General features: G+C 42.7%; 1 protein-coding gene across 13 annotated transcripts; it reads left to right on the top strand.

Annotated features, from left to right (window-relative positions):
• Positions 1 to 2,637: 2,637 nt before the first annotated feature.
• On the top strand, positions 2,638 to 57,483 carry SH3TC2 (SH3 domain and tetratricopeptide repeats 2). Of its 13 annotated transcripts, XM_083726123.1 has the most exons (19): positions 11,424 to 11,929; positions 15,718 to 15,857; positions 22,213 to 22,332; positions 28,462 to 28,566; positions 29,783 to 29,910; positions 31,615 to 31,720; positions 32,638 to 32,781; positions 34,000 to 34,195; positions 34,737 to 34,810; positions 35,511 to 35,706; positions 40,556 to 40,692; positions 41,188 to 41,229; positions 41,325 to 43,040; positions 43,717 to 43,897; positions 46,520 to 46,670; positions 47,910 to 48,032; positions 49,372 to 49,522; positions 50,900 to 51,096; positions 53,409 to 57,483. In XM_083726123.1, the coding sequence occupies exons 2-19, from the start codon at positions 15,770 to 15,772 to the stop codon at positions 53,598 to 53,600; spliced, it is 4,047 nt and encodes a 1,348-aa protein (XP_083582249.1). In that variant the 5' UTR covers positions 11,424 to 11,929; positions 15,718 to 15,769; the 3' UTR covers positions 53,601 to 57,483. The 13 variants fall into 13 exon arrangements, 12 of the variants coding, with proteins under 12 accessions (XP_083582250.1, XP_083582247.1, XP_083582248.1 ...); XM_083726124.1 differs by lacking the exons at positions 11,424 to 11,929; positions 15,718 to 15,857 and adding an exon at positions 2,638 to 2,822; XM_083726127.1 differs by lacking the exons at positions 15,718 to 15,857; positions 28,462 to 28,566 and adding an exon at positions 13,632 to 13,732.
• The last annotated feature ends 14,606 nt before the right edge of the window (positions 57,484 to 72,089 follow it).

A 72,089-nucleotide genomic window follows, 5' to 3' on the forward strand; every position in this document is an offset into this window, starting at 1 on the left:
TTCAAACTGTGTTGGTGGCTTGAAAGCAGATCGTTGAAGCAGACTGGCTTCTGTGCTTGGCTATGACAGAGCCAGGAGCAGAGCCTGGTGTTGCCTTAGAACTGAAGCCTTTGCTCCTCCTGGCTGCAGCTGTATGATTCCTTTTCAAGCTGGACATTTCAAGACAAAAGCACCCCCACCCCCACCCCCACCTGAGCAATTCTGTACTGTCCATCTCTAGTGATGTCTGCTCAAAAGGAAACTGATGTTCTCACTGCTGCTGTGAACTTCCCGACACTCAGGAAAGAGGAAGCAAAACTCTCTTTTTAAAAGCCCTTTCTCCAGAACTGTCATTTTGCCAACTTAGGCCAAGTAAGGGGTTTCTGAACATTTTAAGATGATTGACACACAAACAAACAAACAAACAAACAAACAAACAATATCATATTCAGTGCTTTACCAAAGGAGTTAAGTTGGAAACTAATGCAAGGCAGCCCAAATCCAATTAAAGCACTTATTGAAATGTTTTCCCCCATGTTTTTAAAAACAAAGAAGTAAAATAGAAAGTGTATTCCACCGGTTTATTAGTGTTGTGGATATTTTTTTAAAACCCTGCAGCTAGAAGGTGTTCGACACTGTGGAAAGTTTAGATTCCCCAAAAGAACGCCTTATGGCGTTTAAAAACCATATTGTCAGGAAAGCATTGTTTAATGTCTGGGTCAGATATAAAGATTTCTTGGAGAATAAAACCCCAAGGTGGCTCTCACCAATGGAGGCTAAGGCCTTGAAAAAACTTAATATGGGATCGAACTGGCCAAAATATTGGGAAATTTTGGAACAGGATGGGGACAAACTGAAATTGCAGAGTTATGAGAAACTTAAAGATAAGGTGCAGGATTGGTTACATTATTTCCAAGTAAGAGAGGCCTATAATTCGGACAGGAAAAATGGCTTCCAGGTGGAAAAATCGAAGTTGGAAACAGAATTGTTAGAACCCAGTGCTAAGGTATTGTCGAGAATGTATAATCTGCTGTTGAAATGGAATACTGAGGATGAAACGGTTAAATCTGCTATGATAAAATGGGCACAAGATATTGGTCATAACATTATGTTTGCTGACTGGGAACGGTTGTGGACCACCGGTATGAAATTTACGGCATGTAATGCCTTAAGAGAAAATATTATGAAAATGATTTACAGGTGGTACATGACCCCTGTCAAGCTAGCAAAAATTTACCATTTGCCCGATAATAAATGTTGGAAATGTAAAGAAATGGAAGGAACATTCTTTCACCTTTGGTGGGCCTGCCCAAGGATCAAGGCTTTCTGGGAAATGATCTATAATGAACTGAAAAAAGTATTTAAGTATACTTTCCTAAAGAAACCAGAGACATTCTCCTGGGCATGGTCGGCCAATTGGTGCCAAAGAAGGATAGAACCTTTTTTATGTATGCTACAGCAGCAGCAAGAATACTCATCGCAAAGCACTGGAAGACACAAGACCTACCCACCCTGGAAGAATGGCAGATGCAAGTTATAGACTATATGGAACTGGCAGAAATGACCGGCAGAATCCGAGATCAAGGAGAAGAGCAGGTGGAAGAGGACTGGAAGAAGTTCAAAGTTTATCTACAAAAACATTGTAAAATTTATGAATGCTAAGGGCATTGTAAAGGAAATGAAGGGGTTCTAGTGATTAAGATAAATAAGAGTATAAAGGGAAGGATAAAGGATGAACTTGAATAATATGATAATTGCTGAACTAATTTTAAAGTGGAATACATGAAAGGAAGGCGGGTGGAAGTAAGGAAAATAAGATTTGGAAGGGTATTAACTTGAAACAGAGGTTTTTTTTAATGTTGAATTTTCTTTTTTATGTTTTTATTTTTTCTATTCTGTCTTTTTGTTTGTATTTTTGATGTGTGTGTTTGTTGATTTTTTGTGATTTTAGTTAATTTTATTGTTGTTAACTTTTGTAAAACTTAATAAAATATCATTAAAAAAAAAATAGATTCCCCAAAAGAAACCCACAGATAAAGTACAGAACCTCCCCCTGTTCAGACAGCATATATTCCAGTAACAATGGGTCTTTTGACTGCTTGGCAATGGATCCTAGAATATGGGGAACGAGATGAAGGTTTATTAAGCTATTTTAATGAGGGTTGTTGGCATCGAGTCTGTTAAGTACTGAGTTGAGTAGGATCCAAAATGCAGCAGTCTGATTGGTCCTAGAACAATAGGATCCAAAATGCAGCAGTCTGATTGGTCCTAGAACAATGCAGCAGTATGATGGGTCTGCAGGAGCCACCCAATCCAGCTCCAGATGGAAGTGAATCCACAACCTGATTGCCCTACGGGAGAATTCTGGAATTAGCCAATCACGTGCAGCCCATTGTGTAAATAATGTCTATAAAGCAGATACTTTGGGGGAACTTTCATTCCTCCTCACCACTATGAGCTGAATAAAGAGCATGAAATCTACTCTCAACTCCGAGTATACTTCAGAGTCCTTTATCAGAATTCCTGTCGGGGATTTCTAAAGGAAGGAATTGCCTTCATCTGGGAACAAGAAGTTGTAAGCAGTTTCCATTCCCTGTAGGCCCAGATATTTATAATCTGACAATTGAATCCTCTTTTATGACTGAACAAATTCATTCCCCACACCCCCATCTCTAAACAGAACTGTAGCCACGAGGAGAACAATACGACTGAGGTGACTTGGTGTTTTATTTGATGCCAGGGCACACATTGTGCTTCAACACATCAAACTAAGCACATGAACCTACTACAAGGACTCCTGTCCATCTGTTCTGGAAATGTCTGGATGCAGGACAGAGCACCAAGTAAGTACATAAGAATATATGGTATGTATGTACATATATGTGCATAAGAATATACAGCCATTTGTCATGGATGCTTTAGCTGAGATTCCTGCATTGCAGGGGTTGGACTACATGACCCTTGGAGTCCCTTCCAACTCTACAATTCTGTGATTCCATGATTCTATATTTTTAAAATAACCTAAAACATTACTGTATGCTCAATAGTTTAAAAGTATATTATATATTATTTGTAAACCTTTTACACATTTTAATGTACAGTTAAGCGGTATATACATTTTGTTAAATACACACACACACACACACACACACACACATTCTTTCATTGTTTCTGCCGTGGACATACACCATCTATTGTGCCTGAAATCCTTTGCACACTAAGTTGGTAACAAGACCCACTGGACACAGTGGAACTTACTTCTGAGTAAATGTCATAGGACTGTACAGTTAAGTGTTCTATTTTACAATATATTGGAATTGTTGAAATGTTACTGTCCATTTAGAAAGCAAACTTCGGAGGAAAGAGAAGTCTGCGTAAGGGAGTGGGAAAAGGTAAACCAGTCCTCAGTGAATGCATCAGGTTCCATTTACAGTGCTAAAGGGGGGGGGGGTTCTTGATAGCTCAGTTAGTAGAGCCTGAGACTCTTAATCTCAGGTTCGTGGGTTCAAGCTACATGTTGGGAAAAAAGATTCCTCCGAACTTGATGGCTCTCTTGGTCTCTTCCAACTCTATGATTCTATGGCATTTGCGGTGTCAGTCATACTTATCTTTCTGTGCTAGAGAGTCTTCACAGTCAATACAGTCAATACAGTGGTACCTCGCAAGACGAATGCCTCATAAGACGAAAAACTTGCAAGACGAAAAACTCGCAAGACGAAAGAGTTTTTCATTTTTTGAGTTGCTTCACAAGACGAATTTCCCTATGGGCTTGCTTTGCAAGACGAAAACGTCTTGCAAGTTTGTTTCCTTTTTCTTAAAACCGTTAATACGGTGGGAATCCGTGCTTCACAAGACGAAAAATTCGCAAGATGAAAAACTCGCAGAACGAATTAATTTCGTCTTGCGAGGTACCACTGTATAAACACATAACGCAATGGTGGGTACAAAGTCTTTGTGTGTAGACTTTTAGAAGGCCGGAATACTGACCAATAGAATACTCTAGGGCAGTGTACTCTGCACCCACCACTGGTTTGTGAAGTCTATACATATGACATTATCCACAACCTCCATCTATCCTGTTGCTTCTTGAGAAATACTGCATTTTTATGCCTTTCCCCCGCAAAGCAGCTTCAATCCAGCTTGAAGATGTAAACCACACAGTGCGGACAAAGAGTGGGTGACTTGGAAACACATCAAACTGTACTGATGTGCAGCATGATAGGCACATGTGATTTGAAACATGGCAAAACAAAATAACCTTGCTGTGTTTTCATCAGCCTAGGCTCTCTATGTTTCATTGACGTTTATTATTTTGCAGAAAGCTAGGAAACATTACTGTATGTACCACAGTTTCACAGTAGCACTTGACCATGGACCAACCTGAGCCTTGCCTCAACACTATGTGCTTTCAAACTCATTAACTAATTAATTATATTTCTAGGCAACTACAGTTCACCCCCCACAAGCTCTGGTAGAAATTAGGGTGAGGGGAATACAAATAACTATACCTTTATTAACTGTGTTGCAATTATATTCTTGTATTCTGTTTGATGAGGTCAGGTCAAGGCAGGGATTCCATAACAACTGAGCATTTTGTTCTCCTCTGGCTTGTCTTATGCAAACAGAAGGCAGTCCCATTTTCCTCCTTGAAAAGTCAGCCTCCTCTCTGATCCGTGGACCCTTGCGAACTGCTGCCTAATGGGGCAAATGGAGTTTTCCTGTTAGCTCCTTCTGTTTAAGCTGTTTACCTGTGCAACAAAGCCAGCACCCCACCCCCCCTTAGGAGATGTGTCTTGAGGCCATAGCTGTCAACGTTTCTCTTTTTTAAAGGGAAATTCCCTTATTCCGAATAGGATTCCTTGCAAGAAAAGGGAAACGTTGACAGCTATGCTTGAGTGACTTGTTCAATCCACTTCTGCTGTTATGGACCATAGGAATATTATTCCAAATGAGCCATGGCAACTGCGCTGAGACTGGCCAGGCAGTATGGATGTTTCCTCTGAAAAGAAAGCACCTGCAAGTTATATTTTGCTTGAAATGACAGTGACTGTATGGTGAAATGTGAAAATTGGTCTTCCCCAGCCTGGTGCCTGCAGATGATGCTAGGCTACAGTTCCATCAGTCACAGGCAGAATGTCCCATGGTTAGGGGACCATGGGAGTTCATTTATTTCATCAATGGAATATATACATAAAAAATCTCTAAGCAGTTAATATAAAAAACCCTTAAAATTCACTTACTCATTCATTTTATTTGTATGCTGTTTCTCCACACACACACAAAATCATGCTCCAAAAGGTTTACAGCAACTAAAGAGGGATGCATCTCAAACAAATACTACAAAAACTTTTGATAATAACACAGCAAAACAATAACCTAACAATTTCATTATAACATAGCAAAAGAGTAACACAATATCAATTTCAGAATAATGTAGCAAAACAATAGCATAGTGACAATTTCATTATTACATGGCAAAACAAAAATCTAGTAACATGCAAAAAGCCACATTTCCATAAATATAACAACATGTAGCATCCAAAGCAAAAATAACAAGGCAGCTTCGCAGTCTTACATTAGTCCTAGGAAATACCCTCGCATGATGTTACTTAGCCACAAAATCAAGACTAGAATACAGATAAAACAAAAAAATACATACTGTCAATAAAAACCCAGAATCAAAATAATGAGCAGTTCAAACTAAAGGCTTGAGCAAACAAATGTTTAATTCGTATGTAAAGTGAGTTACAGTTGACACATTTTGGATTGAACAGGGGTTGGTGCCACTGCAGAAAAGGCCTCCCTCCATGTGGCCACGAGATGCACTCTGATGTTTGTAAGGACTGGACACATCGGGAGGGCACCAGGGTGTGGAAGGCTATCCATACTGAGAGAGGTTAGACATAATTCTTTTCAATGGATTTGTAATTTTCCCTTATTCCCGAAGAAGCGCTGGCGATGCCTTGATTTTACAGAGCACAGAATACAAATGCTTTAATAAAAGTTAAAAACTGAAACATTTCAAGTCAGCACAAGATTCTGGTAAAGTCAAATTTCATGCAGACTCTTAAAAATTAGGTGCTGGGATTATCTTTCAGTGCTATATTCCTCACAAACACTTAGTTGGAAAAAAAACCTGAGTGGCAAAGTGAGTCTGAGAGATACATTAGACTGCGGTCAAGGTGCATTTCCCATGTCCAAGTATTAAGCTCTTACAGATATTAGATATTAGATCCCTTTAATGCTGTGCACTGCAGTTAAAGCAGCAGCCTCAAACTGCGCAGCCCGTAGCCCCCTTAGCAACTCCCCAAGGCATCTGGGTTCCCTGAAATTCCCTTTCAGATCCCTGTGTGGCCCCACATCTCCACAAAGGCCTATGACATCCCGCTCTGCAGGTTGATGCCTGCACTCTACCTGCATCAAAAGGCCATTGATCACCCTGCATTATTGATGGATTTAAGGGTACTTAGCACTGTTGAAGATGCAAGATAGGGATATTTCTAGCAAAGCTTAGCAGCAGAACAAAATCACAGTCCAAGAGTGAAAAAGCAGCTCCAAGGTGGGGCAGAAGTGACCTCTGCTTGGCCGCTGCTGCTTCAGCGATGGGGAATCAACCAGCAAGGAGCAATTCTCCACCTGCACGGTATCGTTGCCCCTTTAAAACTAAATGGAAGATTTCTGCAGGCTGCGGGAGTCCCATGTTGAACTGTTCCTGCCATCCAAGGAATCAAGACCAGGAGCAAGAAGCAGGCACTGGAAGAACCCACCCTTCTCCTGGATGGAAGGGAGTTAGCACTTTGGATCCCATTAAAGGCAAGGCTCCCTGGGGTTTTCTTTCCTTCTGTGCTTGCATGCCTCTTGTGGGCTGGCTCCTTTGGAGAGGAAAGGAGTGCAGTTTACAGATGTTTTCTTGATTTCCCCCAAAGAAGAGGCCTGTAGTGCTAGGAGTGGCTGCTTTGCAGATGACTCCCAAGAACAGGAAGGCACTGGGATGTTATATGCATTGTGGAGTGAGAACTTCTGTATTTCTAATAATGGGTGGCATCAGGAAGCTCTGGCTAAAAGAGGATGTTACCACATTGGAAGAGAGATGCTAAAGCTACAGGGCAGCTGGGATATTCCTTTTCACCTTGGTCAGAATAATCTGAGTCAAGATCAGGATACTATTTTAGATTTTAACTGAATGTGAAAATGCCACAAAAAGGGGCATTTAGAGAGGATGTGCTGTGGATACTTTTTAAAAAATATGTTACAATAATATAGGTATTCCTGAGGAATAACATGCGGGTTTGGAGGATTGTTAAGGAGACTGTGATCCTTCTCTCTTAAATTTTGCTTGGGTTGAAAGAGGTCATGCCGGGTGTAATGAGTGCTGGTTAATGAAATAATGTGTGTGCTCTGAACTCTCAAAGTGCTTTATAATCCTGAGTATTATTGCTAAAGCTGCCGTCACATTGGTAGCAAATTTCCCCAAACCCAAATAAACTTTGTACGTTGAGATGTTGCGGCCAACATGGCACCAGGAGTAGCGAACATGGTACCTTCCATATCTGTTAAGACTCTAAGCCCCATCAGCCCCAGCTGGTATGGCCAGCCCAGTGGTTAGGAAAGAGGGGGGTTATATCATCTTGCATCCTCTGGAGGGCACCCTGTTGGCTACCCCTGGCTTTTTACCCCTGCAGTAGCATCAAGATGCTGCCCTTGCAGGCTTGAATAGCAGCCAAAATGCCTGCAGCAGGGACTTCTTGCATCCTGCCTTCTAAAGGCTGCCAGGAAATCCTGTCCACCCTGAAGCAAGCAAGTAGCCTTCCCATTTCCTCTCTCCCTGCCCCTCCAAAAAACAAAACCCTGCTCAGTCTTCCAAGCAGCTAAATGTATCATGTTCTTTGATGGATGCAGTGGTACCTCGGGTTAAGAACTGAATTTGTTCTGGAGGTCCGTTCTTAACCTGAAACTGTTCTTAACCTGAAGCACCACTTTAGCTAATGGGGTCTCCTGCCACCAGAGCACGATTTCTGTTCTCATCCTGAAGCAAACTTCTTAACCTGAGGTAATATTTCTGGGTTAGCAGAGTCTGTAACCTGAAGCATATGTAACCTGAAGCGTATATAACCTGAGGTACCACTGTATCATGAACTCAGTGCCATAGCTATGGGGCAGGGTGAAGGAGCTAGCTGGGGTTTTTTTTGCCCTGGGTGAAGCCTCCAGAAGGGCAGCATTGAGGCTCCCTGTCTGTCTGTGTGTTTACATAATTGTGTGTGGGGGTGTGTGTGCGTGCGTGCGCCAAACTGGGTCTTTGACCTGGGTGAAATAAAGGCTTGTTTCGCCCCTGGATGAACTCTGTGTTGCATTCTTCAGATTCCCTTTGAATGAATGTCTGCCAAAGGTTGGAATGCCAGGTGAGCCATAAATTGAACAAACAGGCCTGTTTCCACTGGCAATGTAATCTACAGTCCACCTCAGAATCTCCATGAAGGACAATGAGCATTTTGCATCACACAAAATGTTCCCCAGTAACAATTTATTCCTAAATTAACATGCGTAGAGATTTCTAATGGCAGAATTGTTCTGCATGCTTCCTGTGACGTGCATCTCTTTTGGAGGCATTGGGCATGGTTGCATTTATGATTTCATAGAGAGATGGGTGAATAAACATAATGGGATTAGACAACTTCACGGAGGATAAAGCTATCATTGGCTCCTAGTCATGATGGCTTTATGTTATCTTCAGTATTGGAAGTTAACATAAATAACAGCTGCTGGAGAGTTAACTTTTGCCCTATGCCCTGCTTGTGTGCTTCCCAGAGGCATTTGGTTGTGGGAACAGGGTGCTAGACTAAGCAAGCTGTTAGTGTGGTCCAGCAGGGATCCTCTGATGTTCTTCTATGTTTGACTAGTGAATCAATCGGCCATGTTGTTTATATGTTCTTCTGAGTGAAGAGAAGTTCCAAGGACAGCACTTCTGGGTTTGCTTCTCTTCAGATGAGAGAGCACGGAGACTCTTCGTTGCAAAAATACAGGGCAACAATAAACAGAGGCAAATAAGCATGTCTAGATAGGAGAGAGAACTTGGGCGGCCGCTTCCAAGGTGGCACCGCCAGTTTCAGCTAGTCGCTTCTAGAAACTCTCTGTGTTGTCTCCTCCGCCTTTGTTTCCTCCAAAACTGCCAGCTACTGTTTCTTTCTCAAACACAATCCGTAGTGGATGGTAAGGTGGGGTGGTCATGGTGCTTACCTGACCTCCTGGCAGTGCAATCACTGTGATTTATCATGAGGGAGAGTGGGAGGCAGTGGGTAAGGTCAGCATTGTGCAAGTGCACCAGCAGGAACACCCTATTGGCTGGGGTGAAAAGCTTGTTCAAGCACTGCCTAGGGGTCATCATTCACAGCATTGTCATAGATCTGGTCAAGCAGCTTTTGGGCTAGATCAGGGCAGTTGGTCAGGAGCTGGTTGAGTTTCTTGATCAGAGAGTGCCCTGTATTTATCTCCAGTGTGGGTTAAAGAATTGTATTTTTGCAGCACCGACCTCACTGACACCTTGTCGTCGTCCCCCCCCCCCCCAGTAAACAGCAGTGACTTCACAGAAGGGAGGTTGGATAAGCCCTGCTACCCGACCCTGCCATCTGCTATTGCTCACAATGCACCACACACTTCTGTCAAACACAACCTCAAGTGAACTATCCTTGCAGGGGACAGTCCACAGCCATTTAGAACTACTAACATCATGATACCAAATCCAAGACTCTTATCAGTCATCATTTTAGGGCAAAACTATGGTGGCAGATCCATTCACAGGCAAACTCACAATCCTATGTTTTTTATGGATTAAGCTATTATACATATACACACACATACACAGTTTATTTATTTCTCAGATTCCTATGCTGCTCACTTTCCCCTAAGCAACGAACAATTAACATTTGACAAAATAAAAATATTAAAAACTGTTCAGCAATCAAAGAACTGCAAAGCTGGTCCTACTACAGGGAAGGCTTGGTTAGATAGTTTTGTTTTGAGCAAACTTCTTAAAGGTAAAACAGAAGAAGCTTGCTTAATACATATGGGAGGGAGGTCCACAACATTAGGGAGCTCTGCTTCTGGTGGTTGCAGAGTGAGCATCATGTGGCATCAGGAAAGTGCCTTGGCTGACAAACATACTGCTTGGGCAGAAATGAATGGGGCTGTCCCTCCTGCAAACTGGTTCCAAGTTGCTTAGGGGTTTATAAATCAACAACAGCGCCTTAGCTTGGGCCCAGTAGCACACTGTCTGCCAGTGCAGATCTCTCAGCAATAGTATTATCTGCTATTGCTCTCTTCTGCTCTAAGTGTAGCTTCCAGACCAATTGACAGGGCAGCTCTCCATAGAGCATATTGCAGTAGTCCATTACTGAGATTTCCAGTGTCTGGCCCACTGTGGTCTAGGAATCGTCACAGCTGTCATAGACATAGCCGGGGGGGGGACAGCCCCCCATCAATAAAAACAAATAAAATATATATAGCAAACTTAGGTTCTCCCCCCACCACAAAAGGCCTGCCTCCCTAACAAGAATCCTGGCTATGCCCATGACAGATGTTGTACATATACATACACGATTTCATTTGCATGCCGTCTTTCCACAGTTCAAATCATGCTCAGAGCAGCTTATAACATGAAAAAAACACATAACTACAACCTAAGTAGTCATAAACCAGCCTAAGATAAAAAAACGGGTCCCTAGCTGCTAAAAACACATGTTTCCAGCGACAAAGATGGACCTAGGCGCACCCAGAGACCATATACCTCATCTTTCAGAGAATGTTTGGCCAAATTCAGAACAGGTAACTGGTCTGCCTCCCAGACATGGGAACCAAACTGGTCTTGTCAGGTTTCAAACTCCGTTTATTGGCCCTCATCCAGTGTACCGCTGCATGCAGGCACCGGGGCCAGACTCAGACAGCCGCTTCTGATTCAGACGTTATGCGGAAGTAAACAACAATTGGAAATCCATTTAACTTCCTAACGTGGCAAGAAGGAATAAGAGGGAAACTTACCAGAAATGGCCACTCAGACTTACACCAGCAGTGGCTATCTTAGTGATCTCTAGATATTGCTGGACTGGACACCAGTTCCCGCCCTCCCTGTCCACTGCCCCTGCTGGCTGGGGCTGATGGGAGTTTGAGTCCAGCACATATGGTCAGCCACAGTTGAACCTTCCGGCCCTACAGGAATCTAGCTCACACCCTTCTCCCCTGCCTTTGCTTCCTTTCCAGACGGGTGGCAAGGAGCAAGGGCAGCTCTGCAGTCTCAGTTGAAGTTTAACCAGCGGTGAAAAGCCTCTCTTTTCAAGGGCACAGGAGAAAGAGAGAGAGAGTGAGTGTGTGTGTGTGTGTGTGAGAGAGAGAGATCCTAGAAATGGGGGAGCTGCGCAGGTGGCTGGACCAGACGAGCTAGTTTGAGCAAATAAGCCGGGCAGCGTCTCAGGCCAGCGGACAGCAACGCGGCTGTAAACAACTTGGCAACCCGTTTCCTCTTCGCAAACTTGCGGCGCCCCCCTCCCGCGCTCTCATTGTTTGGTAAGGTAGTGCGCGGGGGAGGCGGCGGATAAACACCCTGTTGATTATTGCCCCGTTCCAGTTTGCGCCGGGCAGCCTCCCCCCCCCCTTTATTTTTTTCCCGCCCTCTCCGGAGGTGTTTACAGCTGCGCTCCTGGATAACCCATTGACCTCCCCGTCCGGCTGCGCTGCTGGGAAACCAGCAAGGCTGATAAGGCTCCCTTCTGGAGAAATTCCTGTTTCTTGCGCCAGGGCGGGGCAGAAGCTGGACCCCAGCGCGAACAGTTTCTCTGAAGTTTCCCTTCCCCGCCCCTCCTCGCCTTTCGCCTCTCTTCCCAATTGCGCGCCCGAGGTGGGAAGGGGAAGGGCCAGCCGGGAACAGGGGAGTCGAAGAGAACGTCTGTAGATGAGCCTCCAGGTCAGTACCATCCATTTGGTCCCTGCTGATTTCTCGCCCCCCCCCCCACCACTTCCCCCGAGTCCTCCTCCCAGCCACCGTTTCGCTCCCCTCCCTGGCATGTCTTGCCTCCCGCCTCCCAGTGCAGCCAGCCGCGCAGGCGGAGGTAGCGTGTGCGCCCGTGTGGCGCGCTCTGCCCCCTGCGCTCGCCCGGCACCGAGAAAGCGGGCACAAAGAATGGAGGAGTCGCTCTTTTGGTATCCGGACTCCGGAAGCGAAAGTCTTATGCTTGCATCATGGGCTGCTTCTCTCACCCTCTTGCTCCTCTCTCTCTCTCTCTCTCTCTCTCTTCCCTCCAGGGAAGGGCCGTAGAGCAGTGATAAAGCACCTGCTTTTCTTGCAGGAGATCCCAGCTTCAGTCCTTGTCATTTCCAGGTACGGTTGAAAAAGTTCCCTGTCTGAAATCCTGGAGAGCTGCTGCCAGTCGGTGCAGGCAGTACTGAGCTAAGTGGACCAATGGGTCAGATTCTGCACAAGGCAGATTCCGACAATCCAGGGTTCTGGAGGACTGCTTTAGCTGGCCTCCCAAGTCGTGTGAATGTCCTTCACTGTGAGCAGCCTTTGTTATACACATTGTGTACTGTGGCGGCCGCTGCAGGTGGCACAGTCCACATGGGAAGGATGTGCAGGGTCCTGCGCAAAAATTTTTTTGCAGCTTTCATGGCTGGATATCGTTGCACTACCTGGAAGAACAAGAATTTGGGGATGCAAAGAGTGAATCCTTCCCCTTCCAGCAAGAAATTCAGGGTTGTGAAGATCAGGGCCTCAGGTGGCAGAATGCAAGGGGTATTTGCCATGAGTGCCACAGCCAGAGAAGGAAGGAGAAGCGACTGAGGTGATAGTGGCTTCTGGGTTCTGGCAAGATCTCATGGGAGCCCTGCAAAACCTCACTAGATCTTGCAGGGCTCTTGCCAGAACCCAGGGGACAGGCTGCCCCTGGCGAAGATATCACCCCCCCAACACACCACTGAGGCAGGTGAAATTGAGAGTGTGCGTTTTGACCAAGGCTATCCAATACAGTCGTACCTTGGTTTTCAAACAGCTTAGTTCTCAAATGTTTTGGCTCCTGAACGCTGCAAACCCGGAAGTGACTGTTCTGGTTTGCGAACTATTTTTGGATGCCAAATGTCTGATGCGGCTTCCAATTGAGTGCAGGAAGCTCCTGCAGCCAATCAGAAGCTGCACCTTGGTTTCTGAACGTTTTCGGAAATCAAACTGACTTCTGGAACGGATTCTGTTCGAGAACCAAGGTACTCCTGTAAGCTTAAAAGTTAAGCTACTCAGGTTTGGTCTAATCCCATGACAGCACTTGTAAGCTTTACGCCACAGTGGCCTTGCTGTAGTAGATGTAGCAAGAGAATCTGGACCAGCATGCAGTTCAGATGCTGAATAACTGTCATATATAGGCAAGCATTTGCAAGGACATCTCTATATCTATCTATCATCTATCTATCTATCATCTATCTATCTATCTATCTATCTATCTATCTATCTATCTATCTATCATCTATCTATCTATCTATATCTATCTATCATCTATCACCTATCAAATATCTATCTAATCTATCAGATTCAGAATGCTTTAATTTGTGTCAGCCAATGGAATCTTGTTCATTTCTGCTCAGAAGGAAGTCCCACTGAATTCATTGGGGTTTTCTCCCAGGTAAATGTGCATAGGATTCCAGCCTTCGCATCCCCGCATGCTCCCTGAACTCCCAAGGACATGGGCTCAGGATGACTTCAGCCCTGTGTACACAAAAACAGGTAAAATGGTGATTTGCATAATAATCCTATGCATGTTTACTCGGAAGTCAATCAGTGGCCTAAATCAGCAGCTGTGATTGTAAGTAAGCACCAGGGAGAGTTCCCATCCCCCCTGGACAAATTTCATTGAATAAACAGGGATGAGTATGCATAATTGAAACGTTGAATCATATGAGCTACTGGAGCTATGCAAACTTGTTGAGGGAAGTTGAGATATTGCTAAATGCGTGGTAAGAAAAGAGGATCTGTTTGTCACTAAGAAAGGTTGCCATGTTGCATGAGAGTCATGACCTTCTCTCATTCCAGGCACTCTGACCCTTGGATTGAGCAGTAAGAGCTCCAGACCCTTAATGAATTGCACCTCTTTACCCTATAACCAAGGGACGCAGGTGGCACTGTGGGTTAAACCACTGAGCCTAGACTTGCCGATCAGAAGGTCGGTAGTTCAAATCCCCATGGCGGAGTGAGCTCCAGTTGCTTGGTCCCTGCTCCTGCCAACCTAGCAGTTCGAAAGCACACCAGTGCAAGTAGATAAATAGGTACCGCTCCAGCGGGAAGGTAAACAGCGTTTCCGTGCGCTGCTCTGGTTCGCCATAAGTGGCTTAGTCATGCTGGCCACATGACCCGGAAGCTGTACGCCGGCTCCCTCGGCCAATAAAGCGAGATGAGCGCCACAACCCCAGAGTCGGCCACAACTGGACTTAATGGTCAGGGGTCCCTTTACCTTTTTACCTTATAGCTGCTTGCCCAAATCTGGTTTTATTTGCCGAACTTTTGAGTCTGATTGGATGTTACCGTTTCTTTGCAGTTTCTCTTTACCTTTCCTACCTTTTGCAAATAGAGAAGAATAATATAACAAATAGCCCTTAAGTTTCCAGTGTTCACAACTGCAGCAAAAAACTTTAATATAAAACAGCAAGAAGATCTGGCCAGTTTATTATATAACCATGGCTTTGCTTCCTATCAGGCTTCCAGCACAGAATCCAATTAACCTAGCATATCCTGCGATCTTCAGATGAAGGGTGTTATAGAAATTATATATATATATATATATATATATATATATATATGCAGGTTTTGGTGTCCTCGGGTGTCTTCCCGTGTAAAAGTTGGGGTGTCTAGGCGACGTTTCGACGAGGTCTCACTCGTCATCTTCAGGCTGGTGACGAGTGAGACCTCGTCGAAACGTCGCCTAGACACCCCAACTTTTACACGGGAAGACACCCGAGGACACCAAAACCTGCATTCCTGTACCCGTGAAAATCTACGAAAGCAATATATATATATATATATATATATATATATATATATATATATATATATATATATATAAATATACAGTGGAAAAGAAAATTTTATGTTAAAATCCACCTCTGTGGGATGTTTGGACAGCCACCTATTTCCAATACAAATACCTACACATTGAGATCATATTTGTGATGTTTGGTGAGGGCAAAGAGGAGGCTGGACCTAACCACCACCCACAATTCTGGGTACTCCATGCCCTCCCCCCCCCCATTTTTTTGGCTAGCAGTATTGTGTTTATCCACACAATTGCATCCAGGATGCTGTGTATTAGATAGGGATGGGTAATCTAACATGGGACGTGGGTGGCGCTGTGGGTAAAAACCTCAGTGCCTAGGGCATGCTGATCGAAAGGTCGGCGGTTCGAATCCCCGCGGCGGGGTGCGCTCCCGTTGCTCGGTCCCAGCGCCTGCCAACCTAGCAGTTCGAAAGCACCCTCGGGTGCAAGTAGATAAATAGGGACCACTTTCTAGCGGGAAGGTAAACGGCGTTTCCGTGTGCAGCTCTGGCTCGCCAGAGCAGCGATGTCATGCTGGCCACGTGACCCGGAAGTGTCTTCGGACAGCGCTGGCCCCTGGCCTCTTGAGTGAGATGGGCGCACAACCCCAGAGTCTGGCAAGACTGGCCCGTACGGGCAGGGGTACCTTTACCTTTACCTTTAATCTAACTTGCTTCACTAGGGGGGAGCAAAAATCCAGCCCCCCCTGCAGCTGTGGGGAAGATGTTAAAAATATGTGTATGATGGAGATAGTCTGCATATTCATGACCCTAGATATTGGCAAGCCAAGGCCTAGCAGTGACCCCTCTTCCCCTCATGTTGGTGAGTGATTTTTATTACAGTGGTACCTCGGGTTACAAACGCTTCAGGTTACAGATGCTTCAGGTTACAGACTCCGTTAACCCAGAAATAGTACCTCAGGTTAAGAACTTTGCTTCAGGATGAGAACAGAAATCACGTGGTGGCAGTGGGAGGCCCTATTAGCTAAAGTGGTGTCTCAGGTTAAGAACAGTTTCATGTTAAGAACGGACCTCCAGAACGAATCAAGTTCTTAACCCGAGGTACCACTGTATTATTATTGTGTGAGGAGGCATATGACTGTGGTTTGTTGAATTACCTGCTGCTGGGTGTAAATCTCAAACCATGAATGCTTTTTGCATAAGAGGGCCAATGGTTTAGTTGAGGTGAAAATGTAAACAGCTGTTTTGTTTTCATCCGGTAGTGATGGGGACAGGAGTTGAGAGAGGTCATCGTGAATGGATCCAGTATTATAAATGAAGAAGGGTGAGAGGGTCAGTGCAGAGAGTGCAGCTTCCCCACTCTTCCTTTTTTTTTTTTTTTACTTTCTGTTTTTCCATTGAGTGTGTTTGATTCCCTTATCTTTAGCCCATGGCTGAATGCCTTGAACTCCACTGACGTGAATGAGGGTTTTGCATGAAATACATAGATCTTCTGATAAGTGATAAGCATTCAGTTGTGACAGGAAAGGTGGCAGAACACTATCCCAAGTTCAAGTTGATTTTGAGGATGTTTTTCTTCCTGATATGGTGAAGCTCAGGCTTGGGGGTCACATGTGGCCCTTCAGACATCTCTGTCTGGCCCTCAGAATTCTCCTCAGGCCACATCCCTCCCTGGCCTTGCTTCGTGCCACAGAAGATTTTTGCCTGACTGGAATGTGCCCTTGAATTCTGATAATGCCTCTTGCTTGGCTGAGTGGAAGACGAAGGGTGGTGCAAGCATACTCTCTTTGACTAGGCCTTTGGCTGATTGATATTCAATGCCCTTTTAAAAGGCATTGTGAAAGGGTGTGTGATTGGGTTGTCTTTGTTTTTATTATGTATTTAGTGTTTTTTTAATATATTGTTATTTTATGTTGTGAGATTTACGGGCATATAGCAGTATACAAATTTAATTATTAATATTAATAATAATAATAATGCTGTTCCAAGGTACAATTTTTGCTCAGTCTACTATGGCCTGTGTCCCCACCCACCACTGGTATGTGGCACTTGGATGGCTGCCCGTAAGGGGAGGTGGCCCTGGGGTGTGTGGCATGGCGAGAGTTGTATGGGCCACATAGACAGGCCTGGAGGGCCATATTCCCCCCCTCCCCTAGCCTGAGGTTCCCCATTCCTGCTTTATAAGGATGGTTGACTGCTTATAAACAGTGGTTCTAAGGGTTATAAAATGTCCAATAAGAAACATTATTTTGGATAAATATTATGCTAAAATTAAGCTTTTAAGGTTTGGGTAAAATTATCTAAAATTAGGGACAAAATATTGGAAAATTATAAAATAAGAATTGAAACAAGGTGATAAATTGCTGGGTAAAGTTTGATAAACTTGGAACGCAGGAACGAGAGACGCGAGGAAGTCCAAAGAAGCGAAGAAAATATGGCTATTGTAAAGTTATATGTTATTTTGTTTGTTTTTTCTATTGTATTAAGAAAATCTTTTAAAAATATCTTATAAAAAATATATATAAAATGTCCAATAAGAAACAATGGATTCCACTGGGGAGGACCTGAGGTAAAGGTAAAAGGCAAAGGACCCCTGGGTGGTTACCGTAAGTCCAGTCAAAGGCAACTATGGGGTTGTGGCGCTCATCTCGCTTTCAGGCTGAGGCAGTTTGTCCACAGACAGCTTTCTGGGTCATGTGGCCAGCATGACTAAACCAATTCTGGCGCAATGGAACACCGTGACGGAAGCCGCTGAGTGCACAGAAATGCTGTTTACCTTCCTGCCTATTTATCTACTCACACTGGTATGCTTTGGAACTGCTAGGTTAGCAGGAGCTGGGCCAGAGCAATGGGAGCTCATCCTATTGCAGGGATTCGAACTGCCAACCTTCCAATCAGCAAGTCCAAGAGGCTCAGTGGTTTAGACCACAGCACCACCCGCTCCCAAGAGGAGGACCTGACCATTCATGTACAGTGTGCAGCTTGTTCTGCATGGGGTTGCAGTCCCCTTGAATCCACAGATCTGCCACATGGGGGTGCTGCAGGAGCCACCACTCCCAGTTTTCCAGGCGTGGGTAGACAGTGGTGACTTTGACCAATTTCACCTATTATGCCAACTGACCCATTCCTGGATAAGTCACATTTGGCTCCTGTGATTCATGTCCTCGTCTCCACCAAGTTGGGCTAGTGTGTCATGCACTTTATGTGGGGCTGAACTTGAAGACAGACAGGTAGCTTTGGTTTCCCCAGAATGTAGCTGCTAGGGTGTTACCTGGAGCCAAGAGAATGGACCTTTTCTACCCATCATCTACCACCTGCATTGAGTTCCAAGTGGGCAGAGACTGAGATTTGTCAAGAACTGTCCCATTTCATCTAAGTGTACACAAGAACTCTCCAAGAGAGGCTTTTGTTGCTGGATATACGGTGGGTGCTCATGAAGGATGGAGTCTTTTTTATTGTAGAAGCCAAGTTCAGGAGGAGCCTCCAAACAAGGACATACTTGTCCCTGCCGCTCTTGTTATTCCAGAAAGCTTTTCCGTAAAAGTGCCCTTTTGAGACTGGTTTCTATCCACCTCTTTCCATCACTTCATTTATGCTGCATGAGCTATGCTGTTTTATATTGCTTTTATTATATGCTCCTTTGGGTATATGATACATACAAAAGCGGGGTATAAATGATAGCAATGATAAAAGTTTTACTTGGAGCAGAGCCACGGAAATTAATGAACACAGTTAAGTTAGGTCGATTGATTTCAACAGGTCTGGTCTGAGTTCAACATTTTGAATTCTACCCAGTCTTTTCAATGTAAAACTCTCATTCTCCTATTGATTGAAATGAGAGGTTTTGCGATACAGTGTCATGGGGAACAATAGCTTGGATTATGTATTTTGGTTGCTAGAGAAGAGAAAATGGAGCTCAGGTTGTAGGAACACTAATGAGAAAAGCTCTGACAGTGAAAAGGTTTAGGCTGGTCAGTTGCTGTTGCAGCTCTTGGCCTGCTGTTTTCATTTATACAGCAGGAGCAGATCACCTCCTGAAAATTATATCAGTTAAGATTTGCAGAGGATTTGATTTGCATAAGTAGTGTACCTCATTTGCATAACTCACAAATTATGCAATGCAGATGTGTGGGCTTTTCATGCCTGTCTTCAAGGAGGACCCAAACCAGCCTTTCAAGAGACATCTGGATTTTTCTTCACCACCCACCAAAGCTCAGAATGCCAGGAATGTACTGCCTGGCATTTGAGATACAATCTGAAGCGGCATGGAGGGGCGACAAACTAGTGGAGCAGGGGAGAGTTGAGGCTGGCTCGGTGCTGCCTCTTGGGACACATGCCCAGCCACACCTCCCACCTTCCAAATGCAGGGCGGCCATCAAAAGATGCATTGTGCATTGAGAGGCTGTTTGCCCAAAGACTAACAAGAGTACTTTTGATGTGGTGGATTGCATTGGTCTTGTCCCGGGTCTGCTAGGAAGGATAAACTGCTGGCCTTGGGGCTGCATGAGCTGGTGGACATATGGGCTGCTGCTTTGGTGCCCCTTTCCAGAGGAAATTTTCACTGTGGTCCACAGGTGAGTTGCTCACAGCCTCCTTCTGTATTTGCCCTTTAGCCTTCCGTGGTATAACTCTGCAGGAGCCGTCAATCAGCACAGCAGAATAAGGTTGAACAGGGTCTGTCACCCTAGCAACCGCTGCTTTGCTCTCAGCACTATCAGCAGTGGTTGAGGGGGTAGAAGCACCCTATAAACAGGATGGTGTATCTAGGCTGCAAGCCTAATCAAAATTACCTGGGAGTAAACCCTCAGTGAGTTCAAGAGGATTTACTTTTGAGCAGGCATGATTAGAATTGTGTTGTTAATTCAGTTTATGTCTGCAGTACTGGATTCTTACAGCTTCCCTCATGGAAATATGTTGCATGCTCCAGTTCCGCCTTTCCTACTTCCAGCCGTCAACAGATCGTAATCTAGTTTGCAGATGCTACTGCATTCTAATATCTATCTATCTATCTATCTATCTATCTATCTATCTATCTATCTATCTATCATCATCTATCTATCTATTATCTATCATTTATCTCTCTATCTGATTTAATTCCTTTCATGGCCAACAACTCACAAGCAAAAGAATCTAGTTTTGTTGTATTGTGAGAAGAAATCGTGGTCGAGGATGATGCATGAGAGATATTTTTGGGTTTCCCTGTCTCTCTCTCTACACCAGGCACACTTCTGTAAACCTCTTAATATGCTCCTCCCTTGCTTTAGCCCGCATTTTGTCCAAATGAAAAAATGCCAACTTCCTGATCTTTTCTCCATGAAGATGATGTTCTTCTGGTTGTTTTCATTAACCATTGGCTGCATCTTTCCTACAGCTCTACTCTGCAATATCCTTATTTATATGGGATGAACAAACCACATGCAGTATTCCATTTGCAGTTACCCTGTAGGTTTATACAATGACATTATGATATGTGCCATTTTATTTACCTCTTCTACATCATTCCCAACACAGATTTTCTTGTTTTCATGGCTGTTATCTAGGCTGTCATGGTTGCGTCTTGATGTGGGGAAACTTATTTCCGTCCTCTACTTGACTAAGGGAGGTTCACGGTGATATACTGAGAAATCCTTGGGCAGTGATTTTTGGCCTAGCTTTAATAAAAGCTGAATATGTGAGTCAGATAATTAACAGTCCTGATTGGAGAACAATAAAGATACTGGCTTGTATCCAACACCGTGTGTGCAGAGTTCCACTTGTGCAACCGGACTTGCCCCGGCTCTCCCTCTGTGTCTTCAAAACCTGCTCTTTGTAGAGGGGGAAAGGGTTCCTCCAATCCCCTGGAGTAGATTTTGAGGGTGCATGCAGGGCTGAAAGGGAGAGGATGGGAAAATGCTGCTGCTAACCAGAAATCTGCTACACTGGTAGAACAGCACTGGATATGTCCCACCATATTTTTTTAATCCCTATGTAATGTTTTCTGTTTTGGATGGAGCATGGTGTGTGAGTTAATTATTTTAATTTGTGATTTTGAATGGAATTCAGTTGCAGGTACAATTCAGTGTGCCTTCTTCTGTCTTCTGTTTCCCCTTAAGCAACAGGGAAAGGTTTAGATTAGATTATGGCTCAAATTAAGACTGGTTCACATGTCCACATTCATCACTCAGTGACTACAGTACTTGGAGCCACTTCTGACCCTGCATTTATTATTATTATTATTATTATTATTATTATTATTATTTCATTTATACCCCAAGACAGCTGTCATATAAAAATGAGAACTACTGAAAACATAGGGGGAAAGCCATTAAAAACAATTAGAAGTAAAACTATCTATTATCTCAATTAAAACCATACAAATAAGTACAACAGAAGCAAGCAAGCTTGTGAGCTTTGGCTTTTTCTGATGCCACTCAATAGAGCATCATATGCCTGGGGTCATGTGGCAGGTATCTATGGCACAAGTGCATAGAACCAACCCCTAGCCTTGGATGTAAGGAAGAAGGCAGGCAGGCAGGCAGCAGCTGGCTGAAGGCAGACTGAGGCTGGTGGGGCACAGTGCCCCATTTGCCGTAATGAACCAGCGCCCACTGGATGGAACTTCTGTGTCACCTCAAAAATATACTTTTTACGGTAGAGTCCACTCATACAACCAGCTGCAAATCATCAAGCACAAGGGTTATCAAGTGTAAAGTACCAGAGTGGCGCAGGATTGTGTGAACCTGCCCTAAGGCTGATGATGTCAGTCTGAAGCAGTAGAATCTACTCCTTCCATCTTTCCTCCACAGTCACTGCCAGTTTTAATTGGTAGTATACTCAAGCAATGAACAGAGACCACAATGCTCTGGGATTCTCACAAGAAGCTGTCACAAAATCTTGTTTTGATTGCAGTGTGACTGACTCCTGATAGTTGATACTAACTGTGAAAGTAGTTTCGGTTCATCTGTCTAAGCAGAAGTAGTTCCTCCTTTAAAAGACTGTTGGGACTAAAATAAATAGCTAAGAAATTGTGGTTAAGAGAAATGGCTTCAGCCAGCCCTGTTGCAAATGTTGCACGAGAAAGGGAGAGGAAAGGTCCTATCCATTGTGACGGCAAAGGGTTAATTTATTTGCTGTCGTCATCTTGGGTGCATGGGAGTAAGACTCTTGGGGAGCTCTGCCATCAGCAATATCTTTTTATCCTGCATCTCATCTCATCTCTGGCTGCATGTGTTCCCCAGGTGAAGAGGCATCCTCTTGTTCATCCGGTCAACCTGTGTGCCTGGCCAGTTGGTCCAGTCTGCAACAGTACACAGCTGAACCCCCAGAAAGATGGTTCAAAGAGGGGAAGATGGCATCAGGTACTGTTGAAACAACAACAACACTTTCTTCTTCCTTCCAGAAGAGTGTGTGTGTGTGTGTGTGTGTGTGTGTGTGTGTACTTCTGTATTGCAGTGAAGCCTGGACTGCCCCAGCAGTATTTTCCTGTAAAATGAGTCTGAAGGACTAGCTCAGAGGTGGCCTGGTTATGTTTTGAGAATGGCTAAGGTACATGGGGACATATATACTAGCACTAGATGTGTTCTGTTTCATGGCTATGTCTATGTATGTAACGCTGGCCTGTGTTTATTGATGCCTGTTGTGTGTTAGAATGATGAGAAATGCTATGGCCCTGTGTTAAATTGCATTTTAGAGCCATTTCATAGTTTACATGGAAAATTTGTTTCACTCTGGCTATACCAGCTTTACCCTAGCATTTTCCAGAGTAAGCACATCAAGTGTGAAAGGCAGATCCACATCCTTAAATATCTGTGGGTGTGTTCTGGGAGTCCTGATTTGCCACAGCTTTCCAGTATGTATTCTCCTGCCTACAGCAGCAAAGCCTGGTTTGCTGTGAGAAATGCTGGTGTTATGTTGGTGAAACCCTGACAGATGTGGTTTACACTCCTCACATGAACTCTATTGTAGACATAGAGCAGTATTCCATCCATTCTGCCTTTTTAAGCGAAGGGACCTAATTCACACATCCTGTATAAGGCCCTTCAGCACTTGCCATTTACAGTTTCATAGGAGCCAATCCAGTTCTTTCAGAAAAGCTGGGTTTTGCATTAGAAGAAAAAACTTTAATTATGCTGTTCCAAAATACTAGCTGAATAAGGATACTGCCATGCGGTAGCATGACAAAAAATCCGAAACCCCCCCAGCAACTATACCACTATAAACGATAAGTGCAGAAAGGCCCTAATATTTATCCTTTGGATTTTGTACTTCTTAGAACTTTGCAATATAAGTAAAGGTAAATGGACCATTAGGTCCAGTTGTGGCTGACTCTGGGGTTGCGGCACTCATCTCGCTTTATTGGCCGAGGGAGCCGGTGTGCAGCTTCCGGGTCATGTGGCCAGCATGACTAAGCCACTTCTGGTGAACCAGAGCAGCACACGGAAACACCGTTTACCTTCCCACCAGAGCGGTGCCTATTTATCTACTTGCACTTTGACATGCTTTCAAACTGCTAGGTTGGCAGGAGCTGCGACTGAGCAACGGGAGCTCACCCCGTCGCAGGGATTCGAACCGCCGACCTTCTGATCGGCAAGTCCTAGGCTCTGTGGTTTAACCCACAGTGCCACCCACGTCCCTTGCAATATAAACATTGACTCAAAAAAGTACCAAAATGTGTAAACAAACGAACACCATATTTTAAGGTAAAATGCATTTACCTTAAAATACTGAGATAAAATATTGTTTAAATAGTGTTTTCATATAAAACATGTACAGTGCTACCTCGTGTTATGTACCGTCCCCCTTATGAATGCTGCGGGTTACGCGCTCCGCTAACCCAGAAATTGATGCCCCTTGTTGTGACCTTTGCCCCGGGATGCAAGCGGAAATACAGTGGTACCTTGCAAGACGAATGCCTCGTAAGATGAAAAACTCGCAAGACGAAAGAGTTTTTTGTTTTTTGAGTTGCTTCGCAAGACGAATTTCCCTATGGGCTTGCTTCACAAGACGAAAACGTCTTGCAAGTTTGTTTCCTTTTTCTTAAAACCGGATTCCTATGGGAATCCGTGCTTCTGAAGACGAAAAATTCGCAAGACGAAAAAACTTGCAGAATGAATTAATTTCGTCTTGCGAGGTACCACTGTAGCGCTCTGGCAGTGCAGCAGCAGCAGGAGGCACCATTAGAGAAAGGGTGCCTCATGTTATGAACAGACCTCCGGAACAGATTACGTATGTAACACGAGGTACCACTGTATTTAAATATGAATTATTATTATTATTAAATCACAGATTATCGTGGAAAGGGGGCAGAATCAACTTATGATTGAACCAATTTGCCTATTGACATGGAATGTCCTAGGCAGTTCAGTGTGGCTTGTCATTTTATCTTTGATCCATCCAGGCCTTTTTCTAGACGGTGGCATGGGGATGGCAGGTTAAGGAACTGAACTGGCACTGGTAGGATGTAGCTTGCTAGCTATAATAATTTACCGGTTTCACGCTCTGCCATTGGGCCATTTCAGTTGCTTGGGCAAATCTCCCATGCTGTTTTCACCCAGCTGTGAAAAGCAGACATGATGGCTCTGCTCTGAATCTCTCCAAAGCAAAGCAAAAAGCCTGCTAAATGAGCATCTACAGAGCTATATTTCCCCTGCTTGTAGCTGTAATATGGTTTACAGTTCCACATAAAATCAATTCACAGTTTGTTTCAGAGACTAGCAAAGCTGACAATACAACGGGACTGTTTAGTGAGCCTACTTATAAAAACATGCCATTGTTTGCAGCCCATATTTCCTGGCACACAGATCAAGTCCTGTCTAACCACTGACAAGACCCAGGTTTTAAACTCCTATTAGGCTTCCACAGCTTGGGAAGAGCTTGCTGGCTTTGGTTTTTTTTAAAAAAAAACAACAACAACACATGAGCCTCCAGCATCATTAACTTAATTGCTGCCTAAATTTCCTGATTCTAGGAGTTTTATGACTATGTGTAATGATGTGTGGAGTTGAATGAGCCTGGCTAGATTTTTCAGATTGCAGCAGTTATAGGAAATCTCCATTTCCCCCAGAAAATTGATGAGCAAACACTTATGCAAATCAACTCTCTTCCTCCAAGGAGTAACTAGGCGGCTCTTTCCCCCACAGGGTTGGTTTCTACAAAATCCCAGTTGCTGCTCAAAGCAAGAACAGGAATCCATGGAGGTTCAGGGAGGCTACTGAGATAGTGATCTGCTGTTATAGAAACATTTCTGTGGTGCTTGTAGTTATAAGCAAAGATCGCAGGAATCATTCTCTCGCTCTTGCATTGGCATCATGCTTACTCTTCCAAAAGTGGCCTATCTTTTCATTTATTGAAAACATTTTAATCCCCACCTCTGTTCTTTGCTCAAGGTGCCTTACAAGGAGCCTGTCGTAAAAGATGAAAGAAAAACAAAAATAAGCAAGCAGCCATTAAAACAAATAAAAATAGCAGCAGCAAACATCACCACTCTCTCTTAGCAGCTCCACATGGGGCCATCTTTTGTGCTCATAGCCTATCCAGCTTCCAAAAGATTGCCTAAACCAGCCTCTGTCATCTTGGTACCCTTTGGACTACAAACTCCAATCAACTCCAGCCAGCGCCGGGTTGATGTTCGAACCCATGACCTTGAGCATGAGACTCTTAATCTCAGGGTTGTGGGTTCAAACCCCACATTGGGAAAAAGATTCCTCCATTTTAGGGGGTTGGATTAGGTGAGCCTTGTGCTCCCTTTCAGCTGTACAATTCTATGAATCAGGGTTTTTTAATGGTCTCAAAACACATATTTAATGGACTTTGTGGAACAGGCAGTAGATAAATAAATAAATGTTAAAAATAATAATTTGTGGTTGCAGTCCTGTACTCAATGGAAGGACATCCCAGGGATAATAGAACAGAGGGGAACTCCTCAGGCAGAGAAGGAAATCTGCCCTGGGAAGCCTCACAGTTGCAGATACAGAAACCATCAGTGCTCCATTAGTGGTAATGAAAAAAGTCCACTCATTCTCCAACACACAGGAAGGGAGGAACTCTGGAGGCAGCTTTCAAATACATTGTGGGTTACATGTGTGGCCTCTTAACAAGTTTTTAACTTTCCTTTTAACAGGTCCAAGTTCTTTCTTAATTTCAATAATTCACAGCCCTCCACCCACTCCATCTCCAGAACATTCAAGGTGGCCATTCTTTGTGTGTGTGTGTGTGTGTGTGTGTGTGTTTTTAAAGCCAGTTAAAATAACACATCGTTTATCCCCCAGAGCATTACAACAGTCCAATCTAAGGGTGGAGCATGCCAGCCCCTGCTAAGCGATCACCAATATATTCTGTTTTTAAAAATATTCTGTGGGAACTGTTTCCTCCCCACTCAGACCAGATAGCCTGGCCCATCAGTAGTAGTCCTTCCTTTCTGACATCCATCTGGATGTACCAGATCTGTGACTTTCAAATTCATGAGCAGAAAAGATATGTAAGTCAGGGCTGGAGCCTCTGAGTCCAGTAGCAACACACCTGGTAGGGTAGGAGCTGAGGAGCCTGCCTCACTGTTACTTCTGTGAAAAGCACTGCGGGATGGTGAGGTCAAGCCCACAAGGATGCACTGGCAGGACCACTGCCACCAGTCTTGCAGTCCCAGCCTTGACACCACCCTGTTCAGGTAAGTGGCCATAGCGATGCTGTTTTGAGGGTGGCTCTGTGACTCTTCCCTAGCACATGGGCTGCTCCTGTTTGAGTCAGTGCCAGGAACAAAAGGAAATGGTGGTGGTCCTTTGGTGAGAGATTTCCCATTCAGGGAAGTCACTAGCAGAGGACAGGAAATGTTTGGGTTGTGTGAAATTTAGGTCCACCCTCCAACTGGAAAGGTCTTTGTAGGGATATCACGGAGTGGGGAGTGGGGTCCGGAGGGAGCACACTTCCCCACCAGCAGGCAGCCATGGTTGGCCTGCATGCGTGACCTTGGGGTGCAGGGAACCCCCCCCCCCGACAAGCCACAGCTGTCTGTACACTGTTCCACCCATGTCTAACCTTTTGCGGTCTCAGAGTCAGCGGTGTCCTGTCTGTAAGTTTTTCCCTGAGACCTTTTGTCTCCTACGTCATACACTGTGCAAGGGGAAAATGGCGCTGTGGAACAGGTGCCAAAATAGCTTTGTACCACCCCACGATTTTGGGACGGAAGATGTGTAAAGGTCACAGTCCAAAAAGTATTTGCCTGGCTTGCATATTTGTCTCAATAAAAGGAGGCTCCACAGGAATGGTGGTAGCTCGCTCGCTCGCTACAGCCCACCTGTGTGCAGCTCCCATTATGATCAACACCTGTCTTGGGCCTTCACTTCAGTCTTAAGTAGCAAGGCTTGGGAAGACTTCTGTTGGGACTGCAGAAAAACTGCTGCCACTCATACTGAAGTCCCTGGGGTATTATATATTGCTATATCCCCTTTCATGATGCCTGTAGTTTACCAGCTGTGGGCACATGAGCCCAATGGTGCACTTGAGGACTTCCCTTCATGCCCAACAAGCCTCCCCTCTTGTCATGAGGTGGTGACAGTGGTTACTTGAAAAGTACCCAGCTCTGAAGGAGGAAGTTGGGAGAGTAAAATGGAGGGCATCACTTTTCATGACTCAAAACGGCTCCTGATCAGAAAGCAGAGGAACTGAGAGGGTAGGAGGGAAGGGAGAGAGATCTGGGAGGTGGAGGAAGAAAATGGAATGGCCACGTAGGAGAAAGGGGTCAGATGGGGTGGGGGAAGGGAGAAGATATACACTTTCCTTTTGGAATTGCACATTTTTTCCACAGTCTTCCCCCTCCCCATCAAATCACAGATCATATCTGCCTCCATTGACTGAAGTGTAAGAATCTGGTGCTTTCTTGTTCTGCTGTGATGCAAAATCATGGATCTGAGGCACAAGTATCCCTTCAAAACTACCATTGACTAGAAGTTTACCTCTGGGCACACAGATGTTTTCTGCAGTTTGCTGGTGGTTTTGTTGTCACTCTATGCTAAAGTCATGAAACTCAATAGGAATACATGCCTTGGGTAAATGGCAAGCAACAGATGAATGATTTATTTTTATCATGTACAGTGATGGAGTACTTTAATTTGATGTGTCTTTTTAGTGATCTTGTGTAAAATAATGCAGATTCAATGATATGTTTTAATTCTACTGTATCTGACTTTTACCCTGCTCTCCTGGAAAAAAAAGTGTGTGTGTGTGTGTGTGTGTGTGTGTGTGTGTATGTGTGTATATACACTTGAGCTTGTTTCCTGTCTGTCTGTCTGTCTGTCTGTCTGTCTGTCACGGTGGGTGGTGACGTGGCCCTGGGGAGAGAATCAGCCAGAGGGGAAGGTACCCACAACACTCTTTCAACATTCCAAATATGCCCACAAGCCCAGAAAGGTTGGTGGCCTCCTGTATTATGCCCTTGCTTTCCCTCTTCTAAAAAAGTTGACAGTGGTCCTTCTGCCTACATGGTGACTTGTCAGGTAACCCCAGGGAACTGGATCCAGGAAGTCAGTCTGCACAAATAGGAGAGGGCACTCTGGAAACTGAGTCCGTGTCACTGGCTGTAGGGGAAGGGTTCCCAAATGGTAAGTGTTTGTCTAATTGATGCCTTTTGTTTTTAACACCTGTAACTAACGAGCCAGCCCTCGAGATCATTTCTCTGGAGGAGATAATGACGTAGTTTGCATTGCATGACTTATTAGCAATGCAAAAGATTAAGAAGGAAAGGGAACAGAGTTTATAGCAGGCCAGTGTCTGTAATTCCTGGTGTCAATGCAGAAGACAGTATGAATGGGACAGTGATGCGCTATTGTCTGACCTGTACCACCCAACATCTTTCCAGGGGGTAACAGCATCCATAGATGGTGCATAATTCCATTTAGGTTTAAAGGGACACATTTCACTTAATTGTAATTGTAACAAAAACAACACAAAGGTTCCACTCTCAGACATATCCTCAGATAACCACCAATTCCCATGTGATAACTTATTATGAATTGGGTGTAAATTATTATTTTTTTGCAACAACATCTAAATGAATATTCATTGAAAATGCTGCATGAATCCTGATGTGGGGTATTTATGAATGGGGAAGGTGAGCCAGAAGCTGCCAGGCACTCTTTTGGAATTCAGGACTTCAGTGAGGGTAAAACCACTTACTTTAGTTGCTGGCACTTTAACTGGTGGCGGTTCTTGTAGAAAGATGGAGTAACAAAGAAGTCTGGCTGGTCTCAACAAGAGGGATAGTGATTCTCTTACATTCTGCTTTGGGGAACATAGCCAAGGTGACCCTTTGCCATTCAGAGTATGCTAGACTGGACCTGGCAAGCATGTTGTTGCTGTAACTTGAACCCAGGAAGCATTTCAAGAAACAGCATCTTCCGCAAGTGAATTAAACTGAATGTTTTAGTTCCAGTGAAAGATTGGGAGGAACAGTGCAATGTAAGCCCTGCCAGAGCACCTCTCCTGACCTCTCCTGAAGCCACATTGGCTGTTCCAGTGCTGAGAATCTCAGTTCACTCCTATTTTTTCCCTGAAGACACCTGCTATGTGAGATGGGGAGCTTGTCTCCAAAAACTGTAAACCCACCAGTCTAATCTGTGGAATCTAACAAGGTGTGATGGGGGTTTTGATTACATATCTGTAGATGATTGATCAAAACATTCAATCCCCCTTGATGCTCACTAATGCTCACAGTTAGGCTAAGTAGAGGTGGTCCATGCAGAATGCTGGACAAAGGTATCTAGTGTTTTATCTTCTTTAATTTCCTATCTCTCTTTCTCTCTCTTTTTAATTTTAAAGAGATTGCCCTCTCATTTTCTGTCAAGAGTCGCTCGGGACAGGGCCCCAATCCCCAGCTGCAGGAGACAGCCAGAAAGAAGCTGTGGGCCTTAGAAAATGACGACAAAGATGTCTGTGCTCTTTTCAAGGTAAAGTTGTTGCTATTACTTCTTAAGCACCTCATGGGTAGCAAATTAGGAATCTGTCCTATGCCAAGTCAGGCCATTGTGCCATCTTGCTCAGTATTGTCTACTCTCAGCAGCTCTCCCATGATCTCAAACTGAAGGGTCCTTCCCATGTCTGGTGTCTGAGATCTTTTAAATTGAAAATGCCAAGGATTTTCACCTAGAATCTTCTGGGAGCAAAACATCTGCTCTAGTACTGAGCTATGCTTTTGTTTATGCCTGCATAAAGCAGTCAGAGGTGAATTGCTAGCTTTTATTATCCCTGCCACGCCTGTCACTGTAACTAGGTGACAATGTGACGGCATTGAGTGTTGGCATCACGGCTGTCAACAAAGCTCTTGGATCTGTAGTTGCAAAAAGAACCATCAGTCCCCCGCCTGGGCAATATATAGCTCAACATGGTTAGAATGATCCTACAAAAGGAAAAGGTTTGGAGCCCACAGATTCCCTTTATCCCTTCAATCACACTCACAATCATATTCATAATTATTTTCGTATTCACATCTGTGTAACTATCCCTGCTCCAAAGTGACTGGACTCTTCAAGTTTTTATAACTACAAAACTTGCCACTCAAATAATGTTGACAAATGTACTCAAGAAATGTTGTATGTTTTTTTATCATTCATTCATGGATTTTTTTAATGCTTATTTCTTTCCTTCTTTTATTCCTCCTTTTTTGGTTTCTTCTTGTTGTTGTTCTTGTTGATAACTATAATAATACAATATCTCAATCAGAAATATTTCATTTTGCTGTTTATTTTCCAAATTGAGATTATATAAATGCCACACATTTTCAAATTATTAAAATTGAATGAAAAGTTATTTAAAACTCAGAAAGCTTTTTTTAAATTAAAAAATCCCCACCATTATTTAAATTCCCCACCATTTTTAAATTCCTCTGCACATTATTTGCAATACCATCTTTATTCAAAAGAGCTCAGGGCAGTAAAACCCAATTTCTGCTTTAAAACCTTCAAGGAAGGAGAGTCCGCAACCTCCCGAGGGAGACCGTTCCACTGTCAAACAGTTCTTACTGTCACAAAGTTATTTGTGACATTTAGTTGGAATCTCCTTTCTTGTAACTTGAGCCATTGGTTTGAGTCCTATCCTCCAGAGCAGGAGAAAACAAGTTTGCTCTATCTTACATGTGACAGCCCTTGATATATTTGAAGTTGGTGATCATATCTCTTCTCAGTCACCTCTTCTCCAGGCTAAACATGCCCAGCTCCCTGAACAGTTCCTCATAGGCTTGGTTTCCAGACCCTTGATCATCTTGGTTGCCCTCCTCTGTACATGTTCTAGCTTGTCAAGATCCTTCTTGAATTGTGGTGCCCAGAACTGGACACAGTATTCCAGGTGACACTATACTTCTGCTGATGCAGCCTAGAATAGCACCAACTTTTTTTTTACTGCTTCATCTCACTGTTGGCTCATGTCAGTAGCTAATCTCCCTCTATGTAGGGCAGGGTTGTATTGTCTTTCTGTAGTCATGACCCTTAATCTACAATTCAAATTTCAAATGCCATTGTTGGAAGAAGGAGAAGAAGAAGAAGAAGAAGAAGAAGAAGAAGAAGAAGAAGAAGGAAGAAGAAGAAGAAACACAGAATATGGCACATGTTCATTCACAACAAAATTCCCATTGTCTTTCCTGCTTTCCTTTTTTGCAGGAGCTGTCAGCCCGGCTGGTTTGTATCCAGGCACAGGACAGTCGCTTTCTACTCTCTTTCAGGACCATTGAAGAAATCTGGAAGTTTTCAACATACTTAGCACTCGGTAGATCACATGGAACTGAGGGGAGACTGGCTTTCCACCAGGAGAGCTTGAGGGTGGGGTGTGGGGATCATTATATAAGTTGCTGTGGGCAGGACTAGACTCTCAAGATATGAGAGAAAGAGAGCTTCTGCCTCTGTGTCTCTTTTCAGTATTTATATTGAAAAAGGTCCAGTTTCACACACTGCTCTCCCTTTCCAACAAGGCAAGGCTGGGGTGGAATGAAATCCACTCTGATGATACCATGGCTCATAGTGTCAAATGAGACACAATACAAGGAATAGAGAAAGAGAAAGAAACAAGGCTGAAGTGGTTTCATCTCCATATATAAGAGGCAGTTTCAACCCTAGAAAGGTTGTAAAAGATCCATGCATAGCGAAGAGCTGGAAGGGAGGATCAGACAAGGGCTCATGGGTCAAAATTATGATGTTGTAAGCATAGGAAACTGAAATTAATTTGTTGATTAGTTAATTAATTGGTTATCAAACAAGAGAAGGGGGTGGCAGTGAGAAAAGGATGCACACATTTCATTTGCCTGTGGCCCCAGACACTACTGGGTTTGGCCCTCCCCACCCCAACAGGCAGGCTTTGACAAATTATCCCTAATGGAGTGTGGCCCTTGACAGAAAAACATTCCCTTCTTCTACGTTATAGGATTTTTTTAAAAAAGCTTATTGTGTTTTAAAGTTTTTGTGGTTTTATTATTATTATTGGCTTATTTGATTTTTAACTACTTCTGAAACTTCCTGCTGAGAGACGGCTTGTGTAAGTTTGAGAAATAAATAGAACGTTTTCAGTTTGGCCCTGAGGCTGTGTGGCATGGGCCTGAAGAATGACCGACATTCTGTGTCAAATGTTTTACCTGAGAAAACCACTGCCACATGATACGTTTGCATTCTTCCTTTTTTATTGTGGATCAGGCTATGTGGGCTGCTGTTTGGAGCATCTTCTATTCACCCCTGAGTACTGGCTGAACTGTGCTCTGGTGGAGGACACCGAGATAACTGTTGCTCTAGACGAGGATCACATGGCCACCATGTACTTAGGTCTTCTGCTTCAGGAAGGTGAGAAATATGAAGCCAGCCTTACAGCTCCTCTCCAAATATCCCTTTAGGAGTATGTTTTGGATTCGTAACACTGCATATCTGTAAGGTGGGCCCTTAAGTGGGTTGCTCTGGACTTATGTTGACAGGAGAGGAAAGGCCAGAGTGGGACCATGCAGGTATGAAGTAGGTAGATTTTGGAAACGGGTCATACCTGCCTCAAACCCCAAAATCTGGTTCTGGTGAGAGGAATAGTCCCCAGCAAAAGTGTACAATAGACAGGTACTGTTTACTTAGATCCTATAATGTAACGTTCTCTGGGTGGCTTACAGTAAATAATATATGAGATAATATATAAAACCATAACATTACAGAAAAACTAAAATTTAAAAAGCTACCAAAAAATTGCCTACTCCCCAATTAAAACACAGATATACAAACTGAGAAAGACCCAGATTATCTAAATTACTTAAAATGTTTGAGTGACCAGGAAGTCTTTACCTCTCTCCAAAAACACCATGAAGATGGTGACAGGCTTTTCCATATGTAACAGGGGCACCAACCCTGACCAAAGACTACCAGAAAGGAAGTTCACTGTGAGCAAATCACTTCATATAGTCAACACAAGGAGCCCAAAATCGTTCTGCACAAAATTCTTTTTGAAGCAAACATGAGGTCAGGGAGCAACTGGATCCTGAGATAATGCACTGAACAATTCTCTGCCTCAGAGCCCACATCCCAGCCTCCAAATGGTTGCTTCAGAGAGGAGATTTCAAAATAAGACATGGTTCTGACCTGCTGGGCACCCTCTTGCCCTCATAAGTAGTCATTGCAGGAGAGGAATTTTCCCACAGAATTTTCACTGGTATCATGCTTGTTACTTTTGTTACTCTAAGGTGGGTAAGACCCAGGCAAGTTACAAATCAGTACAACGAAAACAAAACCAGTAAAACACAAATGCAGCTATGTAGCCAATGCCCATAAAGCACTACAATTTGAAATAGCTTTAAACTTGGACTTCCAAAAGAGAAAAGTCCTCACGATTTTGTGCAAGGGAATAGAGAGATTGGACCAAACAAGGTCTCTGAGGTGGGAATTCCACAATTGTGACACCATGACAGAAAAAGCCTGGCTTGCTGTGGTTTCCAAGCTGAAGTTTGAAGGTTACATGGAGCAGGGCTTCCAAGCTGTTTATAGGACAATAATCATGACCATTATCAATTATTCTTTCATCTGCAGGAAACTTCTTTGCCAGGGTTGTGGTTGGTGTCCTGACAGATGAAGAAGGGGAGGATTTGAAGCTCTCCAAAAATGAGCTTGTCCATGTGAAAGACATTGGGCATGACACCAAATGGGAAGGGACATCTCTGTTGAATGACCAGAGGGGCCTGGTCCCTGTCACAGCCATGGAACCATTGCCCCATCCTTTTTACCAGTAAGTAGAGCTGCTGTGGCAATCTATACACAGGGCCAAAATTGTGAGCCATTGTAGCCGTAACCTGGGTTCACTCAGAGTAAAACGCTCAGAATGAAAACATTCTTATCTCTGAGGGTAAAATGGGCTGCTGTTAATATACCTGCCCTCTGTAAATACATCCTGAGATCAGTTTTATTGACAATTATGTTATGAAAGGTTAGTGTGCACCATTCCCCACCCCCAAATGTGAAGCAGAGAGTACAGTCGTACCTTAGAAGTCGAAAGGAATCCGTTCTAGAAGTTCATTTGACTTCCAAAATGTTCGGAAACCAAAGTGCAGCTTCTGATTGGCAGCAGGAAGCTCCTGCAGCCAACCAGAAGCCGTGGAATCCCCATCGGACGTTTGGGTTCCAAAGAACGTTCCCAAACAGGAACACTCACTTCTGGGTTTGCGGCGTTCAGGAGCCAAAACGTCTGAATACCTAGGTGTTCGGGATCCAAGGTACGACTCTACTCTGAAAGAAATAGAGTGCTTGTTCACAGCTCTTCATATCCACAGGTGGTTCCTGAAGAACTATCCAATGAGTTGTGGTATCTCCAAACAAATCAGCGGACCTGGCTCTTTGCAGATTGGTGAGGACAATCTTATTGGGGGTAAATTGTAGATAACTGACTTAAGACTGATCCATTGCATGCTTCTCTCTTTATTTGAAGTGGGGGGGGGGATTGCAGGATTTTTAGAATGTCTTAGATTTGCACAGTACATAGTTTGCATTTTTTAATCATTTGTTTAAATTAGAAGTGGAAACATCAGCTAAATTAGCTTCATTTGCCCTCAGTGACATCAAATCTAATTGGCTAGAATAGTGTCATGACATCATTACATTTACTATGTGATGTACCTAATTGACTAAAACCACACTATGAAAAAGGAAGCAGCTAATGGGTTGGGGTACTGCCAAAGCAACAGATGAGGGGACGGTGATGGCAAATTGACACAAAAAGTGTGAACATTCGCAATAGTAGTGATTATCCCCTACCTTCACCCCAAATGCTTTCACGCTGAAAGCTGAAATAGGCAAACATTTTACCCAAGCTTCTTTCTTCTTCTGTCTTCATTTTAAGGGGGACTGTTTTAAGAAGAACAAGTTGTGGTTTCAGGTGAAGTCCGAGTGACAGGACAAAACACAAATGTTGTGGGACACAAAGGGACCTTGTTTCCACATTCAGCCCATAAGCATGCCCTTCTCTGCCACTGGTCACTGTTTGTAAGAGAGAATGGTTCAATTGTTCAGCCTGCTGAAGTGAGGGACATTTTTGTTTTATTTCTTAGGCCAAGGGAGGTGCACAACCACAGAAGATCACAGAGGGAGAGGATGGGACGAGCTGAGCTTCTGCAAAGGGGACACCATAGAGGTCACTGGCTTTCTCATTCCAGGCCTCCAGTGGTTTATAGGGAAATCCACAACCAGCGGTGCAGTAGGCTTTGTCCAAACCAGATGTGTGGATCCCGAGACATGTGAGCCGATGTAAGTGTGATATACCCACAGAGGGCGGAAACACACACTTGTGGCCTGGGATAAAGACACAATTGGTGTTTATTGCATAAATGCAGAAATCAAGTTTGGGATCTTTTTCTTTGTAGGGTGAGGTGTGAGGGGGCTGTGGATAGGAGACAGAAAAAATGTTGTTGCTCAAGATTCCATTTTTTACTTTTATTTTTGCTTAAGAAAACGTCTCAAGGCATGTGATCAAAATCATGGCATAGAAAGGATTTGTGAGTTCAATATGAGTTTGTTAAATGGAGATGTTTAAAGATATGCCTTGCCTCAGGCACAAAGCAACTCAAGCAGTACAATTCTATGGGTGATCACTACCTGGTGGGAAGTTAATCTCTGAACAATCAAGGGGCCTTGTTAACACATAGAGGAAGTACACAGATAAGAGTATCTGTTTACTTTTGCTTGACAGTTCACATTTTCAAATATTTTGGAGTTCTTGCATCCTGTTTCTCCACAAAGTGACTTGACCCTTGAATAATCTGGTGTTCATTTTCTTTACTTTTGGAATTTATTTGTAATTATTTCTCCCCCCACCAAATGCTAAATGGTCCCCTGCAGTAATTGATTTAAGCTTCAAGTGTTTGCTTACATCTGTGAGGACCAGATTTTTTTAAAAATGAGGCTGGAGATATAAAATATATAATTTCAGGTGATGAGAAAATAGACTTTTGAGACAAAAGCACCGCAGCTTATGCCTCTTTCAGGTTTCTGTGAGGCATGTCATTAAGAAATGTTGGCACAACTTGTATCTTATCTCTTGCTCTGAATTTCAATTAACTGATAACATTCTTCAGTATGTAGAAATTGGCTTGATATGGCAGCAGTGAGGGAAGAGCGGGGAGGGGGGCAGTTGCTCCAGTCCAGTAGCTCTGGTGTTCACATGTGAGTTCTGAAGCTTACAGAATATTCCAAATTATGCTCTTTTCACTTTAACATTGGGGAAAGCTCTCTGTGTGCATTGCGCATGGTGCTTGTCCTGACACAGAAAAGAATGGGGGAGTTTCTGTTCATGTGGAGGTGCATCATAGAACTCCAGCTCATAGCTGATGGGTTTATTGTAGGAACAACCTTGTTTCAGAGCAAGTAGATAATTATATTCAGATCCGTGGATGAATATTCAGAAAATACTTCGGTCACATGTAAGAACAGCTAGAAAAGGAATGTGTACATGGCAGTCCTTCATCTATGCAGAAGTAAGTCCTGTAGAGTTCTGTGTGGCTTACTCTGAGGTAAGTGAGTGTAGGATTGCAGCTGTAGTTTAAGGAAATCCTGGGTTTTTAAAGAGGGTTTGCTAAGGCTTTCAAAAGTGGTTTATGGTTTGGTGAATATTGCACTAATGTATAGTAGTTGGTCTTGGTCCCAAAGATATTCTCAAGCAATCATCTGCTGTCAGGTGCATTTTGGATAATAGAAGAGAAACACAAAGTAGAGAAAGATGGTAGCCTTTAATTGCAGAACTACTGTGTGTGCAATTTGCAAGCTTATGAGAATAAAGAGTCACCATTTGAAGGGACAGAGCAAATGCTGATTTACATCAGGTAAAACAGACAGCTTACCTGACATGGTGGGGAAGCTTAGTTGTTCATTAGCACTTCCTACAGTAGTCAATTCAATCAATTTCAGGTAGTTTATCTTCTGGTCAGAGGACTATAAAGTGTTAATACCTCTGGGACATCTACTTTCAGTGAAGGCTTAACTAGCACATATGTGGCAGCATGAGGCTGGATTTCTAGTGGCAGGATTTGTCCAGGTGCTCTGATTAAGGTATTGTATCACTTCAAGTAATGGGTTTGAAAACTATGGTCCAAGCAAAAGTTAGAATTAAAACAAACAAACCTCTGAGCATGTTCTGAGCCTCGGAATTTGTTTTCCAGGATGAGAACTGAACTAAACATCATTCTCTTGCCCAGAAGTCCATGTCTGCTTAGCTTTCTTTGTTTCAGGAGCCTAATATAGGTAGAAAACAACAATCTGTTGCTGCTGCTGCAGCTGAACATTTGGGAACTAGAAACCTTTGCAGATCTAGTGCAAATTGCTTGAGAGAACTACCAGTAGATTCCAACCTACCTTCTACTCACCCTCAGCCTAAAAGCTTGCAAACCAGATGTCAGGTGTGCTTCCTTAGGGAAGTCATTCCAAAGCTATGGTGACCCTACTGAAAAAAGCTGTCTCCTGACAGTTATTGCATATATCACATACAAATGTTATTCATGCAGGAGGTAAGTTAGAAGACAAATGAAGCGTATATCCTAACCAATTCAGGTACATTTGAGCTCTATATGTATGCATGTAGAGTTGTGTGTGAAATTGTCATGGCCACAAGATGTCACTGTTAATCTTCCTCAAGACTTTCAATTTGTGATGCTCTGGAAAGATTTTTTCTTGGAGTGATACTTTCCTTCTACTGTAAGTGGATAATGAATGCCATAACTACATATCATGCTTCATAACAATGCAAAGGGGGTTACTCTCAGGTATAGGATTGCAGCCTATAACATTGAAACTTGAGTCTACAATCCCACACTCACCTTGGAACAATCTCCATTGAACTCATAAACCAAACTCAGACTTACCTCTGAATCACCATGTCTAGGATAATACTTTACATTTCCCTTCTTCATCAAAAATAAGTCTGCTGATGGAATAATGTTTCATTAGTTATCTTAATCAATACAATAATTAACCAATTTAAAATAAATACTATTTGTCATAGTTTAGGTGCTGTTCTGCTGGCAGTAATAGCATTTAACATTTTAGTTTTTTAAAAAATCTGTTTTGGAAAATCATTGTATTTCCCCCCCCCCAAATTTTTTAAAATTCATTTTAGAACACTAACAAACAACACAAACAGAAAAAAACAACCAATACAAACAAATTCTTGTCTTATCCTTATTTTTTCTAAACATTGTTAGGTGATCTTCCCCAAGTCTCCCCTATCTGATTTTCATTTTACTTAATCTTTAGCAGTTTACATATATCATAATTTTTAACTTTTTTATCACGCTTACTTTTACCATAAAAATCTTCACATTTAATCACTTACAAATAATACTATTTTAAAATACACTATCTTCTACTTCTAACCCTACAGCCTATATATACTTCCAAAGCTATTCTAAGATTTAAATATTAACATATTTTTTTCAGATATTCTTTAAACTTCTTCCAATCTTCTTCCACCCTCTCTTCTCTCTGGTCCCGGAGTCACCCAGTCAGTTCGGCAAGATCCATATAGTGCATCATCATCATCTGCCATTCTTCGATAGTTGGTAAATCTTTTTCTTCCAATTCTTTGCTAGTAATATTCTCGCAGCTGTTGTGGCATATAGAAAAAAAGTAACATCCTTTTTGGGGATTTCACGCCCCACTATACCAAGTAAAAAGGCTTCTGGTTTCTTAATAAATGTATTTTTCAACACTTTTTTCAGTTCATTATAAATCCTTTCCCAGAAGTCTTTTACCTTCTTTTTCCTTACGTTTCCAGCATTTATTATCATGAGTATGATACATTTTTGCTAACTTCACTGGTGTTAAGTACCATCTGTACATTTTCATCAAATTTTCTCTTAATACATTACATGCTGTAAATTTAATTCCTTTTTTCCACATTTTCTCCCAATCCACCACCATAATATTGTGCCCCACATCCCTAGCCCATTCAATCATTACAGATTTCAATTTGTTCATCTTTCGTATGCCATTCCAGCAATAAAGTATACATCTTGGATAGGCTTTTCGTTTTTGTATCTAATAATTCCATTTCCAGTTTGGATTTTTCTGTTTGAAAACCAATTTTCTTATCCATTTTAAACTCTTCATTTATTGGGATGTACTGGAACCAATCATCTAATTTATCTTTTAACTGGGCATAAGATTTTAATCTAAATTGGTCCCCTACTTCCATCAAAATATCATTATACTTCAACCACTTGGCTTTCATATTCAACCTTTTATAGGTGTTAGCTTCCAATGGTGATATCCACCTGAGTGTTTTCCTTTCTAACAAATCCTTAAATCTTATCCAAACATTGTACAAAGATTTTCTAATTATATGATTTTTAACTCCTTTGTAAGCCTTTATCTTATCATACCATAAATATGCATGCCATCCAAATACATTATCAAAACCTTCCAAATCTAAAACGTCTGTATCTTCCAGCAAAAACCATTCTTTCAACCAGCTAAAGGCTGCTGCTTCAAAATAAACCCTTAAATCTGGCAGGGAGAAACCCCCTCTCTCTTTCATATCTGTTAATAACTTGAACTTAATTCTGAGTTTTCCCCCCTGCCAGATAAATTTAGACAATACCTTTTGCCATTCCTTAAAACAATTCAACTTGTCAATAATAGGAAGTGGAAAATCATTGTAAGCATACCATGCTGGGTTCCTGTCAGGGATGAACTTGCTTGCAGTGCTGAGTGAGAATTTGAACCCTAGTTTCCCCAAGTCCTAATTTAGCCATTCTGTACATAATATAGAACATTTTCATTCACTGTTTGCCTCACAACTTGTTTCCAGCAGGTTGGTGGAAAAAACCCAGTTATCTTGCTAGAGATCCCCCCCCCCCCGATATTCAGATCTGCTCTCTTAACTTTGGGTAAAGTAGATTTTCCTTGGAACGCAATGCCTTCACCACATCTAAAATTTTGATACTCAGCTTCAGCTTTACTGCAAGGAATACCGGTAGTTAAGGAGTGGAAATATTACACATTCCTTGGAAATGACACCAGTTTTTGTCTCTTAGCAGAGGCAAAGAAAGAGATTATGGTGGGATGTAGTGCTGACTTGCTGTTACCCATGTTTTATCCCCAACAGGCAAAAGAATCCAGTATTTTTTAGTGAAGAAGAAGTCGCTTCCATTCTGCAGGTTCCATCCAACGGCAATGAGACGCATTACAGTAATCTTCTGGGTGAATGGGCACAAACAGACATCACTTCTGTGTACAGGCTTGGTGAGTATCCACTCCTCCCTAATACAGCCCTTTGTCTAATAGCAAAGTGCTGTACTACCTGTCATTCCCAACTTTGCCATTTCCCTCCAACTGTTCACTCCATTCATGTTTTGAATCACCACCATCTATTACTGTTGAATATTAGTGAGCCATCATATTCTTAAATAGCTGGTCAAACAATATAAATGAAAGAGATAGTACTACTTTTATCAAAATTTAAAACCAGATTTTGTCAGCATTTTCCTTTTGGAAAATTAACTTTTCTAATTCAGAATGGGCAACTAGCTCTCCTTTCACCTATGGGGTCATAGTGCTTCTGAGTGCCTCCTACGCCTGTCTTCTCCCCTTCGAGCACATCTCCCAAGTTCAAGCTAAATGTGTTGTGAGACAAAGACAGTGAAAGCCTTTGGTTTGAGTGCAGTATTTGAGGTGCAGCCTTCTTGCTTCCCATGATCTCATTCTGGATATTTTCCACCCTTTTTCTGGGTCCCACAGATGGCTTTGAACCTGTGGCAATGTACCCAAGAATGCCATCAGGTGAGTATGGATGGAGGGGAAAGTGGGTGCTGTTTTTCCTGAAATGTATCTTCGTGAGGGGAAGCATTTCCTTGTGGTTTATCTCTCTCTTTCAGATGCAGTTGTTCAGGGACTTAAGGATGGCTGGATGTTTGAGAGCTGGGGGAAGCAGGCTAGCAATAGCTTGCCCACTCCTAGTGGTTCTGAAAAGTCCAGTCCTGTTGGTGACTCTTCACCTTCTACCCTGGAACACTTACTTCTGCCAGAACCAGATGACCTTGATGACCCCAAGTTCTTTATTGACCTGAACGCTGGGCACATGGAGGACTCTGATGTTTTTGACCCTATATTGACTTTTCTCAACCAAGATGGCTATGTGCCTCATTTCCAAAGTCTCTATGACCTCTCTTTTTCCTTCCTCAGTTCCACCTTCTATGGCTTCTCCAGTGAGGAAGAGCTAGTCCTATACCTAGAGACATCCAGGAACTGGGCCAAGAGAGGTCACCTTGCTTGGGCACACATCCGGATATGCTTTCTCTTGGGCCGCCTCTGCACCAAGAAGGCCAAGTTCTCTCAGGCTCGAGTGTATTTTGAGGAAGCCATGAGCGCTATTGACAGAGGTTTTGATGACCTGCCCCTGCTTGCCTCGCTGCACACAAACCTTGCTGCCATTTACCTGAAGCAGAAGATGAAGCAGAAGTTCTTGTCCGTGCTTGGGAAAGGGGTAGCCCTTCTGGCCTGCCTGCCTGGACACTGCTTCTGTTCTGAGAATGAGCTTGAGGTCATGATGTACATTCTGAGAGAAGCCATTGCCATGGGCAATGTTGCTTTAGAAGCTCGGGCCTGCCTTCTTGTGGTCAGGCTCTTCTTGCAGCTGGGCAAGTATGACGAGGTCCTGCCTTTCTCCGAACGCTTGCAGTTCCTGTGCTCCAGTGTCTCTAGCCAGGACTCCAGTGCACCCTCTTTGGACCTGATGCCTCTCCTGACCTACCTCTATGAGAAGAAGTGCTTGCCGCATGTTGCCTTGGCATCTGCCAGGCTTTCCCCTCCCAGCCCTGTGAAAGGGGCACCAACACCCATTTGGAGAGCTGGATTCATCCTTTCAAATGCTTCTAAGCTCCTGGTGATCCAAGACAGGAGAAGCAGAAGCAGCGTCCCCGCTTTGGCTTGCCTCTACCTGAGCTGTGCCTTGGCCTTCTCCCACGAAAACGGAGCTGTGCCCACGGAGAGAGCCCTTTGTGCAGTGTTATCCAAAATGTACCTCAAGCATGGCATGTTACAAGGAGCCGTTCATTATTCGAACAGGGCTGCTGCCCTTGGCAAAGTGATGGGCGAGGAGGAAGCTTTTGAGTCCTCCCTTTCTTTGGGGTGGGTGTACGCTTTGAGCAGCCAGCCAGAAAAAGCGTCGGAGATCATGTTGCGCCTCCTGCGTTCTCTGCGACAGACAGACAGTATCACGCAAGACGGGGTTGTCCACAACCTTCTGGCCATCGCCCTTAAAGGAGAAGGGCAGGTGCAGAAGTCAGCAGAGAACTACCTGAGGGCCTTAAACAAAGCCCAGGAGACTGGCAACAGGCGGAACCAAGCCATTGCCTTATCCAACTTTGGGTGCCTGGCTGTCTCTTGCCAGGCAAGCCACCTAGCGGAATGCTACTTTCTCCAGGCTGTTAGGTTGTATTTTGAACTGCAGGGTGGAGATGATGCACAGCTGGAGCTGGTGCAGATTCTGCTGTGGTTGGCCCAGTGCCAGGTGGAGATGCATAAGACAGATGAGACCAAACTGTTTCATGAACTCGCCTTGGCGGTTGCCTTGAACACGCGCAACATTATGAGTGAGTAGCTAGCCTATTGGGACGTGGGTTGAGGGGGGAAATGGAGGGTGTTATTTGCTGTTTCCTTGACCTTATTTTTGTGGGGATGTTTAGGGAGGCAGGAGAGGATCGATTATTTAATAATATCCTTCCTAACTTGCGCTAGCAAGTTCCATATCCTAGCAGAATTCCAAACATCCCCCTTTTAAAATTACACAGTGGTTAGCTTGTTGCTGGATCGTCTGAGCCTCACTATTAACATTCCTGGTTTCCCTTTTTATATCCCTCCTAAAAGAATAGACACGACCATCTGATTAAACTTAACATAAAACTAGTTTACTTACAATCATCCAGTTCACAATAAGATCCCTGAAGGCAGACTTAATTTACAAAAGAACATATAACTATGTGAACTATCCCATAAGGGAAATAGGCTCAAGTGACTGCGACTCAGCAGTCACATCTCCTAACTCTTAGGAAACCAAAATGGAGAACCAGAAGAGGAGAACATGGAGGCCGTGTGCTCCTCTGTCCAAGAACAGGCCACACCCACATTAAGTCACATGCAAAGAAAGTCTGTCCCAGCTCAGGAGGAACTGGCAAGTTTTCCCCAGCATGTGCATTGTAGGACTGTTGTACTTGACTGCAATACGTTTTTACACCCCACAATTTTAAATGTTGAAATCTTGCGACCCAGGTCAACTTCAGGTCACAGAGTCCATCTGCCATTTCTATCGCAAAGTGCAGCCCAACACTGGGGCCTGCATCATCTACCATGAGCACCAACTCTTCCTAGCTCAGCAGCTCCAGGACAAAGAAATGGAAGGGCAGCTTCTGCAGGTCCTCAGCCAGCTCTACCAGAGTCTGCAGACAACCAGGTGAGTTGGCACCATGTACAACATTTAAGATGGAAAAAATGAGGCATTTCTAACCATGTTTTTTATTTCAGTGATTTTGTTGTCAGACAACTTCAATTATTTTCACTTTTATCATTTTTAGTGCAAACTCATTAAATTTTAAATATGAAATTTTAAATGCCACTGTTGACTACGGACCACATGGCATGAACTACACCAGCCACAAAACACGGCACAGTGGGTCTTAAAGCAAACCATACATTTGTTTCAAAAAGTATCCATATCCATTGAGAAACATAGTTTTTAATGTCTTTATATTGCCCGGGGGGGGGGGGGTGTACACTGCTTTGAACATTTTGAAAAATAGTATGAAATACCCCAGGAAAATATTTTTGGCTTTTAGTGCAGGTGGTAAATTAGGTGGTAAATTAGCCCCAGGGCATACTGAGAATAAATATTGTTCACTTAATTTTAAATACAGCTATCTATCGTGTACTTGCAAGTTACCACTGCTTTGTTTGCAGTATTGGCTATGTTATGATTGCTTAGGAATCTGAATGCTACCCTTCCTATGAAAGGTCAGAATGAGCTAAGAGGGAAGGAATATACGAAGAGGAGGTTTGTACTGTAAGCCTCCTTGCTCAAGATTACAGGTTACCCTGGAGGAAAAGGGATGCACAATGGAAAGAACTGTGTAGGAATGCCTGCCCCTCAACTCCTTATCTGCCACTTCTCTGACTACATGCCACCCTCCATTTCAGATAGAGAGAGAGACACTGGTGTCTACAGTACAGAAAGAAAACACTGGTGTCTACAGTACAGACACACTGATAAAAGAAAAAAAGAAATTGTACCCACATACTGTTACAGAGGAGCCCCCTCCATAAGGAGGAGACTGCATCCACTACCGGCTTCCGGCTTTTCCAGTGAAAGAGATAAATAGTTGTTTATATAAGACATGCTGCCGCTCTCTGCTTCAGTGAGGGAGGGAGAACAATGTGGCCCTGTGTTGACACTGCCTCTCTGAAGGGGGAATACTGGCATTGTGACCTCATGCTGATGCTGCTCACCTGAAGACTGACAGGCCATTGTGACATCATTCCAATACTGCCTGTCTGAAAAGGAGAGAAACACTTCACATATGACCAACAGCTTTCATGAAAAGATGTCTTTTGCATCCTAGAGCAGACAAGATGTTCTTAAATCTCACCCATCTCCTGCCGCAACCTTATTCATCCATCATATCAAACACAAATTTCACTGTTCCTCAGCCATGTGGCACTGTCCCACCAGAGGGTTTTTTTTTTATAAAAAGATTTGGGGTGACTGCTTCTGGCTGTCTGTGATAGCGTCTTTCTGTGCCAGAGGTGGGGAATCTGTGGCCTTCCAGATGCTGTTGAACGCCAGCTCTCATCATCACCAGCCAGCATGACCAGCGGTCAGGCATGATGGGAGTTGTAGTCCAGCAAGATCTGGAGGATTATAGGTTCCCAGAAGAATGGTAGCAAATAATTTATCTGATGAACAGGAGTCACTGAAAAGTCAGTAGCCACATATGCGACAACAGCTGCATGAATGTTACTAGCCCAAGGATGGAAGGAAGAAAAAATCCTGGCTAGGGAAGAATGGGCAAGCCAAACTGCTGGACTACACTGAAATGGCAAAACGAAGGGGGAGACTCAGGAGTCAAGAGGATAAGAACTTTGAAAAAGAATGGGAACAATTTATAATTTATTTAGGAGACCGTTGTAAGCAAATTAAAACTTTAGCTGGACTCCAAGACTCACTTGCAATGTAACGATGGATGATTAGAAAAAATGAAATTTGGAGAATGGACTTATATGCAGTTATGAACATTGTAATAAGGAACCATGTAGGGGTTGGGGGGGCAGTCGAGATTCAGATAATCTCAAGAGATGATTATATAAATTGCTGGATTGTAAACTTGTATTGGTAAAAGCAAATAAAAAATATTTTCCAAAAAAAAAAGAAAGAAAAGAGAAATCAGTAGCCACTGAGATGAAAAGACATCAGTTGCAGATATTTTTCCTTAAAAAAACACTAAAATCACAACTACAAACAGTTATCTCTTGGATGGCCTACTCTTTGCCATGTTTGCTGTGTGATATTGATCCCATTACTAATGTGCAAACATCTCATGTGCAATCCATTTACCACGATTGGAGGGAACAGATTTCATAGGTGATGTAAACACACTTTTAATATGTTGCCAGTTATGAACCTCAGACTCATTCTTGCCCATAGAGAGGCTACTCTCTGTTGCACAGTGTGAACTGGACTTCATTTTGTAGGGAATAGGAGAGGCATAGATCCATGGCAGGACACTCCTTGATAACAGAACTACAGTGGAAGCCACTGTTTTCCTTACACCAAATGCAGTAGAGGTCTTAGAACAGTAAGTGATTATGACATGCCTGGCCCATTCCACCTGCTTTATAAGAGCTTCTCTGTTAAGTTTAGCACTAAATGAAAGGGGACCATCATTCAGCTTGTGTCGGACCTAGGAAACAATGATGCAAGGAAAGCTTTGCAGGGCTGCTCAGAAAGGATTGGTTTGTTTTGACTTGATGCACAAGCTCCCACATTTTCTTTGCAATAATGGAGCCTCCATCAACCCCACAGATATGTGAAACGGGCCCTGGATTTTACCAAACAGAGTCTGAGAATCTTCATTGACCTGGAGGAAACGGTCAAAACAGCGCAGGCCTGGCTGCAGGCTGGAAGGCTTTACTATCAAATGCAAGAGGATGAACTTGTGGAAATGTATTTGCAGGTAAAGTAAAAATAAGAGGCCTGGTTGTGTCTAACTAACGGCTCTGTGATGTAAGATTGCCAGGCTGAGGTTCCAAACACTAATAAATAGCAAACTGCTATCTGCAGGAAAATCATTATCTTTTGATTTAATGTACAATGTCTGGCGCATGGTGATTGCTGAGTCAGAGTCAGTGTCTAAGAGAAGTAGTGTCAGCAGTGGCAATAAATTCCCCACCAGTTGATGGACACTGAATAGATCTTGTCTGAGGGAGAGGCACAAGTCTTGTATATTGTACAGACATGCAGGTTTATATGCTCAGAGCTTCACTTGGGTATGAAATGTGCAGTGATTCACGGCACACTGATAAAAGGTTTATTTGTGCCCAAACTCTCAGATTCCATTACTGAAGAGCTCATGAAGTGAACCCCCGTGATTATTTAAAATTGAAGAAATGTTATTGAAGCATATGGATTTATTTGGGACATTTGGATGTTTTCCCCCTGGGGAGGCTGGCGATGAATGCTAGAGGGGAAGAGGGGATTAAATAGAAGAGTGTTGTAGCAATAGATGCCACAGTACAGAAGGAAGGTGGAAAAACAGGGGGAGCTATGGAGTGAGGCAGGCAGACATTGGCCCCCTGATCAATAGAAGTCTGTGCAATAATTTTGGAACTTTTAGCATATGTGATAATCACTTTTTCCTTTGTAATCATGAGTGCAATTCACTACAGTTTTGGAGAAGAAGACTCTGTGTTTGCAATAGAAATTCAGACTCTTCTGACTCTGTCCATGCCAATACAACCCCACTGATTTGTAGACAGTTGTGTAGGAGTATTGAATTGGTTTGCACCTGAATGTAAGTAGCAAATGGCATGCATATAGAGTGGTACCTCGGTTTTCGAATGTAATCTGTTCTGGAAGACCGTTTGAGTTCTGAAACATTCAAAAACCGAAAACTCAGTACGGAAAACTCAATACGGGAGCCGCGTGACATGTTCGACTTCTGAAAAGTGTTCGAAAACCGAAGCATTTACGAGGGTTTATGGTGTTTGAAAACTGAAACATTCGTCAATGGAGACGTTCAAAAAGCAAGGTACCACTGTAGTTACTATACTGTGAGCAAACACGAACATTGCATATATGCTGCAATGACGAAGGGCTGGGCATAACATTCAGTCATAACTTTTAGCCATACCTTACATTCTTCTTGTATGATGATACTGCCATTGCTCTTACCGTGACCTGATCCCTTTCCCAGGCAGCCATACAGACGTCACTGAAATCTGAAGAGCTGCATTTGGCCATGGAACTATATGAAGAGGCTGGTGATGTCTTTTTCAATGGGATCCGGAACAGACAAAAGGCAGTGGACTATTACAGGGTATCAACCACACACACAAAAATGGCACTTAAGTCTGTATCTGTGGAGATCTCCTTATCACGACTGCACTTGAGTATTACTGACATGGATTGAGATAGCCTATGCTGAGGTAGAGGGAGGAAGTTTAAGGAGACATGCTTTTCCACACACCTCATGACTGTTCATAGGTTTATTGAACTATAGTGCTTCTATACTGTTTGCAGACTCTTTATGAGCAAGAATATATTCCACTTGAGAAAGAACGTAGTTGTAAAGTCATATGAGAATGCCTCAGAGTTGCTGTTCTCTGGCTGTTTTCATTAGGACTTGAAGTGGGGCTCTGTGGGCTTGGTTTGTCTCATGGCTTTACTAAACATTATCATTCTGTCTTGCTGTTTTCACCAGATGCTTATTTTAAAGCAGTAGATTGTGTTTCAGCTAGGGAACATAGGCAGAAATATTCTGCTGCACCAATGTAGCATGTAGTATGGCTAGATACAAAGGAGTGAACTCCCTAGATTAAAGGCCATTTTCACAGCATTTTTGAAAGCCTAGAATGCATAAAAGACTGATTATTCCAACTGTAGCCTTGATTGCATTAGTTTTTTATCCTGAGAATTTTTATTTGATTTTAAGAAAAAATTGCACATTGCATCATTCTTGTAGTAGCAGAAGGTTGAATTGAACAGAGCTGACATGTAGCTTAAAGGCAAGCCCTTATTGCAGTTTACCCTGACCCTGGTGCCCTCCAGATGTTTGGGACTGTAATTCCCATCAGCTCCAGCTGCAGAAGGCTGCCTTACAGTTTCTAGACAAAAGCCAATGGAACAAATGGTACAAGGGATAGGGCAGAATACATGACTGTGTTTATGCTAATTATCATATGAGAAGAAAATGTCAAGACCTGGGATTTGCTGGGTTTATTTTGACTCATTAGAAAATGAGAATTTGAAGGAGAAACGGTCACAGAGAGACGTGGCACCCCAATTTCCTCCACAATTTCCTCTAGAAGACCTTGTAATAATAACAAATATGGTTAATAATTTTAAAATGTATTCCAAGTTCTCCTCCTTTGAGGATGTGGAAGTGGCTGATATTGGGTGGGTAGAAATGAATGCGAGGGGCGACTTGGAGGAGTAATGTCTTGTTTGCTATATGATAAATTATCAATACGCTGTTAGTAAACACAAGGGGAAATGCTAGATGTACTGAATGGTGGAAAGCGACCGGTATAATGGCATATCCCTTTTGTTTGGAGTGTCCTTCTCTCCAAAGGGCTAATATGCAGCTTGAATGGTGGTGTGACATGGTAGGAAGTTGTGAAGTGACATGAAAACATTATGTCATTTTTTTCCCCCAGGGAGGAGCTGTCCCTTTGGCTAGGAAGCTGAAGGTGCTGCAGACTGAGTTGAGAGTGTTCAACAAGCTGACAGAGCTGCAGCTCGGACTCCAGAATTATGAGAAGGCTTTGGAATTTGCTACCTTGGCAACCAGGCTCAGTGTGGATGTAGGTAGGAAAGGACTAAGGATACGTAGCACAGTAATGTCTAAGCCATCTTGTGGAAGGGACCCAGGGAGAGGTGCAATGGACCAGGAGTTAGAGAGAATGCTTGTTCCTGGAAAAGCCACTATTATAATACACATTTTAATAGCAACTCACTCTGCAGTGAAGAGCAGGCTAAAAATATTTTAAATAGCTACATTGCAAAACCAAGATAGTAAAGGTAGAAAAAGAGTGCAGAATGTCACCAGATGCCTAAGTAAGAGATGTCTTCTGCTGTTGCTCTTGGAGATAGATACCTGTTTGGAAGCAAAGGAGGTGGGTCTGTCTTGATTTTAAGAAAGAAAAGAAGGAGTTTTATCATTCATTGCTGGGGACCCTGTCACTGAGGAAGAGTCCCCAAATATGTTCATCTTTCCCCAAATGAATTCTTCCCATGTCTCAACTAGAAATTATCTAACCAAGACAATGCGCATGGTCTCCGTGAGAACAGAGAGCTGGAGCAGATGGGCTTTGACCCAGCAGGACTGTTATATTCTTACGTTATGTTAACATTATTGGCTTTATATTAGTGTGGCTGCAGCCAGTTGTCTAGAAAATCCTAACTGAAATAAACGGATACTTGTTCCAGTCCACCATTTTATGCCAATTATCCATAAACTCAACCAGCTTTTTAATGTGGGTTAGCTACCATTGGCCACAATGCAGTGTGTATTCATTCTAAGGAAGAGCGTGTAGATCTCCTTAAATCTGTCAATGTATAAATCTGTTTTGCTCCTCCTATCTTTTGATTTTCAGTAGAAATTTTCTGCAATTACTTTTAGAAAAAGTGCATCCAGTTTCAGATTTATAGTCTGTTCTGTAGTTATATTAAAGTGCCAGAATTGCCGTTCAGTCCATCCCTTCTTTGCTGTGAATTTCCCCCCTCTTTCCATAGAAGTAATGGACGCTTCTAATCTTGTGTAATGAAAAACTGCATTTTAAAAAATGCATAATGAATAAAAAAAAATCATACAACAGAGACAATAATGACATGTATATTTATTTTGTTTTAATTGATGGGAAACCTACCTGTCAAGAGTTTGACATGAATTTATGCTATCAAATTGACAGTGACACAGATTTTTTTTTAGGACATAGGGATTGGAATATGCATTGAAAAGCCAGGGAAAATGGCATCATGCAGTAGCAGCAGCACTGCAACCAAAACAAATTAAGTCATTGTTTTTCTGTTGTTGTTTTTTTGGGGGGGGGAATAGAAATTCAGAAAGAAGGAAATTGAGAAGCATTCTCAATTCATACAGCACTCAGAGCCACCAAACATGTACTCATTTGTATTTTAGTAGGATGTATCATTAATCTTATTTAATTTTAATTCTAATTTAAGGAGATCACCTGCAAGAAGTGGTTGCCTTTCACCGCCTGGCGACAGTGTACTATTGTCTGCAAATGTATGAAATGGCTGAGGACTGCTACCTGAGGACACTCTCTCTGCGCTCACCATTGTTGCAAGGTGCTCAGGAAGCTATGTATTATTCCAAGGTTTACTGTCGCCTGGGAGATTTGACCCTGCACAAACTAAAGGTGAGTGACAGCAGTCTGTGACACATCCTGTAATGAATCTCACTAAACATGTGGCAAGGCCACATGCTAAGTTTCGTCTGACCTTGCGCTTAAATTAAGTCTTTCACTATCCCATTAAAAATCTAAGAGCCTGCAGTCATCAGTTGCCATGAATTGTTCCAGAAAATGCCACCCATTTGTGGTGATGTACGTGCTCTGTTGTGCTGGCTTCTGCCTTGCTGCAGTTCCAGAACCTGTTCAGTCTTCCCTGGACCTCCAAATCCTCTGACCTGTTTGACACACAGGTCTTGAACCTTAATTTTGCTTTTCAATAGCCCTGGTACTTCCCTTCAACACTAATTTTTCTCTCTGGCAGTCTAGACCATCCCACCTCATTCTCTGTGGCTAGGTATGAAACAGAGTTGTTGTTGTTATTGTTGTTAAAATTTGTATATCACTCTTCTGAAGATCGCAGGCTGATTCACAACATAAAAACAAAAAATGAGAACACGAAATTCATAATGAAACAAAAGCAAACCAATAATCTCCCTCCCACAAACACATTTTAAAAGCCATAGAATGTTAATCAGCTAAATGCCTGGTTGAAGTGAAACATTTTTGGCTGGCACCTAAAGATATGTAATGAAGGCACCAGGCGAGCCTCCTTAGGGAGAGCATCCCACAAATGGGGAGCCACTGCAGAAAATGCCCATTCTTATGTTGCCACCCTCTGGACCTTTTGCGGAGGAGGCACATGTATAAGGGCCTCAGCTGATGATCACAGGGTATGGGTCAGTCCATATGGGGAGAGGCAGTCCTTGACGTATTGCAATTCTGACCCACTTGGCCTTCCATCATACATGTCATCTCTTTCATCTGTACCACACCGACTTGCATTTATTCGTGCAAGGTTCAATGTTTTTCCATCGAACCTGCTGAGCCACAGATTTTCCAAGGGTTTGGTGTCTCCGCTATGCGAGTGTGACAGGAAAACAGTTGAATCTCTTCCACATATAATGTTCAACTGTCCCTTACATAGCATAGCTAGGACTAAATTCCTGGGTCCTGCTTTACTGCGCTTGGTTGGCAGGCCTGTTGAGTCACATGCTGCACTGCTTTTGCAGGATACAGATCCTTCTGTAACTCTGCAGGTGGCGAGATTCCTGAATGCGGTTATCTCACACACAAAAACCACCAAAAAACAATAACAACAACAAAAACTAATCGGACAGTTATGATGAGAGTGCATGATGGATCTCGTCTCCAGTTCTCCTTTTTCTGTGAACCGTCCCTTGGATCTTTCCGGGCCCCAAGCTGTTATTTGTCACTGCTCAATGACCCACCCTTGCATCGTGGTGTTCCCCTTCTGTTGTTAGATGTATTGGTTTTTTATGCTTCTGTGCTTTTATGTTTGTACATATTTTATGGGCTAATAGCCGTAAATAAATTTGAATTTGAGGAATTTGAATTGCAATTCTGAGCCGTTTAAGTCTTTACAGGTGAAAACCAGCACTTTGAATTGGGCCCAGAAGCTAACTGGCCGCAGTGTAGTCGGGCCAAAATCGGTAAAACATACTCAAACTGTCTTGTCCCGCTGAGCAACCTGGCTGCTGAATTCTGCACCAGCTGAAGTTTCTGAACTTATTAGAAGCTGCCATGACTGGAAGAGTTCCTCTCAAAAAATGCTGCTTGAGGCACAAATGTAATCATATTTTCAAGGTTCTCTCTGGTTTTTAAAAGATCGTTGGGAGAGGTCCTTCCCTTCTATCACACCAATATCAGAGCATGTTTTGCAAGGGTGCAAGACAGGGCCTGTACCTAGGCTCTGGAGCTCATTTCTGAGGGAGGCCCAATTAGCCTTCTCTATTAACTTTCTGCCACCAGATGAAGCCAGTGCCCCGACAGAGTGATTTGTGTTTCTCCTGCTGGTGTTTCTTTGGGATGCTTGTTTTAATTTTCAGTGTTGCATTTTCTCTGCTCTTGCTTTTATTTAGGGTTTTTAATTCCAGTTTTATTTACTGCATTGCTGTGCTTTTATACTGAATTAAATATTCAATATATTATTGTTAGATGGCTACTGGCACCTAGTGAGGATGTGGAGGGTAAATAATAAATGATACAATAAATAGATGTGTGGAGGCAGAAATTAATTAATAATTATCTGTGTTGGTCGATTAGAACAAAGTCAGTATTCCCCTGGTGACTGACTAACTGTGCAACTTGCTTAAAGAGATCTGGGGAGCATCCATTATGCTTTGGTCCCTGCATTGATACCCACAGTCAATCAAACTGGTTTCTCACCCCTCTAATTTTCCTTTCCCCTTTATCCTCAGGATGAACAAGATGCAGCTAACTACTTCCTCTTGGCCTTGGCTGCTGCCACTGAGCTTGATGACCAGGCTTGGGAATGCAAGATTCAGTCCAAGCTGGCACAAATATATCATGCTTCCCAGTCTGATAAGAGCCCAAGGGGGTGGACCACATATCGGGCCCGGTGGCTGAGCGAAGGAAGACATGATGTATGACAAATCACCTTGCGGGACTCAAGAGCTCTCAGACCTCTGGACCAGAAGAAACGAAGCTCATTTTTCTCACCTCACTGCCAAAGAGCTCTCAAGTGCCTCCTTGACTTTGAAGCGAAGGGGAGAAACACGTTCCAGCACTTCACTCTCCCTGTGTTTTGAAATTACTGATGAGAAAACCTTAATCTGTCAGGGGATGGATGCACTTTCTAATAGACCAACGCAAAGTGCATAAAAGCCAGGTCCCTCGTGTTTTTTATAGCCTAATATTTATCAGCAACACATACAAAGAGAAGACTTCCATCGAGACCTCATTTAATTAGATACACACTGTGAAGGTGTTGCTTAAAGTGCAAATTGAAAGCACAAGGTAGGATATAAACAAGAATTAGCTTGTGGAAACATAAGTTGGCCAGGCTTTGAAGTAGCTGGAGATGATTTCTGAAAAGATACAGCATGAGGATGTTCAGCTTGTACCCATTCAACTTCAGTGCCAAAATGCAGAGTGCACTTTCACATTCCCTGCAAACCTTGAATGAGCCCTGAAAGACAGAAAGTTCACTTACAGGAATTTTTTTGGGTTTTTTTTAAAGGATTGTGTGTGTGTGTTTTAAGTTGTCGACAATCTACGCTTATGTTTATTTCTGTTTTTCAGCTTTATCTTTATCCTCAAGCAGTTTCTCTGTGCCAGTGTAAACTGCAGCGGGACCACAAAGATATTCATAGCAAAAGACATAATGGCAGATAGCACCTTTAAAGAGAGCATGTGCATGTGATGGGTAAAGGAGAAGACAATCAAAAGAGGGTTCAGGACACATTCTTCAGCCAAGCAACAAGCTGCCTTTGCAACTGAATTGAACCACAAGTGATGCCCCTAGCTTGCCATTCCATAGGAACCTGGGACGTGACCCACTATTGAGTCAGACCACTGGTCCATCTATCTCAGTTTTATTGATACTGTCTACAGCTCTCCAGGGTTCCCAGGCCAGATTGTTTCCCAGCCACCCCTAGAGATACCAGGTGTTGAACCTGGAACCTTCTGCATGCAAAACATGTTCTCTGCTACCCTGACCTATATCCTCTCTCTTCCTCCCAGTTCATTTCTTCCTACTCCAGCATGAAGTCTGCGATGGAGGCACTAAGCTGCAGATTGTTTTGCCAGTTTTTCCCAGCCAGAAAACAAGGAAGGAGGTGGAGGTGGCACTGTAAGAGAGAAGTGGGTAGAGAGAGGAGCAAGATGGGTGGGCCTTGGCCAGCATTCAGTTCATTGATTTGCTTGTCTTCTCAATTCTTTTTTGAAGCTGGACTTGGTGTGCCGTGAATTCTTTCTGAACATTAAGTGTATCTTCTGCTTAAAGTTCTCAGTAGATCCTGAATTCTACAAATCACCTCAGGCCTGGGCTTGAATCTGGCTTTTTCTATCTGAAGCCTCAGCACTCTCCACATATTGCCACCACTACCTCGCTTTCCCAGGCCCACTCAAATGCTCTTGCCTGGTTGGAATCCTTGAACTGCAATAATGTCTCTTGCTTGCCAAGATGGAGAGATGAAGTTGGATGTGTGAGGAAACCTCTGACCTCCATACAGTCCAGACCTACAAAAGTCACATCCATTTCCCTGCATCCTTTTGGGATTTGCTCCACCTGCCACTGGCAAGTGGCCCCCAGAAGGTTGCCCATGAGGGAATATGGCCCTTAGTATAAAAAACGTCGCACCCCACCCCCTGCAGAGGGGCAGAGCCTGAGGAAGGTTAGTCTTAGAGAGGGACAAGGGCATGCGCACTGAGCAGTAACTCCTCCAACAGGGGGATATATTTCTCTGCCTTTTGAGTGAAATAGGGGCTTTGGCTACAGGATTTAATGAAGCCAAACCATGGCAGCCTTGGCCTCAGAGTCAGGCCCTCAGTTATTTCCTGGGAGAACCTAAGAAGAGCCTGCTGGATCAGGCCAATGGCCCATCTAGTCCAGCATCCTGTTCTCACAGTGGCCAGCCAGATGCCTGTGGAAAGCCTGAAAGCAGGATCTGACACAGGAGCATACACGTCTCCTGTGGTTTCCAGCAACTGGTATTCAGAAGCGTTCAGAGATTCTTTCCTGGCAACAGGGAAAGTGTGTCCTTTATTGTGCGTGTAGTTGCCAAGTCTCTACTGGACCTGGATCTGAGAGTAGCTGTACCCTGTGTCTCCAGAGATATGGAGTGCAGCATGAATTCCACAGGGAGGGAACGTTTCCATAGCTACACCCAGTAGGCCTCTGCTTCTTTACTGCTGCAATACTTGCTCCGTTGCTTCCCTGCACTTTTCCCCGCTGGGTGCTCCCAGCCCCTTCCATTGAGGCTGAGATGATATACCCCATGTAGGAATGGCCTGTTTATTTTTGGCAGGGCATGGAGCATTACCCTGGGCCAGCTTCAAGTGTTTGCAAGCTGTTCTTCACAGTCATCTGAGCTCAAATGAGCTTTTAAGTCTACTTGGAGATGCCACATGTTTACAGCAATCCTGCAGCCACATCAGAAATGCATAAAGTTCTGTGCATTCCAAGCTCTAAATCAGAAGTCCCAGGGCCTCTGTGCCTACAAATGTCAGGCTGTGGCAGGAGGCTGAATTCAGATGCCCTATTGTTTGATGCAGCGCAGCTAGTATTAACATCACATTACGATTCTTTTCCTGTATAAAGCCACTTTTGAGAGGGTGGGGAAGAGAATGGTCTTTTCCATGGGATGTTGTGTTTGCACAGAGTGTCTCTGAACTCTTTCTCATGTTACGAAAAGCACGGATGAAAGTGAAGAGGTTCTTCCTCTGATAATAATAGAAGCAGGGATCATTTCCATGGAACTGGATGTTGGGAGGTTCAGAACAGATGAAAGGAAGTACTTCCTCACATGTTGCAGCGTTATGGAATTCATTGCTATGAGATGCACCAGCCACCAATGCAGATGGTTTTAAAAGGGGTTAGGCAAATTTGGGGATGGCAAGGCTCACTGACTTCTAGCCGCGTGGCTGTGTTCTCTGTCCTCACAATACCAGCTGCTGGGACGTGCAAGTAGCGAGCGTGCTACTGAACTCAGGTCCAACTTGCCGGCTTCCCATAAGCATCTTGTTGGCTACTGTGAGATGCTGCCCCAGATGGCCCTTGGGTCGGATGCAGCCACACTCTTCTTAAGTTCTTACAAAGCAAAAAATTCAGTTTCCCACCCCCTGGACCCATTTCAAAGGAGCTTGCATTTCTGCTGCACTGGGGGATGCTGAGGGAGCCCCCACATTTGGAACAGGCAAGCCTCCCTATGGGGTAGATGCTATTCTCACAAGCCGCATGTATAAAATAACATTGAATGAATGCAACATTGTGTGTGATAGTTCATCTCTGCTGGTAAATTCCTGAGGTGCTACCATGCCTGCCTGCTTTCTGCCTGAACGTTTGAGTCTCTGCTATGAAGCATGAGGGATATCAGGCCTCGCTGTCTTTATGACAGCCCGTAATTGCCTCTAGCAGTAACTCTGAACTGTGCCAGTCACTGCAAACAGCTGATGTAGCCATCCAGGACATGCCTCAGAACAAATGTCACTGTGTCTAAATGTGAGGGGCAATACATAGTTATAGAGCAACGTGCTTTGCATGTAGAAGGCTCCAAGTTCTGTCCCTTGACGTCTTCGATTAAGCAGACATTGGGTCCTAAGACCTTGGAAAACTACTGTCTGTTATCATTCTGGATTAGGTGGAGTAATGGGCTGCCTTGTTTTAAGGCAGCTTCATATGTTCATACATGTTTCTGGGTGTTGTAGCGCTGGGCGTTTGCCAGCTTACAATGTACAGTTTTGCTTTTTCTTTGTGCTATATCCCATCTCACTGCTAGAGAGCAATAAGCAATAAAAATTACTTCCTGGTAATGATTATTTTTCAGTTGTTACTAAAAGCAAGAATCATTTTTTAAATCAAAAAGGGCACCTTAACCATCAGAACCTTTAAGATGCAGCTGCGTATATTTGAATGGACACATTTAGGAACAACTCTCTCCCAGAGGTGGTGTTTCTGCATACTTTCTAAACCCTAAACAGATCACAGTTTCCTTCTCCCACTCCTCATCTGTGGAACAAATCAGTTAAGATGGCAAAGAACTGGGCTTCATTGCTTAAGGGAGAACCTTTAGAAATAATCCTGATAGGTTCAGCTTTTGTTAGATAGCATTTCTCATTATTATAGAGAAACATTAAAATTATGAAATAACATAGTGTGCTCCAAGAAGCCAGAAATTAACCTCCTGCTATAAAAATAATCTGGTAATACTTACTATTCTTTGAAAAACACGCTCCTGGTTTAAAATTTTGCATCTGAATTAGTTTCTCTCGAACACACACACAGAGCGAGGGAGTTAGTACTCTCACAGTGCACAGTCTGCCTGCTCCCACCCTTTCTGCAGTCTCCTGAAAGTGTACAATTGTTTAACACCCTGTTCATCTTTTCGAGAATTGTGTAAAACAAAACATCTATGTGTAAATCATACAGAATGTCTGAATAGGTGACAGGACCTTAATTTGGTTCCCCACCCTTTCCTTAATAGCTTTTATTTTCATGTAGGCTCACACTTTCAAACTCCTGATTTACAGTTTCTGAACCTTTGGAACTGGCAGTTTCACTAGAATTCTGCTTCCCTAATTGTTGACGTTGCCAGTACCTGAAACTTGTGACAAGAGCCATCCAATCAAGTGCCTAGATCTTGCTGCATTTCATAACATCTCTCAAATGTGAATTTCAAACATGTAGCTCCATTCTAGGATCCTCTTGAAGCATTTCCTTTAAGCTTTCCCAGGAGACCTTTCTCGCTTCCCTTGGTAGTTCTAACGGGCACAAAGGAAAAGGAGTTGGGGGAAAAATACTGCATATCTATTCAGCATTGCTAACCAATGCACTCTCTGGGTAGGAAACATGAGACACTTTCTTAAGCATGTTTACTCAGAAGCAAGTCCCTTGGAGTTAGATTAAACTTGCTTTCTAGCAGGACTGCTTAGGATTGCAGTCCTCCGCAATGTTTAAATACACTCTGGGCGACTGGAGACTGGCACACCTCCAGTAAAGTAAGTGGATGCACACACCAGCTGAGAATGTGGCCCAAGAATCTTAACCTCATTTGGCCCCTTTAATTTGCAGCAAAGAATTCTGTGCAGCCTGGGAAAAATCAATAACTGCACGAATCTCCACTTGGGAATATCTCACGTGGTATGAGTCTGCTTCCCTTTACAGATCTGGGCTGCCTTCCTAGTGTGATCTGAGATTTTACCTCCCAGGGATGGGGATCATCATGTTCAGCAGCTACTGCAGTTGCTTGAAAACAGAATGAATCCTAGATTGGACAGTCACTAAGAAATTGTGGGATAAACGCTTGCTGTTCTATGACTTCTCCACAGACTGTGGTGAGCATGTGGCTGGTGACTTGGCTTCTCCAGCTGTCAGTTGCATGCCATCTCTCCTGCCCACAGTTTCCCAGTAGAAAATAAAATTAAAATGCTGTCTTGCATGGAAGAAGAAGCAATCATTACACTATTGCAGTGTTCAGCATGATTATTGTAGTTAGTAATCACTTGCAATGAGAAATGTCTTGATGAAATTGCTGATAATAGCAAGAAGCTGGTGCACAATGGAGGACTGGAAAATTGGACAGGCTGATTTGATGGACTGGAGGAAAATAAATGCAAAGCTTTGTATGTGAGGTCCAGAAAGCACTTTCATCGTCTGCTGGGGGTTCATCAGCTGGAAATGATAAATTATCATTATCATTTGTGTAATTGTTATTTATACCCTGCTTTTCTGTTCTTTATACTCAGAACAGCTTACAAAGAATACCACTGTGTAATAAAAATAAACAATTAAAACTACACCCCCTGCAAATACTAAACTAGCATTCAGATAAGCTATCAATTAAAAGTAGAGCAATCAAAAGCCGCAGTTCATAAAACACTAAAAGTTACAGGAAGAAAGCAATGCTGTTGTGTTGATAGGTAACCACAGGGACCACAAATCCATCAATGTGATAAAAGCAAGCAGTGAAAATGAATGTAATTTTACTAAGTATTAGGAGCTTCCAGTACTTTTTATCCACAGGTTGTTTAAATGCTCCAGTTTCTTTAGCAATAAAAAAAGAAACCACAAACAATTTAAAACTTTTTTCTTTTTAAATGCAGAAAACTAAATCTCTCTTCACGGTACAAATGTAAATGGAAGAGAAGAAACTGATAATAAATGGCATTCTTATTAGCTGTTTGATTGCTGTGAATTCGCATAATACAATCTATTTCCTGGTAGGTAGGAAAAGTAACAGGGTGTGTGTGTTTGTCAGGAGGCATGAAAAAAGAAAGTGGGAAGGAAGGCAGGAGAGGAATTTTTTGTGTCACCTGGGCAAGCAGCCCGGTGAGATATTATGTCATAGCAGCTGTTGCTGTGGGGGATGGAATACAGTTATCATCAAAGCAATCCTGAAAGGCATCCCATATGTCATTACATTTTTATTCAGTGTTCATTTGTATAAATTTCAAAGGCTCCAGGAATATCAGTTCTAGGAGCTTTGCTTTCTGGGTCATCAATGCTGTGTAGAAAGAGTCAGATTTCCAAGCCTGTGAAATCAGCAACTCAAGCTGTGCATAGAATCCAAGCCATGTGCCCCTTACTCTGGAGAAGCCACAGAACCAGAATATGATCAGTGTCAACTGAATTCCTACAAATGTGCCAGTAGGGGCTATTGCGAGGTTAAAGCTGTGCTTGATGTCTTTCCCAAAACCCATAAATTTCTTTGTGGCTCAGATACTTATGTTAGATTAGGATCTACTTCCCCAAAAGGATAGACATCAGAGTAAATTCATACGATCAATTGGGAAACGGACTGGCAAATTTATTATTTGTAGAGCTAAAGTGTTTTATCCCACACTTCAGTCGAAAAAGGAGTCCAACATAGCAAGTCATGAGGCAAAAAGCATTTTACAAGTAAGCTTCCCTAATTGCTTCTTTACCTATCTGTAGGAAAGCATGGAGCCCACTTTGAAACACAGAATGATTAGAAAACCTCATTCAACAGCCAAAAAAAGAGAAAAGTTTTTGACTATCTGTAAGTAATACACCGCAGTTCAGAAAATACATGGACAAATTGGAAAGATTTGGGGAGGGGGAGCTACCAGGAAAAAATAGCTAGAATTCAAACTATAGAAAGAACAGCTGAATAACCTCGGAATATTCAGCTCATAAAACAAATTACAGACTCGCTTCAGAAACTAAAGGGATAAGAAGCTGTATGCCTCCATGGGCAGTATCTATTTCATGTCAAGTCTATTGGCACATAAATATGCAATAGGCAGGAAGTCTTCATGCCCCTTCATAAACCTTTAATTAGCCCTTGACAAATTGGCACTTTCAAATATTTAACAGGATGTCAGGAAGAAATGGGTGCCTTATGTGCTGAAGAAAGGAATATAGATAATATAGAAGGCAAGTGTCAAAGGGGCCCTTAAGTGGTAGGACCTCCAGCTCACACAAATGCCTAAGTACTGCCAATTCTCTCTCACACCAAACCAGCTTCAGCCCCACAGGTCATATTCTGCAACGTTCTAGAGGAGCCCTGGCTTTCCAAGAACCCAAACGGCTTCAGAAGTAAAGAAATGACAGGAAATCTCTGATATGCAAGTGGAACACCATTCACATGCACCTGGATTCAACCCACTGCAAATGTTTGGAAGAATTTCCTCTCCTCACTACCTTTCAGCAAAGGAACAGGCTCCCCAATTAGGTTCTGGAATATCCCTTTTTGTTGGTTTTCGAATGATCCCTGGCAGTATCAGAGAAGTTTGGGGAAGAAGACATCCTGTCATGGAGCAGAATTTGGCCTCTATGTCCAGCTGGGCTTTCTCGCAATGCTGTGATATTATCGCTGGCCTGACTTCATCCTTCCCTGCTCTCTTATGCTCCATTGAGTTCCCTGGAGAGCCTCCTTGTCACAAAGCAGGAAGCAAGGACCGGAAACTTGGCAACAAAATTCTCCCTTCACAGGAGTGATAGGAAGCATCATAAGTGCCAACAATTCTTGTAAAACTGCTTAATAGCACTGAAGCTTGGGGGTGGGTGAGGACACAGTGCCGGCTGTCAGGAGACAATCCAGAAATGAGATGAAAAACACCAAAATTAGTGTCCAAACACCAGAAACAAAACAGTGAGTTTGGCCCCAAACCAATCTCAAGATAGCTCACTCTATCCCTGTTCAGTGAGAGAATGACGAGCTCACCAGTTGGGCACCAAAGGAGATATGTCTCCCTGCCCACTGACGTCATCGCTGACCTTTCTGAGAATAAATGTCTGCCTCATTATTTTAAAGGGAAGACCAGTTTCTGGCTGGCTTAAACAAGCTGTGCAGATAGGGAAGCTACGTGGATTCATATTTCATTGGCCTGAATCCAAAAGGTCAGCCGCACAACATATGGAGCATCCCGTTCGAGGGCTTAATATTGTGAATGAGTTGTTCTGGTATCACAAATGGGTTATAGAACCATAGAACTGTAGAGTTGGAAGGGACCCCAAGGGTCATCTAGTCCAACTCCCTGCCATGTAGATGTCACAGTTAAAGAATTCCTGACAGATGGTCATCCAATCATCATTTGGTGAATAACATCATGCAGATGCTTTGTTAAAAAAACACCCTGAGCAAGCAAAGCATAGGTATTCCATGGTAAGTGCCTAGTCTGTATGTTGTACTCCAGGATGACAATCTTGTACGAAAATGTGCACTATACAAAACTTTTAATGGCATTAAGATGCAGAGCCTGCTGTTGGGGAACAGAGTTAATATATTGATTGCAGTGGTTCCCTCTTAAGTGCCACTCACTGTGCTTTGGTGCCAAACTTGCAAGGGCCAAGAGGTTGGAACATCAACAGGCCTAGACAGGAGAATGGGACAAGCTGCCATCCCTTGATATCCCGTTTCCCTGTCATCTGTGTTATGCAAGGGCCTCAGAAATAATTAGCAACTCATTATAAACATTTCCTGTGGCGCAGACTAGACGTCCGACTCACAGAACTCTTCTTGCAGGCAATCAATGTATTCCCTCAGCCAAGCCATCATTTTATTATTGTGACGGAGGGAAGCAAGGCCCACCCTCACCTTTCCCTTCAAGCCAGGTTGAGAGGCCTTGGCTCACATGAAAACAAATAAAGCATTAAAATCAGAGAACAAAAGCAAGGCCCAGTGCCAAAAATTACTGTAAACAGCATCTTTCCTTTCCCTCCCTCCAGTTACTGAGCATGTTGAGCAATTCTCTTGCTATCCCAGAGAGGTCCACTGCTATCTCAGGGCCTGCTCTTGTGACTGCACTTGGATTGCTTTATCTTCAGGTTCTGGGAGCATCCAATGGTTTTTCTTTAGATGATAACTAGATAAATACTTTCAGCTCAGGGATACAGCCAATGTGGTACCCTCCAAACATTGTGGACTACAACTCCCATCAGCCTTTGTTAGCATGGTCAATGATCAGGGATGATGAGAGCTGTAGCCCACAAACTCTGGAAGGCATTGTGTTGGTTACCTGGCTTTAGTACATCAAAGGGAGTTTCACTGTGTCTGCCTTAGAACATTTCCCCACGACACCGGGGCAGCTATGGCAAATGATCACTAGAGAATGAGCCAACATTTCTGAGGACATCAGAAGAGGCTTATCTTGCAACCTGCCTATCCTATTAGTTTTCATGGGATGAGCAGGATCCACAGCTGCTTTTCACAGTTCTTCAAAAGCAAGGGATGGATTCAGAAGAAAAGCTTTGGGCTTGCTACAGACATAAGGAGGAGTCGGTGCATGTCCTCCTGAAGGTCTGATCAACAGAGAGATGCTGTGAGACGCACATCAGCCATGCTCCCTCCAGGTGGGCCAAATCAAAGAAACTCTTCAAGGTTCTGTCTACAGACTCTTAAGAGCATGTTCATCTTGATATTCACATTTAACAATACAGCATTTGTCATACTCATAAAGCAGTAATTTTAAAAATTGATTCACTGTAACTTATGAAACATATCTGTTTCCAAGCCGTCAGTCACCAACTCACCTTTAATTATGATTTTTATTTTCTGCTGTTGTATCAGGTTTCTTGAATAGTCAACGAGAACCACAGAGAACATATCGAGTACAGATTATTTGATTAACAAATAACATGCCTTTCGGTGCTAGTCTGAATATATTAGAACACCTGCTTAGCATAGTGTTTGTTACATAAACAAAAATGGATTGGACAAAGCCTTCTTTTACGCAATTTCCCTATAAATGACTGTTTTAATAGTTGCATTGGTATGCAATACAACCTCTGGGGGGGGGGGGGGAGAGATGAAAACAAGGATGTCAGCCACAGATGCTCACATTTTCATGATCTCAAATCACCTTTTGGGTGGTGTTTCTGTTGCCAGATCAGCCCCTAGATAGGAGGGCTGACAAATGTCCCAGATTCTAATAGTTTGTCTCACTTTTCAGGCTCCAGGCTCCTTGCAGCTAAAGAGGGGAGGTTGCTTTTCAAATCCCACTTCATGTTCTGCACAATCAATATTATTTACTTACTTACTTAATTAATGAATTGACAGCCTACCTGCATTCTGTGGCCACTAAGCATGCTCAGTCTGTCCACATTACTTGGTTTTTTCCCTAAAGTTGTTGTTGCTGCTGCAGCACTTCTCCAAACTTTGGAGTTCACCTGAGCATGCAGATTCCCCTTGCTTGTGTGTGGATGCTGCTATTCGTCAACATAAGGACCAGCACTTGGAGAACTGAAATCGCTAATAGTATTAGTCTATATGATGATGGTCCTACAAACTGGGTCCTTGGATGACTAACCATATTCTTTGGTATTATAAAAAGTCTTTTGTAGCTAATAGAAATAATTTATTTTTAACTATTTTCATTTAGATCGGTACGTGTCCCCCCATTTGTGTCTCCCCACCCTGAGACACTAGCAGATTGTTTGCATTTTGTAAATGCATGCAGGAATGTAAAAGGTGACATAAATATACCGTACGTCTTGCTTATGAAATGTTAAGAAACTACATGTAAACAAACATTTATGAGTGCATGATTAATTAAAAATGCTTCCTTGACCTTCTCCCACCTGCTGATGCACTGAGGCCAACACTACACTGGAAGGCTGGCAGTAAAGCCATGTACTTTAACAGGGATAGCTAAGTCTTCATAAAAGCAATTGTTGTGCATACCAGTTTAGTAGTTTATGGATCCTACTAAAGGGCTGCCATCTTGGCATTTCCACCAATCCCAAGAAAGTCAGTTGCACTACTCTGGCCCAAGTGCCTTGATGACTGCAGCTGAAATTATCTTGCCACTTCCTGTCACTTTATGGTTTAATCACAGGTTGATAATTAGCTGGTAAGCACCTGCCATACAGCAACAGTGAGCACAAAAGGATTGGAAGACCTTGGAACAGTTAAATTAGAGTGCATGCGTCTGATAAAGCAGAACATATTAGAGTTTGCCAAACCTGCAATTTAGACATCTGTTGCTGTCATCATAGTCCTACATATGGAGGCACAAAGATTTAAGATGGGTGCAGACCATGGGATAAGTTGTTTAAACCTTGTAAAACACTGTTTCTCGAAAGAAAGAAAGAAAGAAAGAAAGAAAGAAAGAAAGAAAGAGAAAGAAAGAAAGAAAGAAAGAAAGAAAGAAAGAAAGAAAGAAAGAAAGAAGCTAGCTTGGAAGGGACCTTCAAAATCACAATTCGTCCTCTGAATTCCTTAAGTACAAGCCACCCTGGCAGATACTCAGTTTATTGAGTTCTTATAATTCCTGCTTCCCAATCTTCTAGGGATATACTCATTGAAATTCCTGGAATCTAGTTTACCCATCCTGAGACAGAGCATGCTAACCCATTTTCTCTATCTTACCATATTGTAGAGAAACATATCAAATTATGTTGAAATCAGAAGGTATATACCGTATTCCTCTATCCATTAATCCAGTTTCACCATAAAAGAAATCTAAGTGGTGGGAGAATATGTCAGTTTAAATTGCTCTCAATTTCTCATTTTTTCCAATTTTATGTGCTGTTCTCCATATTTCTACATCAGTCTGCATTTTTTGGTCATGAAAATATTTCAGCATTTTTATACAAATTTATATATTACTGTACACATTTTTATATGTACTTTTGCCCACTATACACATTTTTACAAAGCAATTTCCCTAATTTGATGCATTTGTGTGTGCCAATATCTGCATTTATATGCACATTTTACCAAAGTATATCCATTTTTGTACATATTAGTTGCTGGATGACTGTATTGCAAAATTCAGAGAATTGTGAATATGTAAGTGTGTTTTGGTTCATGCATTGTTTCAGAAAATGTAAATTCTGCAGCTTTGCCTTCAAATGTGAATTGAATCAAATTGATCACCTTTCCCTAGTACAGGGATGGGTAACCTCAGACCAAGGGACACAATGCAGCAATCCAGGCCGCCTCTCTCTAGCCCACATTCCTCTCCCTAAGCCACATCTACAACTTGGCACTCTTCTTCTGGCTGTTATTGTTGTTGTTTTGCCTGGCTGGAATAAGTCATTGAACTGTGTTAATGCCTCTTGCTTGCCTGGTTAGAGGCAGGAGAGTGGCATGTGTTTAAGAAACTGTTTTTGTGTGGCTAAAATGTAATCTATGGTCCAGTGATATAATATTTGAATACTCTAGCTTTCCAGCACTGGCAGAGATAACAAACAACAGTAACAATCCAAAATATCAATGCAAGAGAGTCTAGCTGCTCAGACACCTGCAATGAGAGCATAGAGTATATCTGTAAAGTTCAGCAACTTTATGTGCAAAATAACCACAATTGTTTAAATGACTAATTAATAAGGTGGGAAGGAACAATAAAAGAACATTTGAATTATTACATTACATAAAAGCCTTAAAAGGGCCCTGCTAGATCAGGCCAAAGGCTTATCTGGTCCAGCATCTTATTCTCAAAATGGCTGACCAGAAGCCTATGGGATAGGAAGCCTGCAAGCAGGACCTGAGCACAACAGCAGCTTGCTCATTTTTCCACTCACTGTTGTCTTTGGTTTTGCCTACCACTGGCTTGTGGCATACCCAGAAGGATTTGCTCATGAAGGATGCAATCTTCAGGCTGAAGAAAGGTCCCCTGTTCCAGACTGGAAACAGTTTAATTTACCTTTTAAACAGAAACTTTACTTTACCTTTGGCTCTTAAAAAAAGCAGGTATTTCATATCTTGTAAAGCTATGGTGTGGTGTAGTATATCCAGGACCAGCCCACCCATGAGGTGAGATGAAGTGACAGGATCCACAGGGGCAACAGATCTCACTGCTGATATTTCTTTCCCCCTCCATTGTTCCTATTGTAGATCTTTCACTCCTTGGCAGGGAGGGGGTGCCATTGTGTGGTTTGTCTCGGGGACCAAAATGTCTTGGGCTGGCCCTGAGTATTCAACATCCTTCTCTTGCAGGTGTGTAAAGCTCCTGCGTATTCTTCTTATTTAATTAAACTTGTCAGTCATTTGTTGCACAAAAATGGTCTCCAAGTGACTTACAAGTAAAATACATTATAATAGCATGTAGCACCTCTAGAAGTCATGTGGCACATTTACGCAGAAACAAATATTATTGTACTAGTGATAACATTTACCTCCTATTTAGACCCCTTGACTCAGCAGCACTGTGGCATGGGGTGCATAAATCTACAACTAATTTGGGGAAATGCAACTGTGAATGCAAAATTCTTTGGATTCCACTTTAATTCTAATTGTCAACAACTAGTTGCATGCAGCAGCCCTGATTGGAGACGGGAATTCTCAAAACATAAAAGGGACATAGTAACAGCTTCATGGGGTGGGGGGAGACATAGGAAGCTGGCTTATTGATTCAGCCAGCACTGTCAATATAGGCTGGCAGTGCCTCACAAGGATATAAGATAGTGATTTCTCCCAGCCCTGTCTGGAGCTGCCAGATACTGAACCTGGGACATTTGGTGTGTAAATCAGATACTCCACCAGCTAAGTTACATCCCTTCCCCAAACTAGTACAAATTAGCATCATGATGCAGGCGCTGGATTAAGTAAACATAGGGCTGCCATGCTGGCTTTTCAAATTGAGGTCTGGGTGAAATTTCCTAACACCGGTGCTTTGTCCTAGATCTTTAGCAAGTCAATGGAAAATTCCTGTTCTTTTCTTTTGTCGTAAAAAAAACAAACTCAAAAACTTTTGAGTTCCTCAACAATTTTGGGGTGTCCTGGTTTTTACTTTTTGAAATATGGCACCCCTAGTAAACATCTACATTGCAGAATGTGGTACAGATGTATAGTTAGCTAATAATGTTTCAATTGCAGTAGTGACAGGGGAATGTGACTTCTTAACTTGTTATTGGGAGATCTTGTATATCTCATGAAAAGACACACAAAAATGAGTGGCCATAAATTCTGGATTTGAAGCTTGTTCCTATTTTTCTTTATTGCACATAAATACCTAATAAAAGCTGGCCAGCTTAGGATCAGTACAGCAGCATGAGGAGAAATGAGACAATGGTTTACTTGGCTAGGTTAGGCATAGTCGTAACTCATTAGCCTACAGAATTTTACAAGAGGTCAGTTGTAGAGTGTGCATAATTTTTTTTTTTTTGACCAAGCTATTCCACAACATAAATCACAGAGAAGAATTGAAAAGTTATGGGAGTTTCGCAAGACCACTGGAACATCGGCTTCCATGGTTTGTCATTTACTGTAGGAAATACCAGTAGAATATCAGGTTTGTTTCAGATCTACCTGCAGATCTTTATTCATGACATGTTCTCCTTAATGTCTCATGCCACATTGTTGACAAAACTGCGTACAACTTAAGTGGCAACAATCCAACAAGGATCCTGTAAGCCATCATTTAGGATCACTCCTCTGCAGACACAGACACGCTTTATATTCTCTGACGAAATACATTTTGCTGTCGAATAATCTGATGATATTATGACCTGCTGCACTGAGTGACTAGCCAGGGCCAGACTACCAATTAGCTAAACACAGACCTGCGTCTCAGTCTGCAGATGAGGAGGTGATACGTCACTCCTTTTCTGCCAATTATTTTAAATTTATTTAACTAAATTTATGTAGCACTCAGTTGTAGTAAAACCTTGAAGTGGTTTACAAGAAATATTAAAATTATCAATAAAAAGTAGCTATAACCATTAAAGCTAATTAAAATTAGCAATACATGAAATACATACATACATCTATGTGTAATATTTTTTTTAAAAAAATAATATTTATTACTTTATTACTGCAGTGGCTATATGTGAAAGTAACAAAGAGGAGAAAGTTTGGAGTTATAAGGCAGCATGATCAGCTTCCGCAGTGTAAAATCAAATTAGATTGTTTTTAGTTTAAGTGCAATGTCAAAGATCATAGTTCAGCCTATAATTCAATGCCATAGCAACCAAAGTCGTTTTATGCCAATTTAAATATTTCCACGCTATCTATTTTACTTTTTAGGAGAAAGTATATAACGTGCTTGCGGTTAGGCTTACTTTTGCTTTGTAATAACTGGAGGCAATAACATGTCCAAGCAACTGATAGAAATCACTCCTACTGCTGAGATTGCATGCTGCTGACAACTTCTTATTGCATCAGGAAACATACCCGTTTTTCCAGAGAGTCCTGATGTTGAAAGGAAGGCATGAGGATAATGTAAGGAAGGGAAAAGGCTTATAGGCGAGATCACAGGAAAAGTATGTTCCTGCTCCAACCTTCATAGATTTGGGAACATAACTGCAGCATCTGAACAGGAAAGGGATTTGGGGATTTCTGTGGAAAAAAATGCCTGATTGGTGTAATCTGTAATATCAAGACAATACATTCCACCCGTTCGTGTCTACTGTGCTTCCTGTCCGCAGTGGCATGCTAGGATTGGGAACAGACTCTGCTTCTCTAAAGGAAGCCTCTTAAAGTATGGAAGGGAAGAGTCATCTGCATGTTTTTAACATTCGTTTTAAGATTATTTATTCCCTCAGCTGCTACAATTCAGAGATGCACTCTCTGTACCATTTTGTCTGGGACCCTTGGCAAAAATAAGAGATAAACAGACTCTCAATGTCAAATCAGAGGAACAGAGCAACCCTTGAGAAGTAAAGGCATGTTTACAGTGAGGGAAGATGAAGAAATGTGTACTTAATCCTTGTTAATTTTGCCGTTCTCCTCCTGGGGAGCTAGAACCTGGTTTGTGCAATGCTTTTGACAGCATTCTTAACTCACAGTCATGGAAATGAAGAGTGTGATGCATGAGCTGTAGAGTGGCCATGTGGCCTCCTTTAGTGAGGGCAATCCTCTCCATTTCAGGGAAAGCAGACATGGTGCCCTCCAGATGTTGTTGGACTAGAATTCCCATCAGCCCCTTGCAGCATGGCAAATTATCAGGGAGGGTGGGAGTTGTAGTTTAGCAAATCTGAGGGCAACACAGTGGCTCGAGATTAAGAGTCTTGTGCTCTACTGAGTGAGCTATCTGCCAAAAACCCCCAACAATATATAGACAGCAAAAGCTATAAAACCCAGGCAGCTAGAGACCATCTCATTTTTCATTAAAAAGCATTATGGAAGAGGGTTGTTTTAGCTGACACCAGAAAGGAGATCAAAGAGAGTCTGGGGGCTGCTGTAGAGAAGGCCTCGACTAGGGTTGCCATACATCTGGAATTTCCCGGCGTTGGAAATAGTGTCTGGCGGAAATTGCTGAAACATCTGGGGAAATTCAGACATACAGCAATCATTTTTCATGTTTTTTCTTAAAAATAGCTCAAAAATGTCATTTTTGCACTAATAATAAAATAGCTCAACAATTTGGGCAAAACTAATTTTCACTTTCCTGAAATATGGCAACCCTAGCCCTGACCAACATACAATTTGATTGCTAGAAATATGATGAGGCAGAAGTAATTCCAACTACAGTGGTACCTCGGGTTATAGACGCTTCAGGTTACAGACTCCACTAACCCAGAAATAGTACCTCAGGTTAAGAACTTTGCTTCAGGATGAGAACAGAAATCGTGCTCTGACAGCACGGCGGCTGTGGGAGGCCCCATTAGCTAGAGTGGTACCTCAGGTTAAGAACAGTTTCAGGTTAAGAATGGACCTCCAGAACGAATTAAGTTCTTAACCCGAGGTACCACTGTATTGTTCTTAAAAAGTACTTGAATTTAATCTAGAATCTATCCTAAAGTAAGGTCTTTGCACCTTGCTCTACCTAATTCCCGAAAAGAAAAGAAAAACAAACAAAAACAAATCTAAAATGGCACTCTGACTGTGAATCAGCTTTTGCAATATGTACCCTGAGGGGATTGTGTCATGCTTTCTGCCCTTTGCACGGCTTTTCTCTGTAATATCTCACTGTCATTGTCTGATCACAACTAAGATGCTTCCCCACCACTGCCCATCCAATACATACATTTCAAACAGCTCTGCTTGAAGAACAGAGAGCAGAGGGTACATGACTTTTGCAACATGAATGATTTTTGTAATAACAGACATTTGCTTAAGTGAAGTTTTCTGAGGCCTGGAGAGCTTTCCTAGTCCTTACTCTTAATGGCCTCAAATTAGACATTGATGTTGGGAGGCATTTAGAGAAAAGAAAAGCAAGTGCAGAATATGAGCACGGCTCAGATACATTCTCCACAAAGTGTTTCGTTTTGATTTGCAATGAGTTGCCCACAGTCAGACCAGACCTTTTATTAAAAGCCATTTTTTTTACAATGTTGATTATTTTAATTGCCCTCATTACAGACAACGAGCACTTAAAAACTTTAAAAGCATTTCTCTCCATCTCCTGGCTTTTATTCATTCCCATTTACAAAAGACATAATGGTAAACACTTTTAAAATGTTAGAGATAAGCTCCCAATTTTGGAACGGAACGGGCCTCAGAAGTGCTCTAGTGCTGAGCAAGTAATCCACAAGTTTAGGAGTCAAAAAAAGAATCAAGCAGAGATTTAAAAATGTCTGAAACTGTTTTTCAAGGGGAATTGTTGTAGAAGAGGGATGAGGAAGTTCTGGCCTCAATTTTGCTGGACTACAACTTCCATCATCCCTGACCATTGGTCAAACTGGCTGAGTCTGACTTGTGTGGGAGATCTACAGGATTGGGAGGGTCACAGATTCCATCTGTACACTGCAGCCATCTATTATGCATAGGCAGTTGCCCCGTGCCGAAAATGGCCACCATTATAATGACATCTTGAGTTGTATTGTTTTCTGTGGTATTCAGGACCAGCCACAGCTGAAGAGATATGCCAAGATAGTTGTGTTACTGGTCAATCTGTAAAGTGAGGCTAAACCAGCAATCAACAGCAATCTCTAAGTTGTTCCAACATGTAGTGTGTGTGTGTGTGTGTGTGTGTGTGTGTAAGATATAGTATCATGAGTTGTTTTTCTTAGTAGTCAGCTATAAGACTGATCCAAGCTATTTATTTTTATTGAAATCCTTTTTATTTTGCTC

This window comes from Podarcis gaigeae, assembly GCF_964106915.1.
Source record: "Podarcis gaigeae genome assembly, chromosome: 2".
Classification (NCBI taxonomy): domain Eukaryota; kingdom Metazoa; phylum Chordata; class Lepidosauria; order Squamata; family Lacertidae; genus Podarcis; species Podarcis gaigeae.

Bases quoted from the DNA above. Each gene is read 5' to 3' on its own strand.
- SH3TC2 (XM_083726123.1), top strand. From the start codon at position 15,770: ATGTGTATGATGGAGATAGTCTGCATATTCATGACCCTAGATATTGGC. The intron at 28,567-29,782 runs GTAAGTGTTTGT...TTAATTTTAAAG, and splicing joins AGGGGAAGGGTTCCCAAATG to AGATTGCCCTCTCATTTTCT. The intron at 35,707-40,555 runs GTAAGTGTGATA...TATCCCCAACAG, and splicing joins CCCGAGACATGTGAGCCGAT to GCAAAAGAATCCAGTATTTT.